Source organism: Lactuca sativa, chromosome 8, assembly GCF_002870075.4.
Source record: "Lactuca sativa cultivar Salinas chromosome 8, Lsat_Salinas_v11, whole genome shotgun sequence".
NCBI classification, from domain to species: Eukaryota; Viridiplantae; Streptophyta; class Magnoliopsida; order Asterales; family Asteraceae; genus Lactuca; species Lactuca sativa.
This window is the reverse complement of record NC_056630.2, coordinates 249,449,934-249,517,209: the sequence shown is the minus strand read 5'-3', so window position 1 is coordinate 249,517,209 and position 67,276 is coordinate 249,449,934. Positions and strand designations below refer to the sequence as shown.

At 35.3% G+C, this 67,276-nt stretch overlaps 3 protein-coding genes across 3 annotated transcripts; all 3 read left to right on the top strand.

Annotated features, from left to right (window-relative positions):
- The first annotated feature begins 8,901 nt into the window (after positions 1-8,901).
- On the top strand, positions 8,902-9,877 carry LOC128127948 (uncharacterized). The gene is made up of 3 exons (XM_052766698.1): positions 8,902-9,540; positions 9,678-9,819; positions 9,870-9,877. Exons 1-3 carry the CDS (start codon positions 8,902-8,904, stop codon positions 9,875-9,877), a joined length of 789 nt encoding a protein of 262 aa, XP_052622658.1.
- Positions 9,878-13,200: 3,323 nt separating this feature from the next.
- LOC111893248 (uncharacterized) lies at positions 13,201-14,843 on the top strand. Its single transcript, XM_023889312.3, has one exon. It carries the CDS (start codon positions 13,382-13,384, stop codon positions 14,666-14,668), a length of 1,287 nt encoding a protein of 428 aa, XP_023745080.1. The 5' UTR covers positions 13,201-13,381; the 3' UTR covers positions 14,669-14,843.
- A 24,817-nt stretch (positions 14,844-39,660) lies between these two features.
- Positions 39,661-41,940, top strand: LOC111893272 (uncharacterized). Its single transcript, XM_023889334.3, has 8 exons — positions 39,661-39,725; positions 39,981-40,221; positions 40,348-40,530; positions 40,656-40,808; positions 40,911-41,120; positions 41,214-41,405; positions 41,510-41,590; positions 41,743-41,940. The coding sequence occupies exons 2-7, from the start codon at positions 39,994-39,996 to the stop codon at positions 41,555-41,557; spliced, it is 1,014 nt and encodes a 337-aa protein (XP_023745102.1). The 5' UTR covers positions 39,661-39,725; positions 39,981-39,993; the 3' UTR covers positions 41,558-41,590; positions 41,743-41,940.
- Positions 41,941-67,276: the final 25,336 nt, after the last annotated feature.

The window sequence follows — 67,276 nt, the reverse complement described above, 5'->3', positions numbered from 1 at the left end:
AAGAGTGGATACCCATTCAATCGCCATTTTATAGGCAATTTCCTTAAACACCCCTTATAGACTAGCTTCGTGAATGAGGCCTACTAACGGTAAGACTGACTTTTACTCATACATATATATAATGTTAGACTTTTAATGTTATATATATATAGTATAGGGTGTATTTTATACTTTTAAAATATTAGGTGGTCTAATTTAACAATTATACTTTTAATTCAATTAAATTGTAAACCTAAACTTTTATGGATTTATTAAACTTCTTTTAATTATACACCTTAATTAATTAATAAAACCATAAGGGTGTGATTTGAACTTTTTCAAAACAATACTAGAGTTTTAGAATTTAACATTCCTAATTAAACTTTTAATCAACTTTTAAATTCCAAAACTTGAGGGCAAGTTTTGAAACATTTCAACATATTAGGGTTTAGAATTTAAATATACATCAAAATTAAACTATTTAATCAAAATTTAAATTCCAAAACTTGAGGGCAAGTTTTGAAACCTTTTTCAAAACATTAGTGTTTTAACTATTTAAAATTCAAAACAACAAAACTTTTGGGGTTCAAATTTAAACTATAAAACCTAAATGGCAAAACATGAAACTTTTCATAACAACAAGTATCAAATAATAAATAATTCAAATTAACATTTAATCACATAATTATCCATATTTGGTTTATTTAATGATTTCTTGCAAAACAATTTATCAATTTAGTCAAAATAATTAATCAATTATCTTATAAGGAAACAATTATCTTATTAATTGATAAATATCTTCAATTAGATCAAAATTATAGTCAAATATATCATATAATCGGATTAATATTGATCTAACATGATAAGGTAACTATCCATAAGCAAAAACAGCAAGAAATCCCGAAGTACCCTCCTTCTGACGAGTTGACTCGTCGAGTCAGGCTTGGACTCGTCGAGTCTGCATGGACTCGGCGAGTTCAACCATGGACTCGGCGAGTCCAGCCTCCAGAATGCAAAAAATCGAAATTTTCAGTTACAACAAGCATCAATACAATAGAAACCAATCAAGGCTCTGATACCACTGATGGGTTTTGGTCATAAGACATCCTATGTGCTCATACAAACCCTAATGCTTGGATCTAGGTTTCTCTATTGTACATGCTTTGAATCCAAGACTATAAACCGTAATTATAGCATACAAGTAATCATATTAGATATTAGAATAAGTTTATAATGTTACCTTGATTGTTATGTAGCAATAACAATCTCAATTCCTCCTTGAATTGGCTTTGGAAGGCTTAGAGTCACAAGTGTCACTCCTCTAATGGTTCACAAACACCATAAGCAAGAGGATGAAGAGGAGAGAGGTTAGAGGCTGCCCAAAAACGTGTGAAACCCTAGAAGGTTGCTTGTCCACGTTTTTGAGGCATAAGGGGTCTTTATATAGTAAGGCTATTAGGGTTATCTAACAAGGAAACCCTAATTTGGTTGCTTAAGCCCTAAGCAACCCATGGAGCCCTTTTCTTAAAGCCTTGGACGACTTCATATGGGCTTCCCCATTAGAATTCGTCCACCTTATAATAAAAGGCAATCCATGGCCCTAATTGCGATTATCTTATAATTACAATTCCAGTCCCTTAAGTTTAATTAATCTCTTTTAGTCACAAAACTAATTACTAATTAATTCTTGACTAATATTAATTAAACAATATGATTTCTCCTTTAATATATTATTCCCATAATATATTAATAAATCATATTTAATCCTTTCTCTCCATAATTCATCCTATCAAGTTGCTTTGGTGAAGGCAACCCAAAAGGACCATGCACCATCGGGTCAAGTACATACCAAAATAGTTATGGACTTAGACACTAATCCAACACAAACGTCATACCTTTTTACGACCTACATTTGTCGTTGTTACCCAGTCGATAGTATGGTACAATTAATCACATGATACCTGGATATAAATCCGGTTTAAGGTAGTTAGTACGGCAGTAGTTCCTATAATACAACACTACAGTACTACATTAATTTACCCTTTACATATATTTAGTGATCTTTTCACTTAAACAATAATGTACAAACTATATTTTGATAATGATAGTTATACTTGGGAAAATTACACACGTTTACAAGAAGCAAACGCACAAAACAGTTATGTCTTGGTAGAAGGCTACTTTTAGTAGAAAATATAGGATTTTCTAGGAGATCACAAACTTTTACAATCCTTACAAACATTCATATACTTTTATTAGAAATGATTACAAACTCTTACTTCAACATCACGTTCAAACATTTTGATACAAACACCGACACTAAATACTTATGAACTCACCAGCTTAATGTTGATAAACTCTTTCAAAATAACTTGTATTCTCAGGTCATCAGTAGACAGGTACCGAGACTAGCTTTTGAGAAGATGGAGTGCACTCAGGACTCATCTCTTTATTTTGATTTACATTTTTGGTGTCTATAACTGTACAGAACATGCTTGTATTAAAATTATATATTTAATGCAATGGATGATCTTGTTTGCTTGTTTACTATTACTGTGTTGTGATACTTTACATGACGTCCTCCGCCCCAGAACGTTTCCGCCGTTCTTGGTTTTGGGGTGTGACAATTATGGTTGTTATGATCCATTACAGTACCCTTTAATGTTTCCATTTGGAGAACTTGGTTGGCATCAACATATTCCCAAAAAAAGTGTCAATGAACAAACAAACAATAGGATAGTTACATGTTCGACAGCAAAACTTATCTCCCCCATGGGAATCACAAATGTCAATTGACTTGTTAAATATGGAAGAGTCAGGTAAACAAATACAATTTCAATTTTATTTTTCCTTACATCATGCAACCTAATAGATTTTTCTTAACAGTGATGGAAAGAAGTTCTGAGAATTTGAATTGTGTCTCGGTTACAGAATATTACGCCTACAAACTTTAGATACGTAAACATGATAAATCTTGCTTATTTCTTTTTCGTCGCCTACTACAACAATATATAGTAGACAGTTATGTGAAGTTAGAAACACAAAGATTAGCTTTCTATAGAGCACAACAGCATGAGTTACGACAATAGTTCCTTCAAGGTGTTGTCGATGCACTAGCAAGTGGAGAAACTAATGCCTCAGCTACTGGTCGACGTGTGGTTTTACCAGCCAACTTTATTGGTGGTCCAAGGAATATGAGATGAAAATACATAGATGCTATGGCATTAGTGCAAAAGTTTGGAAAGCCTGACATTTTTCTTACATTAACTTGCAACATTAATTGGCCAGAAATTAGGCAACACATGATGATTCAAGAGGAAACACAAAATAGGGCCGATTTAATTGTAAGAGTTTTCCATGCTAAACTTGAACATATTAAAAAGATATTTTGAAAAAAGAAAATATTTGGAGAAGTTGTCGCATACACTTATGTTGTAGAGTTCCAAAAGACAGGTCTTCCACATGTACATTTTTTACTTATACTTTCACCTCATTATAAAATGCATAATGTTGAAGAATATGATGAGATAGTTTCGGCTGAAATACCCAATGAGAAGTCAAATCCTCATCTATTTAGGATGGTGATGAAGCACATGATTCACGGTCCTTGTGGTGATCTTAACCCACTTAATGTTTGTATGAAAAAAAAGGCTTTTGCAAGAATTTATATCCAAAAGCTTTTTGTTATGAAACAATCCAAACTGACGATGCATATCCTACTTATAGAAGACGTGATGATGGAGTAAAGGTTATGGTTAGAGGTGCTGAACTTGATAATAGATGGGTTGTTCCATACAATCCATATTTGCTATGTAAGTTTAATTGCCATGTTAATTTAGAAATATGCTCAACAATAAAGGCTGTGAAATACATATATAAATATATATGCAAAGGGTGCGACAAAATAAGTTTCGAGTTTCATTAAATGATCATCATAATACCGTAAATGAAATAGATCAATTTCAAGCAGGTAGGTGGATTTCACCCCAAGAAGCAGCTTGAAGAATTTTTAGATTTTCATTAGGCGAAATCAAACCAACAGTTATTCATTTGCCCCTTCATTTAGAAGATTATCAACCAATAACCTTTAAAAAGAAAGAACACTTAACTGATATTGTAGCCAATTCATCAAAAAGAAAAACAATGCCAACTGAGTTTTTTGTTCAAAACAAAACAGACAAATATGCACAACATCTTAATTTGACATATCTAGAATTCCCAAACCATTTTGTATGGAAGTCAAACAAGAAGATTTGGTCACCTAGACAGACAAAAAAATCAATAGGACGCATAGTGGTTGCTCATCCAAGTGAAGGCGAGAGATATTATCTACGGATACTTTTATCCAAAATTAGATGTCCAAAGTCGTATGATTTTCTTAAGGTTTGTAAAGGATTTAAAGTTGCTACCTTTCGGGAATCAGCATTACTACATGGATATCTAATTGATTATAATAGCCAAAACTTATGCCTACAAGAGGCTTTCGTTTACCACATGCCATATGAATTGCGATGACTTTTTACAAGCTTACTTGTTTACACAATGCCATCTGATCCTCATCAGTTGTGACTATCTTTTGAATTTGCCATGTTGGAAGATTTTTTACACTACAACAATTATTCAAAAAAAAGAAGCAAAACGAAGCGCGTTTAAGAAAATTAACACCTTTATACAATCAATGGGAGGACAAATTCATGAATTTAATATATTGCCAATAGATCTATCATATGCTGATTTAGATGATGAAACAAAGGAAATAATAGCAGAAAAGAGTATTATTATATCAGAAGATGATCTAAAGTCAATACATAATCTTAACAAAAAACAAAAAATTGCATTCGATACAATAATCGGAAAATTAAAAGCCAATACATATGCTGATTTGGATGATGAAAGAAAGGAAATAACTGCAAAAAAGAGTATTATTGTATCAGAAGATGATCTAAAGTCAATACATAATCTTAACAAAAAACAAAAAATTGCATTCGATACAATAATTGGAAAAGTAAAAGCCAATAAAAGTGGAGCATTTTTCATTGATGGTCTAGGTGGTACAGGGAAAACTTTCATATATAGAGCATTGCTAGCAATGATTAGATCAGAAGGACATATTGCATTAGCTACCGTAACATTAGACATTGCTGCATTTTCTGAGGGGTAGAACAGCTCATTCAAGATTTAAAATTCCATTAGATTTAACCGATGGGTCAAATTGTAGGATAAGTAAGCAATGTTCTTTAGGTATATTAAGCTCCCATGGCTAAGCGATCGGAAGTAGAAGCTCTTAATGACTTGCTACAAGATCTTATGGATTCAAGAGAAATTTTTGGTCGGAAAGTAGTTGTACTTGTGGTGATTTTAGACAAACATTGCCAGTTGTTCGAAATGGTAGCAATCAAATACAATCGCTGCCTGTTTGATTAACTCTCCTCTATGGCAGTCATTGTGTGTACTACAACTAGATGAAAACATGAGGCCCTTACAAGATCCATGTGACAACCCGAAATTTTTTTCCTTGAAAAGTCAAGCCAATCAACCTTAAGCCAGACTCACTTCTGCTATCATTTAGCATTGTTTAGAGTCTGTTTGAGTGTTTTAAGCCTAGTACATTCAAGGAATGACTGTTAGGAAGTACTTGTTAGATTCACTGTACAACATTCAAGCCCTAAACTTCATAATGTGGAGTTTACGGCCGTAAACTCAACCAAGGCCGAAAACTCTCAACTATATATAAGGGCACTTCATTTTCCTCATTCCTTCCTTCCTTGGCCGAAATCTCTTCAAACTCTCTCAAGTATCATCAAGTTCTTCATCCAAATCCTCCAAAAACGTAAGTGTTCTTCACTCTAGTTGTTGTTATCCTTCTTAATCATGCATTATCCTCATGATTCATCCATGAAAATATCTTTTGGCTAGATCTTCAACTTTCACCAAGAACACCAAGAACACACACTTGTTCTTGGTAGCCGAAAACTCATCAAAGGCCATCAAAAGTGTGAGTATTCCATCTTCCATCTAGTTGTACATGTTAAACACTAGACCATAGCCTTGAATCATCACCAAACTCAACATCAATGAGAGTTTATGGCCAGGAGTTTACACCATGGCCGTAAACCCTTGCAGTTGTCATGATTTGAGCCTTAAACACTTCTAGACCCTTGCTAACCCTTGGAACACTTGAACCTTTGAAACTCCTTGCCATTATGACCCAAAATTAGACCATTTGGTGATTTTATGGCCCAACACTTTAAGGTGTAGCCGTAAACACCTCAACCCCTTCCATTAAGTTGGTTTTTCTCATCCTTATGTAGAGCAATGGTCCCTCAAGTTTCCCTAGCATTCAAACACCCTCTTACGCACATTTTACCATGAGTTTACACCATGGCCGTAAACTCATGGCCGTAAACACCTAATAGTGGCCTTAAACACCCCTTAGATGAATCACATGTGATTCTAACACTTGGTCCAAGTGTTTCCTAGTCACAAAGGATGTTTCCTTGCATGTTAGTTGCTTATAAACACTATATTCATGCAAATACTTGCCATATATGTCATTTAGGACTCGTTTGTATTTCGGGACTTCATTCGTGGAACTACTCATCCTTACACGCATATTTGTTTGAATCACCCACATAAGGTGAGTTCATACCCCATAATGAATCTTTTAAACTGTTTTAAATGCTTTTAAGGGGGGAATACAAGTTGAACACAATGATAATTGTGTAAATGTTTGTTATAAACATATTTCAAAAGATTGCTTATGTCTTTTATAAGTGATCAAAACATTTCAAAAACTCTTTTACAGTTATGTTACTTTATAGTTTAACAAAACTCCGTTTTTAAAGTAGCAACATAACTTAGTAGATAAATGAGTCTGTTTAATAACAGTTCAAGTAAAATACTAGTAAACTATAAGGGGTATAGTTTAGGGGTTCAGTTCATAGATACTATAACAGAGAGAACATACTAAGATACTATAACAGAACGAACATACTAAGATGCTATAGCATGGAACAACTATAGGATCTAATTATACCAATGAATCACTAACTCATTGTTCTAAACAAAAAGGTGATAGATAAATTGGGTATACATGATCACATAACTTTAATGTGGATTACACGGCCTAGCAACTGGTTTACTGAAGTCGCGTTTTGTTCCCAGAATCTCTTGACAGGGGGAGCGTATAGTATGGGTACTAGCCTTCACATTATGACCTTAATAAAACAAACATGTTTTAAAGGAAATCAGTACGTCAGGATGTCAATTTAAAAGACAACTGAGTACTTACATTTTCCCATTACTTTCATAAAGTGCCAGTTCCACTTGAAAGTTAATGCAAACTATTTTCGAATCAAGATAGTTATAAACTAGGGAAAACTTATATTTTACAAACAACAATCAAAACAGTCGAGTCTAGTACATTCAGTAGAAAGGGACCATAATGCTAACCTTATGATTCCTTAATGTATACATCAAGGGATATATACTAATAGGATCCGACAGGTAATAGGATGTGTGTTTTCCGCTTCATTTCCTGTTCCTTGTTTGGTTGTGGGCTTAGAGCGGATTCACTCAACCTATTATCCATTCGATCTTAGTGTTATATATATATATATATATATATATATATATATATATATATATATATATATATATATATATATATATATATATGTATGTTTCGTATACATTAAGTCATCATAAGGGGTACCAGGTACGGGTCACATCATAGGACACTAATTCAATGCACAGTTTTCTAATACAAAACATACTTTTCAAATCAAAACTTTTGGTATACAAAAATAGAAACTTATCAGTAAAGGGTTTAATCCATTTTATCAAACCAGCATAACTTAAAGGACCTTAGGTGATTAATTCTAGAATACCTTAGTTTATACATCAGGGTTATATATAATTTATACCCGATAGATAGTTATATGTGTGTCTTCCGCCTCATTTCTTGTTCCTTGTTTGGTTGTGGGCATAGGGCAGATTCACACAGTTAACTATCTATTCGCTATTAGATTATATATAGCTAGTATAAACTAAGTGATTCTAGAAGGAACCACTGTGGTTACTATTTTATTATAAGAAATAAGGGTTTTCTTAAAGAATCTTTTCATCAAATACAAAGGAACTATTACACTTAACTCCGTGAGTACCAAGTGAATACGCCAGGGTTATATACAACAAGGATCTAACATCCAATGGGATGTGTGCCATCCGCCTCATTTCCCGTTCCTTGTTTGGTTGTGGGCTTAGGGCAGATACACACAATCGATTGTTTGTTTACTCTGAGTTTTATATAACTTGTATCCATTTAGTACCCATAGAAAGGATTGTAGAGTCATTTTTACTTCTCTTTCATCAAAGCGGGAAAAATAGGATTTTCTGGAGGAACATGTGAACTTTTCTAAACATAAGTTACAATTTACTACAGCTTTCTACAACATACTTACATCACTAAAATCTTATGAACTCACCAGCTTAATTGCTGATCAACTCTTTCAAAATAACTTGTATTCGCAGGGAACTAGTAGACAGGTACTCGCGTTGGGAATTCAGAAGATGGAGCAGTATAGCTTCATGTCTTATTTTGTTATTTACATATGTATTCTATGTTTTGTGAATACACACATTGTAAACACTTTCTTTCTAATGAAATGGTTGTTTATTACTTTGATTACTATGATGCATGTCTTGTGAAACTAAACATGACGTCCTCCACCCCTGAACGTTTCCGCCATTCCGGTTTTGGGGTGTGACAATCCATAGTTTACTGAATTTCTCATAAGATTAGGCGATGGCAAAGAACTATCAGATAATAATGATTTTATTAGTCTTCCTAAACAAATACTCATAGAAAATAATGCTGACCAGTTAAAAGTTCTTATAGACTATGTTTACCCTAATATATTTATGAGTTCAACCAATGTCCATGCATCATTGAAATGGGCCATATTGACAACAAAAAACATTTTTGTACATGAGATCAATGATATCTTAATAAACAAATTTCTAGGTGAAGAAACTGAGTATATTAGTCTTGATGAGACACTTGATCCAAACGACCAAGCTCATTATGAAGATCTTCTTCACTCTTTAACACCGAATGGTATGCCACCACATCGACTTATTTTGAAGCAAAATGCTCCTATAATATTATTAAGAAACATGAACCCTACAGAAGGATTATGTAATGATACAAGACTTTTTTGCAAAGATTTCGGTAAGAACGTTATTCGAGCAGAAATAGCAATTGGAGATTTTGCTGGGAAACAAGTATTTATTCATAGATTACCTTTACAACCAGCCATAGGTGAAGAATACACAGTTCCATTCAAAAGAATACAGTTTCCAATAAAACTATGCTTTGCAATGACAATTAACAAAGCACAAGGCCAAACACTAGACTATGTAGGTATATATCTGAAAGAACATGTTTTTTCTGATGGACAATTGTATGTTGCCCTATCACGAGCTAGAAAAATAGAAAATATTAAAGTTGTTATCAGTGAATCACAACATTATACTGACACACATAAGACTAAAAACATTGTATGTCGGGAAGTCTTACAATATGCGAACCAAATGTATGTTCCTACATCTAAAAAAAAATGTTAAAATTTTTGTAACAACTTACCGGTTTTAACATACAATACGTTATTAATGAAAATTTAAGTTATATTTAACAGGTTAAATATAACGCCAAAGATTCAAGAAGTTACAAAATAACAAGAAGGTACACATCCAATGTTTACAACACTCATCATGATAGCAGTTATATTGAAAGCCAATTTGATGTCCCTTGTTGGAAATCCATGAAGCATATTGAAGGTCTGTTATTATTTTATAAGTGTTATTGTAGATTGTTAATGTTACATCAGTGTACTAATTTTGCAACGTACATATTCATGGATCCTGTATTGTAAAAATTGGATGTGGCATGCATTTACCAAGTGAAGTGTTAAACAAAATCCACTCACAGGAGTTCACGAGCACACAAGAGGTCACGAGCACACATGTATGAACCACATAAGGTTTACAATTAGTCAACCAAAACAATAAATAAGATCAGATATGTATGTGTACTTCAATACCAAAAGTATTAGCACTTAAATACAATACATTTCGCCCAAACTCACAATAATAGCGGCGTACTGTCCAAGAGGGGAGATCCAGAAAATGGAATAGGAATTGTGGAATCTCACAATTCAAAACTCCAACATTGATGCTTACATCTCGAAGTTTAGTGAGTTGTCACTCCTATGCCCAGGCATGATCATGCCTGAAGGGAAGAAGATTGAAAGATTCATTTATGGATTAACCTCTCCAATTCAAGGAAATGTAATAGCTGCAAACCCAGAAATGTTCGACAGTGCTAAAAGGCTAGCCAAGAAGTTGTACAACCATGGTAACAAGAAGGGTGACAAAGCTGGAGAAACTGAAGGCAAGAAAGAGGGAAAGGATAATAAGAAGAACAAAGACAATAAACGAAAGGGGCGACAAAGACAAGAGATCAATGAAAAAGCAGCAAACTATAGCAGTCCATGCTGCTACTGCCCAGGTTGCCTCAACACCACATGCTCCAGCCTCAACTACATCAACTACTACCAGGCAATACTCGGGAACCCTGCCCTAGTGCAACAAATGCAACTACCACCACTATGGAGAATGCAGAGATATGCAGTGTACAAGTTGAAACCGTAAGGGCCATACTGCTCGATATTTCAGATCTCAGCACCAACAGAACCAACAACCAAACGACAACAACAACAACAACAACCACAACAACAATAACAACAACAATAATGTTGGGGCTAGTCACACTTGTTATGGATATGGAGGAACCAGTCATTTCAGACGCAATTGATACAAGGCTAACAACCAAGGGGCAGGAAGATCAAGAAGGGTCCTGACGTTGGGTCAAGGTGAGGCAATTTAAGACCCGAAGGTTGTTACTAGTACGTTCCCAGTTAACAACACTTTCGCATGCATCTTATTCGATAGCGGAGCCGAGCGGAGCTTCGTTAGTAACATATTCAAACACTTACTAAACCAACAACCCCAGAAGCTAAACGAAGCCTTCACGGTGGAAATGCCTAATGGGAAAACCGAAACAACCAAACATGTTTTACGTAGGGTGCACATTAACACTAAACAACCATTCATTTAAAAAATAATTTGATGCCAATAAATATTAGGAGTTTTGATGTGATAATCGGCATGGATTGGTTAAGCCCCCACCGTGCTGGTATTATGTGTCACGAGAAAGCCGTTCGCCTTCACCTCCCCAATTACGAAACCCTAATAATCCATCGGCTAACTCGGTCAAATTTGGTCAAACTCGGTCGCTGGGTCAATATTGTCGTAAAAAGAGATAAAAAAATCAAGAATTTCAAAATTAATATGCATAATACAGTTAATGATTTATTCTTTAACACACACATGTGATTATTACTACATATATATCTTAAAATTTTTAGTAATTATTCACGAAGTGAGACAATTGTGTGTATTTCAGTTTTTATGTATTCACATGTATCTAATTTTGTTATATATTTCCATCAAATTATGATTTTAACTTATGACTTTGACATATATAATTTTCCTAAAAATATTTCTACATGAATTACTGAATCCGAATACTCCCCGAGTACTGCCGAGTACTCGCTACTCGGTAGTCGGCCGAGCAGGTACCGAGTAGCGAGTTCTACAACCTTGACTGTATATATTATATATGATGTATGTTTAAGTGTATTTGAGAAGTAGAATGTTATAATGATATGTTGATATTTTTTTTTTTATTTTGGTAATTTTGGAAAGTACAATGCTATTAAGAGATGTTGGTAATATTTTTTGTTTTCTTTGTAGTTGGAAATGCTGCAAATGTTACTAAAGGACCCGACTTGTTCTGCTGCATTGGAAGAGTGGTTTCATTCATTGCCGCCACCAAATAATAAGAAAGAAAATGATGAGAGTGATGAGGACGAGTAGCTCCCTTTTTAGGATTTTATGAAATGTTTTATTTGGAGGAATATTTTGGATACATTGTACTTAGTTTGGAAGAATATTTTGGATTGGTTATGTATGGATTAATATTTTGGGTTAATATTTCTGTAAAATTATTGCAGCTTTTATACATGTTTTATTGTCTTTTATAATTTTAATGTTAAATAAACTAAAAAAAATGAAAATTATTTTAGCGGCGACGAAACACTAGCAGCGACACATAGCTATTAGCGGCCACAAACCAATAGTGACGAGGCTTTAGCGGACACCTTTTTGCAGCGACATGTTGCTGCTAATAACTTTAACGGCGACAAGCCCTATCTTTCGCGGCAACCCCCGTCGCCGTTAATACATTCGTTTCTTGTTGTGCTAATAGATAAAATAAACTATAAATATATAAAAAGAGAGACTAAAACCGACAATTGAAATTTGATTCTTATATTTGGAAAAATGAATAGTATACTCCATATATGATAGTAATATTCATATATATCTTCAAATATATATGAGAGAAAAAATGAGGGAAGATTTGTGAAGATTGGAGAAAAATAAAAATAAAAATAATATTTAGGAGTGGGTTGAAGATGTTTTTAAAAGTTAATTTAGTCCAATAATGGTACATGTATATTAAAAAGAGTACAAAAATATATATAAAGAACTCATATTTTATAAAAATAAAAGACCGGAAAAAACTGAAATTAAAGAAAAAATAAATAAATGGATATTAAAAAGAATACTTAAAAATATATGAAAATTGATAAAAACACTAGTTTATATATTATTTAAACTAGGTTTTTCTCAATAACCTATTTTAATAAAAACTCTATTTTTTAGATAAATTGTTTCAAATATCCGTGGCAATCGTCCAATCTATATGCATGCAGATCTTGGGTATCCCCGTCTACTACACAGTCAGCGGAGTTTCCAGTGCATTAATGTTTACTGCAAAATACTGCAAAACATGATAAATCCGTTTAATTATGATTTTATTTTAAAAATCGTTTACTAATTAATTTGATCAGATTCAAATTATTTTATTGTTTATTTTAAAAAGCAAGTTTTATAAACAGTATTTTAAAATTTAACAATATTCAGTTTATTTTAACGGTCACATATATGGTAAATTCGTAAAAGTAGATTTAAAAAAAAAAAAACAAAATCGATGCCTTCAAACAAAATTAGGTATTTATTTCAATGTTTGGAGAAAAGTGTTTGAAACTTTTCATGCAAAAGCATCCAAGACCGATAATAATTTTGTCAATATCTGGACACGTTTCTTACGCTTCAGATCATCTTCTTGCCTATATAAACAGATCTTCGGCATCTCCGCCTACATACTCATCAACATAGTTTCTTAATCATCAACCATCAACCATCAACCATCAACATGCCTTCAACCATGCCCTCTTCCGCCGTTTCTCAAACTCCAAATCTTCAAACCCTTTTGGAATCCGCTAAGCCTTTCCTTCGTGAAGAATTCGAGAAAATCGATAAGAGGCTTCCTTCCCTAATTGGCATTTTATGCTCCGCCGGTGCAGGAGAGTGTTACCACCGCACAGGAAGCTTCCTTGACCACCTGCGCAATGTTTACCGCATTATCAAGCTATGGAATGCACCAGATTCCGTCGCACTGTGCGCTCTTTTCCACTCCGTTTACTCAAACTCCTACAGCGACATCCTTCTTTTCAATCCTGAAACCGACCGCGACTCCGTCCGCAGCCTTATCGGAGACGCTGCTGAGAGATTGGCTCACTTGTTCTGCATTATTCACCGCCAGTCTCTCATCCACAAAAACATCATGTGTCAGTTCACTGAGTCAGAACTTCGAGAATACCTTGACGCTTCTGAGGTTTCCCTGAGGAACGCAAAGGAAAATGGTGTATTCAATGGTGAAGAGAAATGGCGTAAGAAGCTTCAAACACTTATCCCAGCTAACGGTCTGATTGGGAAGCATTACGAAACAGGCGAACTGGTCCCTGTTTCACGAAGAATGATCGGAATTTTCCTTCTGATGACAGTAGCCGATATCAGCGAACAATATTTCGGTTTTCAGGATGTTTTATACGATAACTTTAACGGGCGTCTTGAGCTAACAGGAGACAGCTTCGACACATTGTATCCAGGAAACGGTAAACCAGGTTTATGGATGAATGCCGCATCAAGAATGGCTGCAGTTTACACGTTGTTAGTGCGAGAAGAAGAACTTTTTCTTCAAGAAAACAAAAGTGATGATGGTGGGATTGATAAAGCAAGAGATGAAGATATCGAGCTTGTGATCCCATCAGTTTTCGACAATTGCACGAAGGTTCTGGACGCAAGTGAGCAGATCGAGGCGATGGACTTGTACTGGGATGCGGTTTACTACGATGGGCATGACAAGGTCAAGAAGGAGAAGGCAGGAGAGATGTTGGTGAAGAGTATTGAGAAGAATCCATTTGTTGGAGAGCCTCATGTGTTATTGGCTCAGTTTTATCTGAGTAGAGAGAGGTTTGAGGAGGCTGAGATTGAGGCTGAGAAGGGTTTAAGTCTTTTGTTGCAGTGGGGGTGTTCATGGGACAAGAGGGTTTCATGGGAAGGGTGGGTTGCTTGGACTAGGGTGTTGTTGAAACAGGCAAAGAAGAAGTCGTGGCCACACACTGCATGGGGTGTCATCAATTTAGGGTATGTCAAGTAGACGATCTATCTATGTACGCTTGTTTGTGGTAGTACAATAAATGCATCACCGTGAAAAATGAGGGAGTTCCTTAGCTGTCTTCGTGTTTCTTTAGGTGTTTTTGTATTAGAAAAAACATGTAACGGTTACGTTGGATATTCCTATCTATGTGATGCATTCTGAAATTGTTTTTTCCTGTTTGTGTTAAAAAAAACATCATTAGTTAAGACTATTTTTATTTGCACTCTAATACCAATTTTACAATTTATCAACATCTAAAACAATGAAAAATAGCTATAATTAAAAATTACTTTAGATTTAAAATTGAATTAATTGAAAAGTCATAATTCAAAATAAGATAATCAAATTCCTCTTAGAATCCAAAAATTTCATTTTGAAAATTTGTGTTTTTTAATTTGAAGATAATGCAAATATATAATATTACTTTTCCCTTAATTAAATGCTATTATATAATATATTATCATTATCTTAATAAATATTATTATTAATAGTATTATTAGTTTGTGTGTAAAACACATTATCATATATTATCATTATCTTAATAAATATTATTATTAGTAGTAGTATTAGTATCATTTTTAATTGTTTATATCTTAAATATATGTGTAAAAAAAGAGATCCATTAACGAAAAAAATAAAAATAAATAATAATAATAATAATAATAATAATAATAATAATAATAATGAAAATTAATAAATCCATCGGTATCCCGTAGCTATTTTCCTCCGTCGGTAGTCCGTGGCTTTTCTGTAGCTAATTACCTACGAAATATATATAGATTTACTTCCATCGCTATTCTGTAGTTATTTTGTATATATCCGTTATAAAATTAGGGCATCTCATTCCGTAGGTAATTATCTACGAAAATTTTCCATAATATTTTTTGTAGGAAAACACATTATTTTCTAGTAGTGTTACATTCACATGATATATATCATGTCTTGTGCAATACCGATCAAGGAGGCCTTCGTGGTTGATGTTGCCATGGTCGTGGTCCGTGTACACCACCTAGACCATTTGTGATTGAACGTTTTCGTGGAGGGATGTTATGCCGAAGACGAGAAATAACGCTCAATCATGGCTTCTTGACAGTTAGCCGTATCAACGACCATTTTTTCAATTTTTTAAAACAACCAATTTACCTATATAAATACTAATATATACAACCTCATTTTTTAATCCGTTCTTCCCTTTCTCTATTACACAATTACATACATCTTTCTTCACAACCAAAAATTATGGATCCCAACCAAAATCAACCCCCCCCCCCCCCCCCAAAAAAAAAAAAAAAAGAAAAAAAGAAAAAAGAAACTATCACAACTGCAAACCTAATAACGCTTTTGTGTAAGATACAACTCCCCACCAATTCCCAACCATGGAATCACCTCAAAGTGGTTTTGCGAATTTGCTCCAAACCGGTTCCCCTATTCAAATTACAGAACTTTTCAAACAAAAGTTCCAAACTTTAATTTCTCGCCTTATCAACAACAATTTCATCCTAGTTTCATATACCAACAACTTTTCCACAACAATCACAACCACCACCTTCAAAACCCCCTTTTTTGCCTTATTTTGTGTTGGAAACACAACCTTCACCACCACCACCACCCCAACAAAAAAGGAAACAAATCGTCCGAACCAATACAACCGATAGGGTTCCATGAACAAAAGAGAAAGAAGAGAAGCCAACGGAGGTGTGGATATCAGCTTCCCAAGACCCAGTTGAAGGAGATAGTCAAACATTTAATTGATTTTCGGAGAAAGTAAGAAGTGTATTCTACGAGTTAATGGGAAGTGAAAGTCGAAATCCCAATCAAATTAACTCGAAGTGGCGCGATTTGAGGCTAAAATATACCGAATTTGGAGGAATTTACAACAACCACAACAACCTACTCAAAAATGGGTCAAAACATGCCTTAAATTTAAAGGGGATCCAAATTGGAAAGTGCAAACCGAAGAAACTTCACAAACCTGTTTTGGTTCAAAGTGTTCAATACACCCCGATTGCAACTTCCCAACAATCGGACGAGCGCACACATATAGATATCAATGGTAATCCGATACATCTTGAAGACAAGCAACGTGTTCGTCGGCCAATTGGAAGAAATAAAACAAAAAGCGGGTTCATCGGCTTCGGGTTCTACCATTTTCGATCATTTTGGAGACAAATTAGATCGATATGTCCAAATACAAGAGACCAAGACTGATATGATGAGTGGGGTAAGAAACAAAATGCTAGAAGCAGAAACGTCATTTTAAGTGGCACAAACGACGCTTCAAACAAAAACTGATATGAATATATTGAAGATGAAAGTGGCCGATCTCGAAGGCGATGGTTTTGAGATATTTCACGCGATAAAAGAATTTTTTCGAACCCAATATAGGAATAGAGGATAGTTTTTTAGTTATCTTTGGCATATTAAATTTTTTTTGAACCTTGCATTTTAAAAAAAAAATCATGTAGTTTTTTTTTTAATGTAATGTGGTATTTTAATTCAATGAAAAAATAAGTTTAAATAATATGTTTTTTTAAATGTAATTTTAAATTAAAAAAATTAAAAATGATTTTGAGTGGTGTATTAGTGGTAGAATGTAGTGACAAGCACTACTATAGTGGTTAATACCGGCCAAAAGTTTAAAAACTTAAATTAAGGAAAGTAATTAAGAAATTCAATTTAGAAAAAATGAAGCTTTTAAAGTATTAAATTCATATGTATAAATTAATTTACATTTCTTAAACTAAATATCAGTATTAATTAATTTACATCAATAGTGTAAACATTTAATATAAACATAAGGTATGAACATAAATATTTTATTTAAAATTGGTAATTTTTTCTTACATAATAACCAATAATAAATCTAATAATTATTCCCCTAAGAAATCATTCGTAAAAAAATACGATTGATCACCGCCGCTTTGTGCGAGTGTGTGTGTGTGTGTGTGTGTGTGTGTATATATATATATATATATATATATATATATATATATATATATATATATATATATATGTTTGTGTGTGTATGTGACACCAGTAGATTTAATTTGGGTCAGTCAATTTACATATAATAAACGTTAAAAATGATTTTTTGATAGACTATTATTATTTAGGATAAATAATCTAAACCAAAGTTATAGTATATGTGACAATGATCTCGTATATATAAAGAACGTTGAAATCTGAGTTAGTATGAAGAAGTTAGACTTCTTTGAAGTTTTGCGATTAAACCACACAACTCTACAAATCGTAAAAAATGAATTTTTGATAAATTACTTTTTAGACTAAGAGATCTAAAAAAAGTCATTGTTGTCGTTAAATTGAGAGCGTGCATATAAAGAACCTCCAAATCTGACTTCGTGATAGAAGTTATGATTTTTCGAAGTTTCAGTGCAACAAAGCGGGCACAGAAATCAAAATTCTAATCGGTTGATTTTTAGCCAAAACAATCTAAACGAGAACTGAATATCTTGTGAATATGAACTAGTCGATAAAAAGACAGTCGAGAATGGAGTTTGTATGTAGAAGTTATGAATTCCGCATTGTACGTCTTTAACAATCTAAACCAGTTTAAATATGAATTTTTGTTAGAGCAAGAATTAGATGCTGAGACCATAATGAAAGTTGTAGAGATTGTCGAGAGAATTTTGAGGATATAAAGAATATCGAAAACGAAGCTCGTATGTGAGAGCTATGGTCATTCGAAGATTTCAGGAAAATACCTGATGCGATGACGTGGTGGCACTGGAGTGCACCACGTGGTAAATCGGCCACCCGCTCCTCCAAGAGACGTGACGACGTAGCTGCACTATATCATGACAAGTGGCACCACCATGTGGCGACACATGGCACTTTTTTAGAAGAAGAATGGGTGGATGAATCTGAGTACGACACGTGATGAGCAACTGTAGGAGCCAACAAGCTCCGTGTGTGCAACACACACAATAAAGGTGCACGACGTGCCATGCTGTATGCTTATAAATAGCTACGAAATGAGTCCATTTTACCTCACCATTCATTTTAGCTCTCCCTCAAACATGGCTAGCCATTGAGTTCAATTTTTTTAGGTTCTTATGGGTATTTATTAAGGTGTTGAGGGGTAAAGGTGTCCGGCTAATATAAGCTTTAAATTTCAGAGTTTTGTCTGAGCATTTTCCCAGTTTTCGCTAAAACTTATGTAAGTTAAGCTACACTCTTTTGCTTTTAGTGTAACTTTTATTTATAGTCATAAGTCATTATTAGGAACCTATAAATATGATTTATCGGTGATTCCAGTTCATAATATTATATGATCCAGTTAAGGGAGACATATCTAGAATGGTCACGTTGACTTGGTTGTTGGATTTTAGAAAAGCTATAAGCCGGAATGGTCCTGCCCCCCAATTGTCCTGCCTGGCCGATCCTTACTTCATAGAATTATCGGTATTCATTAGGTTCAATAAGAAATCTCGACTACCATTAATCGTCAAAGAATGATTAGACTAAGACTTAGTGATATTCATACCTAGGTCACGTTAGAGGAAAAGATAAAATACCAAGGCGAAGTTTTTCTTAAGTTTCGAGGCATCCAACTTTATCAAGTGAGTGCATGGTACCCTTTGTGAACATGATTTTTAATATAAGTATTAATTAAAGAATTAAATATCTGATAAAGAGTTTATATGTGATATACATGCTTATTGCATAGAATATGTGTTAAGAACATATTTGATAATATATGATATGTGAACCATGTATGGTTCTATATGTGTTAAGATATATATATATATATATATATATTATTTCATGATAATAATAATATAAGTATCATTAGATAGAAGGATAAGTGTTTATTAATACCTAAATAATTTGTATATACTGAAGTAGGATAGTTTAGTCTAAACAGAGTTGGTATTAGGAGTTGTACATTGTAGTTTTACCAAGAGATAATATAAGACTTGAAAAAGAGGCTTAAGTTTAATAAAGTTCGATAATGGGTAGCAACTTCTTAAGAGTACATGCGAGACATGAACGAATGGTAGAATTTTGACATCCTTGGTCCGAGAGTATAGGTTAGGCATAGTCATTTGTCTTTGGTCCGAGAATATAGATTGGGCATAGTCATTCGTCCCTGGCCCGAGAATATGGATTCGGCATAGTCATTCGTCATTGGTCCGAGAGTATGGATTGGGTACAATCATTTGTCACTGATCCGAGAGTATGGATTAGACATAGACATTTGTTCCTGATCCGAGAGTATGGATTAGATATAGTCATTTATTCTTGATCTGAGAGTATGGATTAGTTAAAGCTTTTAATTTATGAATAACGATAGTATAGATTAGTTAAAGACATTCATTTTTGACGACACACCTTCACAAATTGGCCCTGCTTGCCACAATTGTGGCACCTACTTGCGGATCAACAAACACCCAGTCACAGATCGACAAACACCCTCGTGCACCTTCTCGATTCAGTAGTTGTTCTTTAGTCACATTAATCATATGTTATTAAATTCATATAATCTCATATGATTAAATACACAAGAACAATTACTAATTTCAGAATGTGAAAATTAATCTTGTGCACATAAATCATATGCGACTAAGGTCCCGTTTGTGCAACACACACAATAAAGGTGCACGATGTGCCATCCCGTATGCTTATAAATAGCTGCGAAATGAGTCCATTTTACCTAACCATTCGTTTTAGCTCTCCCTCAAACTTGTCTAGCCATTGAGTCCAATTTTTTTTTTTTTAGGTTCTTAAGGGTGTTTATTAAGGTGTTGAGGGGTAAAGGTGTCCGGTTAATATAAGCTTTCAGTTTCAGAGTTTTGTCTAAGCATTTTCCCAGTTTTTGCTAAAACTTATGTAAGTTAAGCTACACTCTTTTGCTTTTAGTGTAACTTTTATTTATAGTCATAAGTCATTATTATGAACCTATAAATATGATTTATCGGTGATTCCAAGTCATAATATTATATGATCCAGTTAAGGGAGACATATCGAGAATGGTCACGTTGGCTTGGTAGTTGTATTTTAGAAAAGCTATATGCCGGAATGGTCCTACCCCCCAATTGTCCTGCCTAGCTGATCCTTACTTCATAGAATTATCGGTATAAATTAGGTTCAATAAGAAATCTAGACTACCATTAATCGTCAAAGAATGATTAGACTAAGAATTAGTGATACTCATACCTAGGTCACGTCAAAGGAAAAGATAAAATACCAAGGCGAAGTTCTGCTTAAGTTTCGAGGCATCCAACTTTATCAAGTGAGTGCATGGTACCCTTTGTGAACATGCTCTTTAATATAAGTATTAATTAAAGAATTAAATATCTAATAAAGAGTTTATATGCGATATACATGCTTATTGCCTAGAATATATGTTAAGAACATATTTGATAATATATGATATGTGAACCATGTATGGTTCTATATATGTTAAGATATATATATATATATATATATATATATATATATATATATATATATATATTATTTCATGATAATAATAATATAAGTATCATTAGATAGAAGGATAAATGTTTATTAATACCTAAATAATTTGTATACACTGAAGTAGGATAGTTTAGTCTAAACAGAGTTGGTATTAGGAGTTGAGCATTGTAGTTTTACCAAGAGATAATATAAGACTTGAAAAAAAGGCTTAAGTTTAATAAAGTTGGATAATGGGTAGCAACTTCTTAAGAGTACATGCGAGACATGAACGAATGGTAGAATATTGACATCCCTGGTCCGAGAGTATAGGTTAGGCATAGTCATTTGTCCTTGGTCCGAGAATATAGATTGGGCATAGTCGTTCGTCCCTGGCCCGGGAATATGGATTCGGCATAGTCATTCGTCATTGGTCCGAGAGTATGGATTGGGCACAATCATTTGTCACTGATCCGAGAGTATGGATTAGACATAGACATTTATTCCTGATCCGAGAGTATGGACTAGATATAGTCGTTTATTCCTGATCCGAGAGTATGGATTAGTTAAAGCCTTTCGTTTCTGAATACGAGAGTATAGATTAGTTAAAGACAATCATTTTTGACGACACATCCTCGCAAATTGTCCTGCTTGCCACGATTGTGGCACCCACTTGCGGATTGACAAACACCTAGTCACGGATCGACAAACACCCTTGTGCACCTTCTCGATTCAATAGTTGTTCTTTAGTCACATTAATCATATGTTATTAAATTCATATAATCTCATATGATTAAATACACAAGAACAATTACTAATTTGAGAATGTGAAAATTAATCTTGTGCACATAAATCATATGCGACTAAGGTCCCGTTTGTGCAACACACACAATAAAGGTGCACGACGTGCCATCCTATATGCTTATAAATAGCTGCGAAATGAGTCCATTTTACCTCACCATTCATTTTATCTCTCCCTGAAACCTGTCTAGCCATTGAGTCTAATTTTTTTAGGTTTATATGGGTATTTATTAAGGTGTTGAGGGGTAAAGGTGTCCGGCTAATATAATCTTTCAGTTTTAGAGTTTTGTCTGAGCAGTTTCCCAGTTTTCGCTAAAACTTATGTAAGTTAAGCTACACTCTTTTTCTTTTAGTGTAACTTTTATTTATAGTCATAAGTCATTATTATGAACCTATAAATATGATTTATCAGTGATTCCAAGTCATAATATTATATGATACAGTTAAGGGAGACATATCGAGAATGGTCACATTGGCTTGGTTGTTGTATTTTAGAAAAGCTATATGCCGGAATGGTCCTACCCCCCAATTGTCCTGCCTGGCCGATCCTTACTTCATAGAATTATCGGTATTCATTAGGTTCAATAAGAAATCTAGACTACCATTAATCGTCAAAGAATGATTAGACTAAGACTTAGTGATATTCATATCTAGGTCACGTTAGAGGAAAAGATAAAATACCAAGGCGAAGTTCCGCTTAAGTTTTGAGGCATCCGACTTTATCAAGTGAGTGCATGGTACCCTCTGTGAACATGATTTTTAATATAAGTATTAATTAAAGTATTAAATATCTGATAAAGAGTTTATATGTGATATACATGCTTATTGCCTAGAATATGTGTTAAGAACATATTTGATAACATATGATATGTGAACCATGTATGGTTCTATATGTGTATCATTAGATAAAAGGATAAATGTTTATTAATACCTAAATACTTTGTATACACTGAAGTAGGATAGTTTAGTCTAAACAGAGTTGGTATTAGGAGTTGAGCATTGTAGTTTTACCAAGAGATAATATAAGACTTGAAAAAGAGGCTTAAGTTTAATAAAGTTGGATAATGGGTAGCAATTTCTTAAGAGTACATGCGAGACATGAACGAATGGTAGAATTTTGACATCCCTGGTCCGAGAGTATAGGTTAGGCATAGTCATTTGTCCTTGGTCCTAGAATATAGATTGGGCATAGTCGTTCGTCCCTGGCCCGGGAATATGGATTCGGTATAGTCATTCGTCATTGGTCCGAGAGTATCGATTGGGCACAATCATTTGTCACTGATCCGAGAGTATGGATTAGACATAGACATTTGTTCCTGATCGGAGAGTATGGATTAGATATTGTCGTTTATTCCTTATCCGAGAGTATGGATTAGTTAAAGCCTTTCATTTATGAATACGAGAGTATAGATTAGTTAAAGACATTCATTTTTGACGGCACACCCTCACAAATTTGCCCTGCTTGCCACAATTGTGGCACCCACTTGCGAATCGACAAACACCCAGTCACGGATCGACTAACACCCTCGTGCACATTCTCGATTCAATAGTTGTTCTTTAGTCACATTAATCAAATGTTATTAAATTCATATAATCTCATATGATTAAATACACAAGAACAATTACTAATTTGAGAATGTGAAAATTAATCTTGTGCACATAAATCATATGCGACTAAGGTCCCGTTGGATATTTGTTGTTTGCGAATGTTTTCTATCCGAGAAAGAAACCATGCTCCTTGATTTTACATCTGACTGACTGTGTTGAATGATGAAAAATGACTATATTACCATGTTGTCCTATACTATCTTACAATGTACTGCATTTCTATTTGATTTTTTTACTTTTCATAAAATCATGCATTCAACATTAGACAAATGAAATTATGTTACAATTTCTTTAATTTTTATTTCTAAAATCTAAGTTGTCTTAATTTATCACTCGTGTAGCACACATGTTTTAACCTAGTAGGATAATAGTTAAATCGAAAATCAAAACGCCTATCTTCTACATCTTTAAATTTGGAGCAATCGACCTTGACAAATCTACAAATGCATAGTTCTTTCTGAATATTCTTTATGTGTTTTAACAGATTTATAAACCATTACCATGGTCTGAACATACCAGATGGTAATAAAATATTAGGTAAAACTCTTTGGTCTTTAGTCTCTTGAATTATTAACATACTTTACACACCACATCTTTGATAAAATGCTCAAACCAAATTTTATATTGATCTAATCATTAGCTTAGGTTTCTTTGTATTATATATATATATATATATATATATATATATATATATATATATATATATATATATACACACTGAATCATCAGTATAAATAGGAAATCCATGTTAAAAGCACACATAATATTGTCTTTCTAAAGTATTTGGAAATAAACTGTGTATATATATATTAAATAATCAACATAAAAGTCCAAGCAAAACTTATATGTTATTAATTTAAAAAATCTTTGATTTTTCATTACCATTTTTAATTATTAATATTGTTTTTCTTTTTTACCTGTGGTTTCCTCGAGTTGTAACCTAGTATATATATATATATATATATATATATATATATATATATATATATATATATATATATATATATATATATATAACATCAAATAAGAAGAAAATTTTTGGTAGGAAAGTAAAAAAAAAATTATATATATATATATATATATATATATATATATATATTTAGTAAACAAACAAAATGTATCATTAGATGATTCAAAAGTAAGATGATTCACAAGAAAAAAATTCAAATAAAAATCTTCATGATTCATTTTAAATAAATCAAGAAAAATTCACTTTTATGACAATTTTAATGAATACCGACAAAATCATCGTAAAAATGAATAATCGATATGTTTTTCGGGATTTTGTTTCTTGTGAATCATGTTATTTTTAATTCATATAGTGATTCATTTGTATCGTTTGTCAATAAAATATACAGAGAGAGAGAGAAAGAGAGAGAAGAGAGAGAGAGAGAGAGATCCGATAAGAATGAAATATTAGGTAGGAAGGGTAAGAAGTGCATCATTTACATTATTTTTGACGAATAAAAAAATGAATATATAGATAATAAAAAAATAATATGATTCAAAAAAGAATTTAAAAAATGCATAGATTATTCATATTTATGGTAATTCACTAAAGTTGTGTGAAAAATGTATCAAAACTTCTTATAGTATAAAAATGAATCTTCCATGTTTTTTTCATGATTTTTTAAATAATTATGTTATTTTTGTATTATCCAATTATTCATTTTGCTGGTTCGTTAAAAAACATAAAAACGATGGCTAAATCTTAATTATTGTATGAACGTGTGACTAAATCTGGACCAATCTTCAAATAAGGTAATTTAGGAATTTTAAAATAAATTAGTTTATTATGTTTAATTAATAAAACCAATACTTTATTGCCAACTAAATTAATAACCAAAAATAATGCCTTGTGTTTATGGAATTTACATAAATCACGTTTTCTTCATCACAACCCTAGATCATCATAATTCTCACCGGTGCCGCCTATTTGCCACCGGTAGCCACCATAAAATTTGTTTCACACTATCCAACCATGTACTACACCTTATACTAACATTAATAGCCAACACTAAATCCATAGGTGACACCAAACTACCCTTTTTAATTCTAGAGAGAGATGGGCAAGAATGACGGATATACCATGGAAACTACGATGAGTAACAGTGACAGAGGATGAAGAGGGACGTGTTACAGCAAATTTGTAGATGAAGGTAGCACAAAGAGTCACATATACTACCTTTGACGTGGAACACCATTTGAGATGCTCAAATACAGAAAGACAGAGGTTACGACATCTTAAATTAAGAAACCGAGTTCATTCTCCAGCAGTTCCGAGACCTACATCGTCAAGTTGTCAAAGTAGACCTCATGTTTATGCACTTGATAATAAGATCTCTAACTACTCTCTCATACCTTTTCCCTAATTCTTTGCGGATCTTTTTATTGAAATCTAAATTGGGTTTGTTCTTTAACGACCAAAAGAAATTTTTTCTCTGTTTATTTTGGAGGTGTGATTATTGATTTTGTAAAAATTATTTGTGATCTTGGAAATTTGCTTTCATTTTGGTTTATTATGTGGAATGAATTTCCATTTGTAATACATGTATCTCATGAGCCGAATTGGAAATCTTAATTGATTTATTCCACCATCTTAGAACACATTTCATGGATTTTGGGACTTTGATGTGTGATTATTTTTTCAATTATTAGTGGCAAATGTTCACAAATTTCATACATTCCTCACAAACACATACACATATATTGGGGGTATTCTCGAGCAAGAAATTGATGCATATATTCTTTTTTTATTAAACTTAAAACAATATCTATAAAGATAATAAATGTTGCTGAAAGAAAAATATTGGTGCTCCATTTTGCAATAAAATGCATGTCAATTATAAATGTGAGACTAGGAACTTGGTCTCGGAAGTGTATCTCCTAAGAGAAAGATTGGTTATGTTGTTCATTAGGAATGAAACCCACCAAGTGATTAGTATACAGTATTTTTTTTTTACATTGTCAGATAAAAAGTTTGAAACTTTCTGTTTTATTTTTCTTGATCAGAGATTCTAATTGTTTGAAATTATCAAATGAAATAATTGAACACATTAAGTGATTTTTGAAATATTCTCAATATTTGTTGTGATGAAGCTTAACAAATGTTGTGGCCTTGTACGAATCCACCGACCAATTATGCTCTTTTTTTAGAATGAGCATTCACTGAAAATGCTCTTTCCAGATTTGTAAACTGGATAATCAGAAAAATAGTTTTTTTTTTTTTTTTTTTTTTTTTTTTTTTTTTTTTTTTGTGATTTAAACATTTTTCCTAATTAAAAAATATATAATCTTGGTACAAGATGTTCTAACTTTTCTCTTCTTTTCTTGTTTACAGTAGGAAAGTAGAAGTTTTAATGGATTGATTTTGTTGGTTTAGGTTTAAATGTGAAAATGTAAAGATTGATCATCAAATAGATTCTGCAAGAATGATGACATACTCTTTAATAATGATGACAAATTCCTCAGGAATAATAACAGATTTTTCAAGAATATAATATATATTATAACTTTTTGTACATTCTTTAGAAATGATGACATATTCTTAAAGAATGTAATGTATTATAGAAGGTTTCTATATTCTTCAAAAATGATTTATATAAATATTCTGGATTTTTGTTATAAAAATGGTTGTTTGATGTTATAAGAATGGTTCTTAATTTTATAATATTTATTTTTTTTTATTATAATGCAATATATTTATATTAAAAAATGATATGTTATTCTCTTTCATATGCATGTGTATTCTTTAAGAATATTAATTCTAAAAAAACAATCATGGAATTAAAGTGTATTCGTTAAGAATGAAAGATTGAAAATATGTGTTTATATATGTTGATTGCAGGCGAATTATAAAAAAAATATTTACTTTAAATGAATAAAATAAAAAATAATTTTGGATTTGATTTGTATGTATTAATTTGACTTAGTTGCCTAAAATGAAGATAATTTTCATTTCTCTCCTAATAAAATAGCATTTGTAATTATATAGTAATTGATAGTCCATGTTAATAACATACACCATAAGATCACATCCATTCATTTATTCTAATCTAATGACCATAATTTGGTCACACATTTACACAATAATTATGATTCACGTTTAATCATACCCCTATATATATGCAATTATATTAAAATGACTACTTACAAATAGACGCATACTTTTTCATATATGATTATATTTTTATTCATAAATGAATAAGTACCAACACCTCTACCACCTATCGGTACCTACATTGCCATTGCCACGACCACCACCACCACAACAACGTCTGCCACCATCTCCACCATTGACGGCACCACCACACACATCACCGCAACTACCACCACAAATACCACCAATGTTACTGCCACTGCAACCGTTGTCCTTGTCATCGCCCTCACTCCACCACCTATCGCCATATTCAAATATGAATAATCATTAGAGAATAGACACATGCATATTTATACGAATATACTTATTCATATATGAATAAGTATACACTTATTCATATATGAGTATACTTATTTATATATAAATTTGATTGTTCATTTATAAATATTACATGTTTTGTCGTCATGGTACACTTTAACAATTAAGTGGTAGATTCAAAATATGTGGCTCAGATTTGTTTTCGTGTTCTCAATTTCATAATTATTCTTATTTAAACATTCTCTCTCTCTCTCTCTCTCTCTCTCTCTCTCTCTCTTCTCTCTCTCTCTCTCTCTCTCTCTCTCTCTCTCTTTCTCTCTTTCTCTCTCCCTCTCCCTCCCCCCCCCCCCCTCTCTCTCTCTATATATATATATATATACATATATAACATCAAATAAGAAGGAAAATTTTGGTAGGAAAGTAAAAAAAAATTATATATATATATATATATATATATATATATATATATATATATATATATATATATATATATATATATATTAGCAAACAAACAAAATATATCATTAGATGATTCAAAAGTAAGATGATTCACAAGAAAAAAAATTCAAATAAAAACCTTCATGATTCATTTTAAATAAATCAAGAAAAATTCACTTTTGTGACAATTTTAATGAATACCAACAAAATCGTCGTAAAAATAAATAATCAAGATGTTTTTCGAGAATTTGTTTCTTGTGAATCATGTTTTTTTTTTAAATTCATATGGTGATTCATTTGTATTGTTTGCCAAATATATATATATATATATATATATATATATATATATATATATATATATATATATAGAGAGAGAGAGAGAGAGAGAGAGAGAGATTTTGAACCATAAATGATAATATATATACTAGAAAAAGTATGTTACAATGGTTATCATTTAATGATCATAATTTCTTATTGAAGTTGAATGATGTATAATATCTTGTCTTGATCATAATTTCATATTCAAAGTAGAATGATGTATAATATCATGTCTTGGAAGTATATCAATATTGATTTCAAGTTATAGAAAATTTAAATTTACTTTTTTTTTTTGTGTTTTTAAATAATAATCAAATAATAAAAAAATAAAAAAGGAAAAGATAAATAAATATGATAATGATCGTTTCTCATGAGGGTTAAATCTCATCTATTAATTATTAAGATATAACCCGATCCAATTCATACTTATCTCATCACATGCTGTTCATATGTATTTTACATAGTCAAGATTGTTTTTAGTCTTCAATATTTATCTCCTCGTATAGCTGCACATTCAATTATATATACCCCTCTATACATGTTATGTAAATCAATTTTATTAATCAATATAATTCACTTTCCCAAATATGTTTCATTCTTTTTATGGTATTAGAGTTTCGGCTTTGAATACATCTTAATTTCTCTTCTCTCTTTCTCAGACGCATAATCATGGGCAACGACACACATACTTCAAAATCCTCTCTGATTGTTAGCACCTCTAAGGACAATCTCATTATTGTTCACTTTCCTTTTACCTTGAAGCTCACCTTTACAAATTACCTTGGATGGAAAACACAGATCCAAGCCCTCCTTCATGGTATCGATCTTTACCGTTTCATTGATGGAACCCATCTCCCTCCGCTGCTAACCATAGCCACCGATGGAACAATTACACCTCATGCCGACTACCCTAAGTGGTTCCCGTAAGACATACTACTTTTTGGAACACTCGTTGGCAGCCTATCTCCACAAATTGTCCCTCTTGTGACAAATGTTTCACCATCTCGAGAAGCATGGAAAACCCTAGCTGGAACTTATGCTTTCCCTTCACGAGGCCACATTAAGAAACTTCAACATCCCCTAAAACAAATCACCAAAACCTCTATCCAAACTGTCACTGAATACATGTAGAGCGAGCATCAAGACTGTAGTTGATGAGCTAGCAATCCTAGACAAGAAACTTGATCAAGAAGACGTGATTGATGTTGTTCTTATTCGGCTATATCAATCAACATATAAACCTATTATGGACGCTGTTCACGCAAGGGACTCACCCATTCCTTTCAATGATATACATGAGAAACTCATCAATCATGAATTAACTCTTGCATAACAAATCTCATTACCAACTCTCCACCAACTTGTTACAGCCTTCTATGCAAATCATCAACCACACCGTAAATCATGGCCTAATTGGCAAGATAATACTGCTACTTGTCTCTTGCCTACACCACCAAATCAATCCTCATAAGCTATTGGAAACTGTCCCTTTCTGGGAAAATGTCAATGGTGTCACAGTAAAGGACATTCTCTTAACAATTGCTTCACCTTTAAGAAGCTCTTTCCAATTGTTTCTATGCCTTCTTATTACAGCAATGTGCAGGTAAAAAACGCACAAGCTCATCTCATGACACCACAACAAATAACTTCATCTAATACATCCAACCGGGTGTTTGATCGTGGTGCTAGTTTTCATGCTACAAATGATCTCAAGAACTTGTCCATTCAAGCCCGGTATGACGGAACTGAAGAACTTGTCATCGGTGATGGTTCGTGTTTACAAATTTCTCACATTGTTTCTGTGATTATTAAAACTCCTCACACTACACTAATTCTCAAACATGTTCTATATGTTCCTACCCTCTCACACAACATAATTTCTATTTCCAAGTTATGTCTTGATAATCACTTTCTAATAGAATTTTACTCTTTTGTTTTTGTATAAAGGATTTGGCATCCAAACTCCCCCTCTTCTAGGGAACATCCACAAAGGGAATGTATAAGCTACGCTCTTCTATCTCACCTCATATATTTTCCATGCAGCGCACTAACTTATCTACATGGCATCATCGACTGGGGCATCCTCAAAATAAATTTTTTCAACAATTAGCAACTTCTCTTTCTTTTAGTTCTAGCTTCATTTATAATTGTAAATCCTATTAAATCAATAAAAGTCAGTGTTTGCCTTTTCATCAAACATCTCTTACATCAAATGCTCCACTTGAACTTATTTTTTCAGATGTATGGTGCTCACCTGTTGAATCTATTGATCACTACAAATATTACATAATCTTTGTTGATCACTTCGCTAAGTACATCTGGCTGTATCTAATGAAAAAGAAATCTAAATCCCTCACCATATTCACTCGATTTCAACTTCTAGTTGAAAACATCTTCAATACCAAAATAAAACAATTGTTCTCTGGTAATGGAGGTGAATATCTTAAACTCCAATCCCATCTCTCATCCTCTGGCATATCTCATCTCACCTCACAACCTCACACCCCAGAGCATAATGGATATGCTGAACGAAGACATAGCCATATAGTAGAAACGAGTCATGTCCTACTCTCTCATGCTCACATCCTAGTTTCCTTCCAGCCTTTCTCCTTCACCACTACTGCCTACTTAATAAATTACCTACCTACCTCCACCTTACAAAATCTATTTCCTTTTCACTGTTTATTCAAAAAATCCCCAAATTACTCCAAACTCAGAAGTTTTGGATGTCTCTTCTATCCGTGGCTAAGACCGTATTCCCCACACAAACTCCACCCCAGATCCACCCCATGCATATTCGTGGGTTATTCTTCCAACCAATGTACTTATTATGCCTAAGATCCAGTCTCCTCCAAAACATACACCTCACGACATGTGGTGTTTGTTGAAACTGAAATCTCTTTCCCTAAACTCACCCCTCACATTGAAGATCTCGATCAGTAGCTCTGGCTATCCATTCCAATAATCCAATCCCATCCACCTTCTCAAACCTCAACTGAACCAATCTCTTCACCACACAATACACGTCCTCCATCCCCATCTCCTCCTCACCAACCCAATATTCTAAGTTCACCATCCACACCCCATCACCTAACAACAAAAATCCACATCAACCTCCCATCATTGAAAACCCCACATCTCTATCCAGAATGCAAACTTATCTAAACCCCAACCCAAACCAACGATACTTCAAATCAAACTTCCAACTCTACACAACAGCTCTTACCCATCCCTCTGAACCTTCTAATATTACCTAAGCTCTCAAAAACCCATCATGGAGCATTGCCATGCTAGATGAGTTCAATGCTTTAGAATGAAACCAGGCATGGACACTTGTTCTATCTTCCAGTGCTCATAATTTAGTTGGATGTAAATGGGTTTTCAGAACCAAATACAAGCCTGATGGTTCAATCGATCGCCTAAAAGCCCGACTATTTGCAAAAGGATTTCATCAACATCCCGACATTGATTATCGGGAAACTTTTAGTCCAGTCCTTAAACAAGCCACACTTCGTCTTGTGCTCACTCTTGCAATCTCTAATAATTGGTCTCTACACCAATTAGACATAAATAATGCCTTTTTACAAGGACATCTTCATGAAGTAGTCTACATGTCTCAACCTCCTGGCTTCATAAATCCTTCCCTTCCCAACCATGTATACAAACTAAATAAAGCCATATATGATCGACGTCAGGCATCACGAGCCTGGTATGATGAAATCAGATCTTATCTTCTTACTCTTGGTTTTAAACCAAAAATATCTGACTCCTCACTTTTCATCCTTAAAACTTCTACCACATATATTCTAGTCCTTGTATATTTCGATGACATTATTGTTACATGTCCTTCCCTCATTCATCTCTCCACCTTCATTTCCCTTCTAGCTGCCAAATTCTCACTCAAAGACCTAGGTTCCCTCTCCTACTTCTTAGGAGTCAAAGTCCTTCCTCATTCTAAAGTTATCTTCCTTTCTCAACACAAATATATCCTTTATATACTCACACAGACCAACATGCGTGAATGTAAACCAATATCAACACCGATGACTACCTCTGAACCCTTAACTCTCACAGTCGGTATCCCTCATCCTACTCCTACTGAATATCATGCACTAGTAGGTGCCTTACAATATCTCTCCTTCACAAGGCCGGACATCACATTCACAGTCAACAAGTTGTCCTAAATCATGCATGCTCCAACATCCCTTCACTAGACAGCCTTGAAACGTCTGTTATGGTATCTTCATGGAACATTATATCATGATTTTCTTTTACAACGCATGTCTCCTCTCACACTTCACGCCTTCACTAATGCTGACTGGCAGGAGATAAATACAATTACATAAGCACCACTGGCTATATTGTTTATCTTAGCTCCAATCCAATTGCCTGGAGCTCCAAACGACAGAGCACACTTACAAGAAGCTCTACAGAGGCTGAATTTAGAGTTGTTGCTTCCATAACCACTGAATTTCAATGGCCCAACTCATTAATTAGTGAACTCGGTTTCTCATCAAGCACAAATCCCATCATCTATTGCGATAACTTGAGTGCCACATAACTTGAGTGCCACACCTTGCCTTAAATTTCCATTTTGTGAGAGAAAAAGTACAACAAGGAACTTTGCGAGTGCAACACATTGTAGGAGATGATTAATTAGCAGATGCCTTAACTAAACCACTACACAAACCATGTTTTAATTACCTGATTTCCAAGATTGGCCTCGTCTCCGGATCGTCCATCTTATGGGGGCATATTAATATATAACCCGATCCAATTCATCATTATCTCATCACATTCTGTTCATGTGTATTTTACATAATCAAGATTGTTTTAAGTCTTCTGTATTTATCTCCTAGTATAGTTGTACATTCAATTATATTGTCACACGCCCAAACCAGAACGACGGAAACGTTCGGGGGCGGAGGACATCATGTTAAGTATCACAACACATGCATCATAGTAAAATAAGCAACAACATCCATTTCATTAATATTAAAGGTTTAAATTGTATTCGAATCACATATGATTGACTCCAAAAGTAAATAACAAAACAAGGACATGAAGCTACTATGCTCCATCTTCTGAATCCCGGATCATGTACCTGTCTACTAGTTTCCTGAGAATACAAGTGATTTTGAAAGAGAGTATCAACATTTAAGTTGGTGAGTTCATAAGTATTTTCATTATAAAAAGTATACTCTTAGTTCTTTGGAAAAGTTCACATGTTCCTCCAGAAAATCCTATATTTTCTGATGTGAAGAATGATAAGTAAAAATAACTCTTACAATTCCTTCTATGAGTAGTTAATGAATACAAGTTATATACAATCCAAATCGAACATATAATCGATTGTGTGAATCTGCCCTAAGCGCACAACCAAACAAGGAACAAGAAATGAGGCATAAGTCACATATCCCATTGTTTGTTAGATCCTCATTTTATATAACTCTGACGTATTCACCAGGTTCTTATGGAGTTAACTGTAATAGTTCTTTGATATTTGATGAAAATATTCCTTAAGAGAATCTTATATTTTCTTTAGTAAACTGGTTACCACAATAGTTCCTTTTACAATCACTTAGTTTATAGTAGCTATATATAACCTAATATCGAACGGACAGTTAAATGTGTGAATCTGCCCTAGGCCCACAACCAAACAAGGAACAGGAAGTAAGGCGGAAGTCACACATTCCACTGCCTATCGAATATTATTTATATATATATATATATATATATATATATATATATATATATATATATATATATATATATATATATATAAATTTGATGTATAAACTACGAAATTATAGAATTAACCACTAAAGGTCCCTTAAGATAGACTAGTTTGTTAACAAGTGTTGAACCTTTTGTAAAATTGTTCTTAATTCCATTTACTCTAATGTAAAATGTTTTTTTTTTTTTTCAGTATTAATTGTCATTGTTTTCAGAAAGTTCTATTGAAATACTGATTACCTTTGAAATAACGATGTTTACCATACAAAATCCTATATTTTCTATAAAACCAATTTGTAGTCTTACTCCTTCCAAGATCAAAAGGCACAAGTATAATTTAATATACTTACTTTAATGATATCTAGTTTTGTTGATAAGTTAGACTGGTTGAAGACTTGGTTGTTCTGAAAACCTGATGCGACGATACTACCCTCCTATGATTACTTAATACATACGATTTGTATAAAACTGAGATCGAACAGATAGTTGAATGGGTGAATCTGCCCTAAGCCCACAACCAACAAGGAACAAGAAGTAAGGCGGAAATCACACATTCCATTGTCTATCGGACTTCAGTTTTATCTAACCCTATTGTATTTACTAGGTAATCACATTTATTAATATCGCTTGAGATTTGTTTAAGAAAAGTATATTACTACGTAAATATGTCGTTGTTATCTACTTGTGAGTTCTATGACCATACTAATTGGACCGGTTAAACACGACGTTCTATAGGCGTTGAAAATGATATGACATTTGTCACCTGTAGACCTGCCGATCCTACTGTAGCTAACAGCAAGGTGCGAGATTGTCAGTCCCATATAGATCTATACACAAACTCACGCTCTCCCTCCAGGAGACTCGGGTTCATAAGGGTAGACTTCAACTGGTACATATGTAAGTACTCGAAGACGTGTCTCACAAACTAGATTAGCGACTTTACAAGTAATAACGCAAGAAACCCTTTTTATAAATAACAAATAAGTTTGTAAAAAGATCCCTTTATTTCATAAACTAAACTTATAGTTTATAGGTTTATTTCCATGTTTTAACTACATTTAAAGGTAAGAAAGATATAATAAGCAATTTATATTATAAACCACAAGATTTCATGTGTTTTACTTGTATTCCCCTCCCCATAATTACATTAAAAAGCTTGGAAAGATATGGGGGGGGGGGGGGTGTATGAACTCACCTTATGTGAGTGATTCGATTGAAGACTGGAATAAGGATGTTATACTCACAAACGAAGTCCCGGAGCACAAACGAGTCCTAAATAGCATATTGTGACATATATATGTATACAATTAGTGCATTTAACATCTAAGGTGCAAAGGAAATAGACTATGAAATAGGGAACACTTACAAAGAAGTGTTAGAATTGAAAAATGGAAGGCTGAAAGTTGATCACGGCCAGGCTTGATGGGTTCACGACCCATGAAGGGTTCACGGCCCATGGATGGTTCACGACCCTAATAAGGGTTCATGGCCCAAAATCAGGGAAGAATTCTTGAAGATCTTGATGATTGGAGAGTGTTTGAAGGTCCTAAATGCTATACTAAGGAGATGCAAAAGGAAAAGGGATGAAAAGAGTGAAAATGGTGTTCTTCGTATATGATAGTTGAGAGAGAGAGAGAGGGAGGGTTTTCGGCCAAGAGATGAAGAAATGAGGATAAAATCGAACAACCTCATATATATATATATATATATATATATATATATATATATATATATATATATATATATATATATATATATATATATAAGGTACAGTTCACGGCCAAGGGAGGGTTAACGACCGTGAACCTAGTTTGCGGTCGTGAACCTCACTTGTTGAGGTTTATGGCTCGAATGTAGTTCTTGGTTCTCGGTTCTTACGTGGTTCACTTCCTAACACACAACGCTTACGTATACTAGGTCTAGAAAGCTATAAGTTTGACCTTCGGTTGATGTGTTTGACCTTACAAGATAGAAATTTCGGGTTGTGACATATATATACCCATGTATACATGTTATGTAAATCAATTTTACTAATCAATACAATTCACTTTCCCAAATCTGTTTCATTCTTTATATTAACAATATCTTTCTGCTATATTTTACGTACATAATAAACTCTTTAAGAGTTGATTTGTTATAATATTGTTTAAACCATAAGACTAAGAACAACAACAAATATAGTTACCATCTGTAACGTCCCATTTTCACAACAAAATTTTTTCATTTTTATTAAGATAAAAAATTCCCAATTTATTAATCCATTTATTAAGAAAACTATTAATTCCGAATTACATTTATTAAAAATCAGAGTATTGTAGAAACGCGGAATCTTGAATGTTTCTGATTAGTGTGTACACTCCCGCCTTCGCCTTCCAACAATAACCAATGATACATGAAACCATAAACAACTGAGTAAGGATAAAACTTAGTGAGTTTCGCCCAAAAATACCACCATATAAACATGTCAAATGTACAATCAATCATGTTGGGTCCATTCAACCATTGGGTTGGAATACCTCAAGCCCAGTCAACCTCTAGGTCCAGTCATCCCCAAGATGGAATACCCCAGGTTGGAATGCCAATATACAACAGGTCCAATCAGCCATAGGGATGGAAAACCCAGGGTTTGTTGGCCTACCGCCTCAACCCTACCGCTCTTCCCGAGCCTCCATGCCTATGGATTACAGTCGGCCCGCACCGGGTATCTGGGCCTACCACATAAAGCAGGTCCGCTTAAAACCAACCAAACACAAAATGTCGACATTTAAACAATCAGGATCAAGTAGGCACATAATACAGGCAAAAAACAATCATACAACTGACTACTGCCTACTAATCCTCTCGCAACATACAATCCTACTACTAGCTAACCCCCATAGAGTGCGTAACCATAAGTAACCAGAGGTGAGATAGCCACCCGAACAGATGGTCCTACTCTAAAGCTACAACCGAACAAGGAACAGGCAAGAGAGCCGAGACCAAGAGTTCTCAGGAAATCCTACATAACCACCAACAGTCCCTAAGGGCACTCCATAGATGATAACCAACAAGCACATATAACATACAGTTCTACAGGTTATTACCACAAAGCAACATACTTAATACCAGGAGGCATATCTAACTGATCACTGCAACATACTCTATACCAAAACACAGATCTAACAGATCACTACAACATAGCAACATACTCAATACCGGAACATAGATCAGTCAGATTACTATAGAATTGCAGCATACTCAATACAAGAAGACAGATCTAACAGATCACTACAGCATAACAGCATACTAAATATCAACAATCCAAGGCATGCCCGTATATACTTAGAGGTGAGATAGTCAGCCGGATAGGTGATCTTACTCTAGAACCACAACCAAACAAGGAACAGGTAAGAGAGCTTAGATCAAGAATCCTCAGTGTATCCTACATGACTATATACAGTCCCTAGGGCATCCATCTATTAGTAGATAATCAAAACTAGTGGGCCGACATTGGTGCTTTCGACCCACGGGTACAGTGAGGTGAAACTCACCTCGATATGTGCGTAGATTACCATTGTAGTAATGAAGGACTCTACCAACTTCAACTCACTTCCAATCACCTACAGGAAGATACTTGAGTCAATACCTGATCACATGTCATAATCACTTGCAACAGTGACCACCTCACATGAAATGACGATTAGGGTTTCACATAAAATGACGAATAGGGTTAAGTAAGAACACTTAATCCATTAAGGACTTAATCACTTAAGGGTATGACTGATTAAGGTTTGACTTATTCATTCTCGGGAGAAATAATAATACAATCAATGGCCTAAAATACGCTCATGATCATTGTCCAAAATAGAACTCCCCGATTCTAGGGTTTTTCACATAAAATGATAACTAGGGTTAGTGTTCCACACTTTACCCCTTAAGTACCGAATCCATTAAGTCCAATATTGCATTAAGTTAATTGTAGAGAACTATTAAGTATTATTTTAAGTTTAATTAATAGTTTTAATGTGGGTCCCGACCAACTCACGGTGGCTGGTGGCGGCAGAAAGAGCAGCACAGGCAACATCCACCATGGTTGGCTGCCATGGTGTTTTTTCTACTTGATTTTCCGACCAACAACATGCCTACCACAGGCATCAACATTGAAACACACACGCGAAACACATACACAATGCGTCCACAGCAGCCCTCTTCGGGGGTGGTACGACGACCGAAGCAACGTGAGAAGATTCATACGAGCGGCAGTGGTGGTATTCGTCAGGTAGACTGTGGCTTAACAGAAAAGAAGCGAAGGAGGGTGAGTTGTGGTTTAGCCTTACCGAGAACAAATGCAACAACCTGCAACTTCCGGTTGTTCACTGCCTCCCTCTTCGGTCTAGACAACTTTCCCGAAAGCCCTCGTCTTCATCGGCAGTAGGAGCAGCGATGGTGGTTCAACGAAGGGGATGGTGGCGTTGGGGATGGGAGATATAAGGGTGGCGGCGGCTGGAGGTTTTAGGGTTAGGGTTTATAAGGGTGCAAAATGAGATGAAGGGAAGGGAAAGGGTGGTGAGTTTAATCCACCGTCCCCTCAACTCAAACTTTTGACCAATTAAACAACTTCAGTCCCTCATTCCCCATTCTTTTCAAACTAAGCCCTTATTTTATTCTTTAGCCCCTGCTTTCAAAAAACTATCCAATACAAGTCCATATGATACGGTTTAACCCCCAACATCAAGAAAATATAACTTTTAACTCCTATGGCTAACACTGATACTTTATCGTGGAGTTAGGGCTAAAATAAAATAATATATAAAATATATCTCGGGGTTTTAGGGATTATTATTTATTTATTCATTTATTTTATTTTAAACGGAATGTTACACTATAGTTGCGGACTCAACAAACAATCAGTAACGTGGGTAAAATAAACTAAATAAATTTGAAAATGGAACAGCCAACTTTTGGCTATATACTTCAAACATAGCCTTAATGTTGAAAATCGTGTAGACTATATTATAAGTGTTAGGTTCAAAGTAACTCTTATAAATGATCCTTTAATAAGTAGATGCTTTTGTTTTTACAAACGGATGTTTAATTAGAGAATCGGATTAAGAACTTGGGTCCTAGCTACTAACCATTTTGACCCAGGAAGAAATTAAAAAAAATAGGTTTATCATAATTTAGTGAACGAATAAAAATGATTGCAATTGACCTTAGATAAGTTGACTTTCTTGCCGTGGGGTGCAAGTGCTACCGACTAAACCAACCTAATTTATAAATACTGTGTACTTAGCATTATGAATATTCATCTTTCTGATCACCAAGTATTGCCTTCCAGTTGAGGTTGGTTGTTTATTGCTTTTCAAAACCTATTCTTCTAACATGAAATGCCATAACACGAACATCATTTTCATGATTATGTGTTCTTTTTTCATGAAAGAAAACTTATCTCAAGTAGCTAGGCAAAAATGTTTATCGTTATTACTTACTTTTATCAAGCTTCTCCCGTTTGATCTACAATATCTTTTATCCTGATTCTGCTTCATCTGTTTCTACCTATTTTGCAAAAATGTTACTTGACACTGTTATTGTTTCCAGGAAATATTGATTGATGCACGGCCAAATGGAAGACCCAAAGGAATATGGCCTGATTGTTAAGTCAGATTCCATTGAAAAAGTCAAGGAAATGATCTCACATACAAAGACCAACGAACTTCAGTTCTATTTGGTCAAGAGTTGTCCTTCTCCGGAGGAAGTAAAAAAAGAAGAGGCTCACAAGTTGTATCAACAGATGAGTGTTTCTATGTACCATATCCTTCAAGAAATAGATCTACGGAAGGTAAGTGTTGATTAAAATTAATGATCATTAGAAATGATGGGTATTGCTTTAAAGTGACAACAGTAGAAATATCGTGCTCTTCTTTGGATGAGTTAGGAAAAACAACTCACACGTCTCTCCTTGCAGAAAGATGAACATCAAATGAACTACGAATTAATGTGGATTTACAAGGAGTTAGAGTGGAAATCAAGTTCACTCATGTACCTTGAACGAGCTACAGTAGATGATGTGAAGCCTCATTTACCAATCAGACCAATACCAAGAACAGCTGGTTTCTTGCATTTGACTGAAAACGATCCTCAATCGCCTGTAAGAGTTGATTACATTGACCATTTTTCCTCTCGACTTTCCGAAATTTCTTGAGCATAATGAAATGGAATTTTTTTAGAGAAGTTTTCTGTTTCAGTGGATTGGTGGCCATTTTTTTTTTGTAGGTTCATATTGGTACTGATAGAAAACGATGTCATAAACGGCTAAAGAAAGAGAGGATAGACATGGAATATCTGAAACAGGTTCAAGAAGAACTTCTTTCTTCAATGAAATCGAGTAACAGGCCAACCCATGGTACACAAGAGCTTAACGATGTGGTATATACTGATAAATTACAATTTATAAACATAAATTGCTGATCTTCCTTAGGTTGTTATATTGATTTTGACATATAGTTTCTTTCTACTTCCTTTTGGAAGATGGAGAGCCTTGTACACAGGATCCAACATGGAAACAATAACCGGGGAGAAGAAAAAAAATTCTTTCACGAAATAAGAAATCTCAAAGAAACAATAGAAACATACACTGCACCAACAGAACCTGACCCTCGTAATAATTGGAGAAGATATGACGTTGGAGGATCGAGAAGACGACTCTATGAAGAACAAATGAGGCAGCATCGTATTAAAGTATAGTTTTAATTCCTCAACTGAATTAGAACTTTTTTTGTTCAATTTTTCATTATATTACTACTCACTTCATCTATATTTTTATACAATTAGATTAACTTAAACCAAATTGACGAAATAAAGAGGGATCAAAAGGAACGTACCACTAAAGTGACCCGACTCAAGGCTGAGTTGGAACTTGTGAGAAAGAGCATCAGAAGCATGGATAGGGAACTTGAAAAGCTTAATTCAAAGAGAATTAAAGCCTATAAATGTGCTTATAAGTATGGTGAGCAGAAGGAGGAGGTATTATCTGCAGCTCCTTTTCATTTTTTTTATGTTTTTTATGCAATAAATATATATCATTGATAGAGAGGGGATACCGATTTACTTATGTTTCTATAATTCAGAAGTCAAGTTATGGTTACTATCCACCGCGTGCTCATGACATATGTTAAAGAACATGCACAAAAAGAGAATCACGGAGACAGGTTTGTGAAGATTGCAACATCATTCATTCCCCTTTTTATGTTACATAATAATCGTAACAACTTCACTGATACGTCAAGAATTAAAAGTGGACATCTTAATTCTTATGACAATTCTTTCGTCTTTTTGTTAATTTAAAACTCGTGAATGGTAGGTTGAAGAATTCTTGAAGCAATATTTGAGCAATAGCAAAGTGTAGTGGGTGATATAATGTGTGCAAGTTTAATCCCGAACACTTCTAAAGCAACTATCTTAAGATGTATTAGAGCCTCATTATTATTTATTTCATCATTACACCATGTTCCGTTTGCTTTTATGAGTACCCAATAAAAAAGTGTCGAATAAAATTTCATTTTTTCGTCAAAAATGTTTTGTATTGGTTGCCCAATTACTTATGATTCTAATGATAGAACTAGTAGGATCAAGGGAAAATGACTTATTAAGATAACTAAACTATATTGTATGTTCACATATGGCAATATTTGTTTTTTATACTTATTTATCCAACAAACTTGTTTCATATGTTCACAAATACCCATTATTACCGACAAACACAGGTTTTAGCCTGTTACATCAATTAAGATCAATTAAAACGAATAACATGGATTCATACATGGCTATTACACCCATTTCTCACTTAATTGGGGTTCGTCTGCTCCAAAAGCATTTCGATTAACAGTTTGGGAGAAATCGATACAACAAATCGAAGATTAGGGCTTGCAATTGAAGGTTCGAGTTGGGACTTTAACATGGCATCCTAATGATATACAAGTATGTGTATGCCTGTAGATTTTCATCACATGGGGATATTTGCGCTAAAGTCGTTGGTATACTTGGATCATGTAAAAGAAACTGTTCTTGATGTGGATTTTGGTGGACTTACGTATTAAGAATTTCTTTTGTGGCTTACCAAATTAACCAAAGGAGACTATGATAATACCTACTACTATAATAGAAAAGCAAAGTTTGGCTGAGGATATTAGAAGAATCGACAATGATGCTTATTATTAGGAGTTTGTAGAAACTATTTATAGCCCTGGGAGTGAGTTGGATGAGTATATTGACCACAAAATGAACCAATTCTTGATTGGGCTGATAACGAGGTGTTAACAAATGATAAAGAGTACAACTTGGATGAAGAAGATGACAAGGAATCAGAAATTTATGTTACTACGAAATATGAACAAGAACGTGATGAAGAGATATATGCTTTAGACAAAACCCATCGGGAAAATTTTTTAAACAAACTTTAAGGTGGTATAAGTGACGATGATGAAGCCAACAATGGAACAAATGAGGAGGTTGTGTTCCCTGTCCATGATGGGAACCAAGAATAGGATCTAATTGTGCTAGTTGCAGGTATAAAGTTTTCTAGCCTATTAGAATTGAAGTTATGTCTTACCAACTATGCAGTCAAGAATGGGTACGATTTATGGTATGAAAAAAGTGATAATCAGAGGTTAATGGTAAAATGTTGTAAAGGTAAGAACAATAAACATAATACAGGTTGTCCCTTTAGGTTGTAAGCTACCTGGATGTCCTCTAAAAAGCCATTCCAGATTAAATCTTTAAATCATAGTCATAATTGCTCAAGAGTCTTTAAACTTGGGTCCATTGTTAATTATAAGTAGATAAGAAATCATTACTAAAAAAAAAAAAAAACTGAGGATTCATCAAATCCACCATTACAGAAGTAGAAAGCCAAATACATGCTATGTGTGGTATATACATGTGGCATAACTTAACATATGTGAAGTTGAATTAAGTTTTCAATTCTTGAAAAACATGTAAACTGAAGTGTGAATTGGAAAATAAAGTTGATTTGGAAAGTGACAGTGATGTTGAAATGGAACCTAACAGTGAAGTGGATTCTTTTGAAGTTGAATCTAAAGATGATATACAATTTCAAGATGAAGATGATAAACAAGTACAAGGTGCAAATGAAGTACAAGCTGAAGTGCCAGTCAATTTGTAACAACCAAAAAATCACAACCAATTTAAGCTTTTCAAAAACAACCCGATTTCATTAAATTATTACAAAAAGGTTTTCAATATAATTTATTTAGAGTATTCCTAGAATCACATCACAACATAAACATGAGGAGCGGTACGATCACGCCTTCGCCTTGCCACGGTCTCCTGAAGAACCTGAAAAACATTAAACCACAACTGTAAGCCCGAAAGCTTAGTGAGATATCCCCAATATACCAACCACACATACGCCCTTCCAGGCCACGACCTTCCGGTCCAAATCATAGTGCCTTCCGGCCCATAACATAATAGCATACATATCATAACAGAACACAGAACAACCATGCACTTCGGGTCTACTGCGAGACTGGTCCGCCGCACCGGCCAACAGTCCACCTGGTCCACCCTCCGAGTCTAGCCATGTACATCGAGTCTACAGTGTGATTGGTCCGCCCGCACCGGGCCTTCAATCCACTTGGTCCACTCTCTGAGTTTACAGCATGACTGGTCCGCCCGCACCGGGCCTTCAGTCGGTCTGGTCCACTCTCCGAGCCTCGGCACGTCTGGTCCGCCCTCTTGGGGCCTACAGCCTATCCGGACCGCTCACTGGGCCTTCGGGACAACCAGTCCACCCTGGGTATCTTGGCCTACAGCACAAAGCAGGACCCGCCTCAACCCATCTCCAGTCCAAACAACCATGTGCACATAAACATACAATCATATAACAATTCACAGTCAACAAGCCGATCAAACAGATCACATAGCATATCATCATCCTAACCAGGATACCGACCTAACCGGTCACTAGCATAGCATCACCCTACATATCAGGATACCGACCTTAACCAGGTCTCTAACATATACCATCCTAGCTACCAGGATGCAAACATATCAAAGCAGTAACATAACAACAAATACCTGGATCTCAATCCGATAAAGGGCCGACCTTGGTGCCTTAGACCCTGTTGATATAGTGAGGATAACTCACCTTGCACTGCCGAAACTCTGAACTGAAGAAGCAGACTCTCGAATCACTGACTCACCGAAAATCCCGAACTAGCCAACTAAGCACAAATAAACATTAGGCCAAGCATAATACTCCTCCAAGGGTAAATTGACCATTTTACCCTTAACTCAACCCGGTCCAACACTAGGTAAGCTCCCAAGCCCACCAATGGCCCAAAGTCCAAAAGTCCAAAGCAAAGCCCACTATTGGCCCAATTTACTAAATTGGGCCCACCTCACCAAATGGGCCTAGACCCATGATCCATAACAACCAATGGGCCCATAATACTCTAACCATAATGTCCAGTCACGGCCCAAAATCCAGCAACCCAAATAACAGCCTAATCCCCAAGGCCCAAAATGAAAAACCCAACAGAGGGAGTACGCTGGGCGTACCCTCCCTGGTACGTTGGGCGTACACGCTGAATCGCGACTGAGGATCGGGGCACTGAACCGCTACGCGGGGCGTACTACCATGTTACGCGGGGCGTAACTTCGCTACTCATTAAGTCCTCATAACTTCTTAATGACTTAAGCTCTTAAGCCCAAACTTCAGATCCCTAGGCCAAATATGCCTAAGATTCATAAAGTCTCAAACTTTATCACTTGGGACGTCCATAAAGCTCTTAATACAAGGTCTTAATCCATTAAGACCTACATATCTCACACATGGAACAACCACAACCCTTGGGACCTCATTTTTCTCACTCTAGACCTCTCCAAAGGTCTGAAAGGACAGATAATCTCGGCAAACTCAAAGCATGTATCAAGATGAGGACTTTTGGGACAAGAATGGTGTCAAAGCTTCACAACACATAGATCTACACATTATGGATGTCAAGCAAGAAGCTTTATACCTCAAATAAGCTCCAAAAGATGATATCTTTCCAGATCTACAATCTCCAGCCACTCCACTCCTTCTTTGACAACTTCCACTTTCTTTTTCTAGCCTCTCCTTTGCCAAAACAAGCTTTTCAAGGCCAAACACACCCAACAATGGAGGTGGAACGGCTATCCAGGGTTTTTGAGGTTAATGGAGAGCTTATGGAGGCTAGGGTATGAACCAACATGTTCCTTATATAGTGGCTGACCCTAATTTTAGGGTTTTAGAACTCTGAGAGTATGCTGGGCGTACGTACTTAACCTTGCACCCGCGTCCACTTACGCCCTTACGCTGGGCGTAATCCCAGCTTACGCTGGGCGTACTTGACGAGTCCCCAAATTTTCATACTTGGCCCTCATTTTACACTTTTCCCACAAGATGACCAAAATACCTTTCCCTTCAATTCCGAGAACTCACAATTAAGTACTCTTAGGAATGGGGCGTTACCATAAAGCTCTTAATCCAAGGTCTTAATCCATTAAGACCTACATATCTCACACATGGAACAACCACAACCCTTGGGACCTCATTTTTCTCAATCAAGACCTCTCCAAAGGTCTGAAAGGATAGATAATCTTGGCCAACTCAAAGCATGTATCAAGATGAGGACTTTTGGGACAAGAATGGTGTCAAAGCTTCACAACACATAGATCTACACATTATGGATGTCAAGCAAGAAGCTTTATACCTCAAATAAGCTCCAAAAGATGATATCTTTCCAGATCTACAAGCTCCAGCCACTCCACTCCTTCTTTGACAACTTCCACTTTCTTCTTCTAGCCTCTCCTTTGCCAAAACAAGCTTTTCAAGGCCAAACACACCCAACAATGGAGGTGGAACGGCTATCCAGGGTTTCTGAGGTTAAGGGAGAGCTTATGGAGGCTAGGGTATGAACCAACATGTTCCTTATATAGTGGCTGACCCTAATTTTAGGGTTTTAGAACTCTGAGAGTACGCTGGGCGTACCTCTAGTACGTTGGGCGTACTCAACCTTGCACCCGCGTCCACTTACGCCCTTACGCTGGGCGTACTCGGCGAGTCCCCAAATTTTCATACTTGGCCCTCATTTTCCACTTTTCCCACAAGATGACCAAAATACCTTTCCCTTCAATCCCGGGAACTCACAATTAAGTACTCTTAGGAACGGGGCGTTACACAATTTCAACTTGAAGTACATGCTGAAGTGCCAGTTTAAGTTCAAGCTGAAGTACAAGCTAAAGTGCCAGTTCAAGTTCAACCTGAAGTAGAAGTTGGAGTGCTAGTTCAAGGACAAGCTAGAGTTCAAGTACAATATGAAGTACTAACATTTCAAGTTGTAGTAGGACGGAGGACACGGAAACCTTCAGAAATAATTATAAAAAAATGAGATAAGAAAGAAGTAGGATAGAAAGTAGGGAAGCACTTGTAGCAATCCATTTGATCTGGATTAGCTTTTGGCATCTTGGACTCTTTTTCCTATTTTGGCATCGTTGAATGGCATCTTTAACTTTTAGAATCTTTTGACATTATTGCATATTTAAGTCTATAATGTTAAACTTTTCAAACATGTTTCGGTAGTAATACATATTTAGTTGTGTAATGTTTAACTTTACCACATCTTTTGTAAGAAACTTGTTCCCTGGAATCTTTTACCATCTATCCTAATGTTTTTTTAGAATTCCAATTCTATTCCAATGTTTTAGTCATGATACAATCCAATTCCATTCCATTTGTGTCACACCCCCAACCGGCGAAAGAAACACCGGGGGATGTAACTTCATTTTTGTATCACAGTTATATAACATACACTGAACAATACAAAAGAATTTTATAAACTACATACCTTTATTGATGATAGAAAGTTACATTATTCTTGTTTCCTAATGATTATTACATAGTATCTGAATTATCGTACATGTCTTAACATATAAATGTTCCATATAAACAGAAAGAATAACAGTAAAACTTCCCCTGTTAAAGTAACATTCCAGGTTATCATGTTCCTAAAAAGACATGCGTTTTGAAAATACGTCAACATAAAGTTGGCAAATTCACAGGTTTTCACCCTTAGTAAAGTTGTACTTTTTCCATGTTTCAAAAATATAAATCATAGTTTAAAAGTATCCTTATGATTCATACTTGTCTTCAACATATAGTATCTATCCTAGGTAAAACGGTTTACTTACTAAATAAGTAATATAACTACAATCTCTATATACCTAAATCAAGGCAGGTTACTACGTATAAATCGTATTTCAATTCTATATGAGTACATATTCTAGGTATAATTGTTTACTTAATAAATAAGTAGAATACCTACAAATTCCTTGAACAAAGAGTACAATTTTTTGGGAAACTTATACTTAACATTAATACTTGTATATCGACAAAGTATAATGTTTTTAAATTGTTCTACCATGAGTCCATAATCGCCGATATATGACATACATGACCTATGAATAAAAGATCCCACCAATGGTTTCACGAAGGATTCTACCATTGATGCCATAAAATATTTTGCTCAGAGTACCACGAAGGATTCCACCAATATAAATACACCGCGTGCTTCATCTACGTCGGATCACAATAAAATAAATAAAATGATAGTTCATCGCTTGCCAAATGTTGGGTTGTAGCTAGCAACAACGAGTGGGGTTGTCAACCCGTAGAGTTTCATACACGACTTCCTCATTCACAAGGGATTAGCGGTTACAGGTCAGAGGATTTCCCTTAAGATTTCCAATATTAGTTGATGAATAAAATAGCCCACGTAGAATTTGTTGAGTTCCTATACCTTTAATAGTGAAAGCATATTCGTGTCTAAAACCCTAAGTTACTAGACTATGCTTTAAACATTAGTCCTAAATAATATTTAGGCAGTACAACAATTATAACGTGAAGTAAAACCAGGTTTTAACTAACATAAAACCAATATTAATCACATACTTAACAAATAATGTATAGAACTCCCGAGTATAACTCTGGGTCTATAACAAAACATACTATATAGAACTCCTGAGTATAACTTCGAGGCTATAACATACACAGTATATAGAACTTGTGAGTATAACTCTGGGTCTATATTAGTAAAATCTATGATAACAACATGCTAACAAATTTAAGATAGTTGTATGATTTCAAAATATCAGATATATTCTAGATATAATGATACGCAACAACTATATCCCGGTTAATATAACTATTTATGTTGATATGAACATACTATCATATAAACATAATATTAACTTGTATATAATATTTAGCATGCATTTTCCCCATAAAACATTAAAAAGTGGCGCTGTGAAACTCACTTTAGCAGCATGATTTGATAGAATCTAACTAGAAATGGTCAGCAGTTCATGATCGTCAGGCTCAGCACAAGGAATGCCTTCAGTAAACGAGAGAGAGAGGAAAGAGGTTTTGTCGCAAGGAGGGTTAGGGTCATACTTACTATTTATAGATTGTCCAAGGCCCTCTCACATTGTTAGAAATCAATGCTCACGTCGTGAGGCCTGGCGGCATCACCTCGTAGACTTGCCATTTGCTTTTCTAGCTTCAAAAGGTGTCTGGTTGACATCTCACATTGTCAGAATACATGCTCACGTCGTCAGCCCTAAACTTATCACTCCGTAGGTTTGCCATCTGCATTCTAGCCTTGAGAGCATCCTGGAACACTCTCACATTGTGAGAATACATGCTCACGTCATGAGTTATGAAAGATTAGGGATTCTGCCACGTGTCATATTCTCAGACTGGTAGATCTTCGGAAGATCATATCTTTTACATACGAGCCCCGTTTTTGACATTCTTTATATCCCCACGTAGGTATTTTTGGGTACTATAACTTTCTTTTTTATTTCAATAGCTAATACCCATTATATTTTAATTTCTTCTTATGATAGATATTTAGAGTTTATCATAATTTCTTCATACGAAGTTAGATTGATATTTTGTTAAAATCTTTTTGAATTGTATGAACATGCACTTTGATTTATACCATAAAGTATGTATGAAAGTTCATAGTTGTATTAGAATTTACCATGAACTACATAGTAAATTTATTACATTACTTGTTTGACATGACCACATGTGATTATTTTTGACATGTTTTGATTGGTGTTACAATTTGTAACATTTAGAATTCCAATTCTATTCCAATGTTTCATTAAAATTCCATTCCAAGTCCATTCCACTTAACCAAAATTTCCAAAAAATCAAAATATTCATTAAAAACAGTCCAATTCCATTCCATTTGTAATATTTAGAATTCCAGTTCCATTCCGATGTTTCACTACAATTCCATTCCAAGACCATTCCGCTTAACCATTTTTTCCAAACGATTAAAATTTTCATTCGAAACAGTCAAATTCCATTCCATTCGTAATATTTAGAATTCCAATTCATTTCCTTTATCCTCCTAGGGCGCTTAAGAATGTCCTTGATATTGATTTGTTGATTCTATCTAAATTGATCTAATCCAACTTGTTATGCTAAGAGCAAACGAGTCATCAAATCTGATAAATGTCATGGCATATTTGATCGACCTATAGCAAAAGAATGCGAGAAACGACTCATAACTTCTAGCTTAATAGTAGAAATAGGACATTAGCATCGCTTAATGTCATGCCATAATAAGCTCAAACTACTTTTTGAGTTCTGTATGTCGAGTTTACTCAAGATTCTTTGTAGTTTTACTTAATTAAATGAATCACTTTGATCAATATCCATAGATCCTTATTATGTATGTGTTCTGTATTTACCATGTATATCATAACGAAACAATTTTGATACTAAGCCAAGTTTTTACACTTTCTAATTTAGAATATAGTTTCATATGAATTGTAGATTATCTATATACAATACAAGGGTGACTACAATGCTCCCACTAACATTGACATATACATGGTTTATCTATGTTTCTCAAAGTTCAAACTCCATGAACTTTATCATAGAAAAAAGGATTCCAATTACTTCCACTAGCTTTGACATATATATGACTCATGTTTATTTGTCAAAAATCAAACTCTTTGAACTTTTCTCATTGAAACAAAGATTCCAATTGCAAGATTCTTGTTTCGGTCCATAAAGAACTTCTCAAGCTTACAAATCCATCACAACCTATCTTGGTTTGATTATGTGTTTGTTCCTTTCCATGCTTGTCTCTTCTTGAAGATCCACTTATACCTAATGGTTAAGGCCACGTGCTTGATCTACCAAGTTTTCACATACATGGACTGAATTTTCTCCTTCCATATTGTAGCCTTTAGGGCCTACCATAGATTTTGATAGTTGGTATACTCTGATTGCTCCACACCGGTGACTCATTTAGCTAGGCGATACAAACTCTTATATAACTAGGTGTATGACGTCCCATATCATATCTATAAGGAAGAAGTGGAAATATGTCAGTTTCCTCAATAGCTCTTTCAACCTTGAAATGAATACTAGGTCAAACTTTAGGCTCTTCATTGGTTGACTCTCGAATCTTATTAAGATCAATGTGGCTCCCACTAGCCCTTTTGGAAATCAACTCCCTCTCTTGGAAGACTGCCCTTCGAACAACATACAATTTGTTCTCAAAAGGATTGTTGAACAATTATTCAAAATGCTTGATGCATTCTCCAATGAGATAACACATATTTATTTTGAGTTATAGATTTGCGAGCACTTCATGATGAGTGAAAGTATCATTATCATAGACTTCCATATGTGCCAGTAGGGACTGAATCCCACTTCACATATCATAAAGTGCTTCACGAACCTACTTAGTTAGTACAAGACCAAAGGACTTCTCGTAACAATATTCATGGTAGAATCCATGAATTGTTAGTATGCACAATGCGACTCATCTAGTACAAAATCAATCAATGATTTGTTTCTCTATCTAACCATTACTTTTAGTGGTAGTGTTATGGGTGGAGCTAGCTCCTGAGACTCTTTCATAATTCCTCAGATGATCGATAAAGTTTGGAATGATATTCTCACTATGAGTGTCTCATCCTATTGCCCAGTTGATTCTTAACTTCGTTTTATGATAGCTGTACAGACCTGAAAGGTCCCAAACTCATGTGCATATGAAGTTGGTCTTACCATATATCGTGGTTTAATCTGAATGGTTTATTAGTGCAAACTAATTCCAATAGATATTCACATCACCCAATGATGTATTCATCATCTATCTTGATAAACGAGAATTTGGTAATGTATTTCTCATTTATTTATCCAAGGGGCTATTTGGTAGGATCTGAATTTTTAAGATCTGAATTTTTAAGATGTCTGAATTTCTAAGAGGATCTGAATTTTTAAGATCTTAATTTTTAATATGTTGTTTGGTTGTAACCTCTGAATTGCTGTGCTGAATTATAAAATGACCATTTTACCCTTTTATATTCTTTTTTGCTGAATGTAAAGTTTTGGTTTATAAAATAACAACATCAACTTCTTGAACAATTATAAAAATATATATATAAACACCTTCCAAAATCAAAATTAACACACAAATCCAAATGAAAAAAGGTTCAAACTTCACATTTTACCAACAATTAATCAATAAATCAAGATTAAAATTAACGAAATCATTTGTTATTCATACATAATGAGCAACTTTTTATAAAATTGTTTTATCTAACATCATCTTTCAGCAACAAGAAAAAAAAATCAAAAACATCAGAAGGATTCCAAATATTACATTTTGTTTACAACATCAGAACATTAGCTTTCATTGATCCTTTAAGCTGCAAGAATGGTGTCTTTAATGGATGATTCTCGTTGACAATAGGTGGTGCTAGAATGCACAACTTTTTTTAGCTTCATCTTATGCTTGTTTCCATATTGAAAAGTAACAATTTTAACTACAAGCAAATAAGATACAACCCACCATCAACCACTATCCAGCCACCATAACCAACACAACCACCATAGCCAATAATCCAAATCCAACATTACCCTTCTTCACTCTTTCCTGAACCACCGAACACCACCCACACAAACACCATTCCTATATTTTACCACCATCAACATAGCCTATACCGACAAAACCAAATCCCCCAAGAAAAAAAACACAAAAAAATTGACCATTAACTTACTCCCTCACCTATGATTCCCCTATTCATCATCCTTTCCACTTCATGATGCCACCATTTTTAGACTTGCAACCAAGAACCAAGGGAGACGGAGAGGAGGAAGGTTACAACTAGAATTAAAAAGGGTCTCTGTCAATCGAATTTTGAGACAGAACAAGAAGAGGTGTTGTAACATCCCAAATTTCGAGTCCAAAAATTTTGTTTTTAATTAGGTAATTTATAAAATTGATTACTGAAAACATTGTCGATGTCATATGAATCCATAAACCATCAAGAACATGTCTCAAAATCAAAACATCGAATAGTAATGAAAATCAAAGTACAATTCGATGAATCACAAAATGCGGAAATCTGATGTGCGTGTGATGTGCAGCTACCGTGCTGACTCTATCCCCTTCGCTGAATAGGAACCTGAAACAAAACTAAAAACTCTAAGCACAAAGCTTAGTGAGTTCCCCCATCATACCACATACCATACATAACACATACTCCCAGACATATATGGGTGCCTAACTGTAGCACTCGGCTCCTGATATGTAATTTATTTTGTTGTATTTTGCATTTTTGGCCTGGGGCTCGGCGAGTTGAAGGCCTAACTCGTCGAGTAGGAGTGGGATTGGACACGAGACTTAAGTGATGGACTCGTCGAGTCCGCAGCCAAACTCGACGAGTAGGTTCTGACTGGACAAAACCCCTAATATGAGGGTTTGCACCCTATTTAATCATCTCTTTCAGCAACCACTCGTCCCTATTGCTCCCAAAGACCCTCCATAGCAAACCCTAAGTGTTTTGGTGCAAGATCTAAGGATTTTGAGTGAATTTTGTGGGTTTTGACCTCAAGGAAGAAGGAAGAGCAAAGAAGGATCAAAAGGAGGCTGAAGGATTCGAGTTTGGTTCATCATTTGCAGTCTTTGAAAGGTCTAAAGTCTGTACCTTGCTTGTTTATTTGCTAGATCCCTTTTTGCGGAAGATTTAGGGCTTTTAAGCCATATGAGGTGACCAACCATGATTTGCAAACATGGTTGGGGGTCCATACTTCAGATCTAGCACTTGGGAAGAGTCACATGATAGATTTGGGTTGCTTTTGCACCCAAGGAAGGATCTATGCAACAAATGAGCCATTTTAAAGCCTTTTTGGCTCAAAAGTCCCATGCATGCACGTAAAGTTCGTAACTTTACGTGCTAGATCGAGCTTAGGGGTTTGGATCTATCATTTGGTCAAGTGTTGTACATCATAAATCGAGGATTCAGAGTGTGGACGTTATCAACTCGGCGAGTCCGTTCTTGGGACTCGGTGAGTCCAAGGCTTTGAGTACCATATCTGTTGAGGGTCAAAAGAAGTCAGTTGGGTATTAGAAGGGTTGTAGCAGGATAGAAGGAGTGACCCAATGCATTGGACTTAATTTTAGACCTGGAGTTCATGGGACTCGACGAGTGCTAGAACAGACTCAGCGAGTCCAAGGCAATCTCCTTATGTTTGAAGACGAACTCGACGAGTTGTTCATACAACTTGGCGAGTCAAGGTCAGGACTTGTTCATCAGATGAAGGTGGACTCGACGAGTTGTTCACACAACTTGGCGAATCAGATGAAGGTTCATTGATGCTCGTAAAGAAGGGGAACTCGTCGATTCGTTGCCAAAGTCGACAAGTTGAGTCATGGATAAGGACGAGTAAAGAGTAGGGACTCGACGAGTTGACGTCCCAACTCGGCGAGTTGGGTCAACTAAAAGTTGACTTTGACTTGGACTTGGTTAGGGGTAAAACGGTCATTTTACCCTAAGAGTAGATATTAGATTCTGACTGAGTGTTTTGTGGGGATTATAGCCGGAGGATTTCCGGAGCAACATCAGACAGAGGTTTCCCGTGCAGATTATTAGCAGCTACTCGTACAATGTGAGTTACCTTCCAGTAGGGATGGGTCTAAGGCCACAATGTCGGCCCACCAAAGAGGAATATTTAGGAGATGATTGTATTTGTGATAATTATCTTGGTCTGGTTATGTGCCTTGCTTATGATATTTATTTGTATGATATGTTATGTGTATAGTAGGGATCAGTTCCCCTGACAGTGGTCCTTAGGACCGAAGGGTAGGTTAGTACCTGGATATGCCTGATTATATGTTTATATCTTGTTGTTGTATGCTAGTGGTAGGGGGTGGAATAGTCCCCAGTTACCGGTTGAAAGATACCGATGATGGGTACCGGTTGAAAGATACCGATGATGATTATCGGTTGAAAGATACCTATGGAAGTTACCGGTCGAAAGATACCGACGATGATTACCGGTTGAAAGATACCGACGATGATTACCGGTTGAAAGATACTGATGATATTGTATGGTATGTGGTATGATGGGGGGACTCACTAAGCTTTGTGCTTACGGTTTCTGTTTTGGTTTCAGGTATCTCTTCGTCTATGGGGAAGGAGCCGGCGGCGTAGCATCGCATCACACACATGATTCCGCATCAGATTTTGTACGATTGCACTCTGATTTTCATTATTTTGATGTCGTGATTTGGGACACAATATTATGATTTTTTAATGTATGGCTCTATTGAAAATGTTATGGTAAAATGTTTTAAAAATTATTAATTCAAATATGAAATTTTCAGACTTGAATTTTGGGATGTTACAAGTTGGTATCAGAGCCCTAATTTGAGGGATTCGGACACAACCTCAGGGGTGTCTGGACTCAAACCGACAGACTAAAATATTTTTACAAGGAAAATGGTTTTCTAAAATCTAAACGGAAGGATTTTAAGAAAGACAAAGTGTGTGATGCATGCGACCAGCCGGGCTCAAGTAAGTTTTCCCCAAGATACCCGTACTGTCTATGTTATGTTATATGGTTTTGATTCAGAAAACTGCATGCTAGAATAGGACTAAGGATCTAGGAGGATGCCTAGTGTTCCTGATATATGATTATGAGAATTGCATGCTAGTTAGGGCTAAAGGTCTAGGGAGGATGCCTTATATGCCTGTTGTATGAGCTGTATGTTAGGACTGTTTAATCAGCAGTAGGATGACCTATGTAGGTTATGCCTGATGTCACACCCCGGCCGTCGGCGGAAACACCGGGCAGTGTAACGTCATTTCTTGTATCATAGTTATCAACTTCCTGAAAACACATGCAATTTAAAATACATCAACATAAATTTGGTGAGTCCACAGGTTTTGACTCCATATAAAAATAATACATTTTCCAAGTTCAAAAGTATAGTTTTGAAATTGTAATTTTGACTCTCCAACGTTTAGTATATATATCCTAGGTATAAAAAGCTTACTTACCAAATAAGTAGTTTACCTGTAAGTCTCATATACTATAAACATAAGTGTTTGTAATTCCATACAAACGGAAATTGCTACGTATAAATCTTATTTCAATTCTATTCGAGTAAAACCACTACGTATAAATCTATTTCAATTCTATACGAGTATGTGTGCTAGGTATAATTATCTTCTTATATAAGTAGTACCTAGGGTATAAGTAGGGGCAAACTTATACTTAACATTAATACTTGTATAACGACGAAGTATAATGTTTCTAACAAGTTGCTACCATGAGTCTGTAACCGCTGCTTGACAACAAAACCTCTAACAAAACACACTCATGATTTACCATGAGAAACAATACACTCATGATTTACCATGAGAAACAATACTGCACGGTTCATCGACGCCGGAATAACAAATAAAAGGAACGGATCGTCACTCGCTTGTCTTGGGTTGTTATTAACAACCACGATTGGGGTCGTCAACCCGTATCTTATTCATACACGACTTCCACGCTAACACAGGATTAACGGTTATAGGTCAGAGGACTTCCACTAAGATCCCAAAGCTTATTTGATGAATGAGGTAGCTCATGTAGACTTTGACAGCGTTTTATAGTGCTAACAACAAAAGCATTTTCATGTTTAAAACCCTAAGTTACTAGACTATGCTTTTAAACATTACTCCTAATTACATAACATTTAGGCAGTATTACAGCTATAACTTGAAGTAAAACCATGTTTTATCTTGACATAAAACGAAAAACAACAACAACATATAACATAACAAGTTTTATATTGACATAAAACCAACAATAACAACGTACATACTTTTTAACATATAGAAATTCCGAATATAACTTCGGAACTATATCGCATACAACATATATAGAATCTTAAGTATAGTTCAAGATCTACATTAATATACTTGTATAACAATAGCATGCTAACAAGTAGACAATAGTTGTATATATTCAAAATATTATATTTAGAACAACTATATCTCGATTATATAACTATCTATATTGATACTAATATACCATCATATAGACCTAATAGTAACGTATATACAATATTTAGCATGTGTTTTCCCCCGAAAATATTAGAAAGTGGGGCCATGAAACTCACCCTAGTAGTGTGATCTATAGAATCTAAACAGTCAGAGGCTCGTCGTAGTCAAGCTCGGGAAGGGAAATGGCCTTCGGAAACGAGAGAGAAAGAAGATAAATGGTGTAAGGAATGAAAGAGTCGAGGCCTCTATTTATAGGCTGATTTTGGACCACTCACGTCGTGAACATGATAGGTTCACTTCGTGAGCATGGCAAGAGTCATCCCGTAGCCTTAACGCGTGTTTTCTAGCCTCGATTCGTGTCCTGCAGCGTCCTCACGTCGTGAGAAAACCTTGCTCACGTCGTGAGCTTTTGGGTTATCATTCTATAGACTTCTAGATTCGAAATGTGGCGTTTTGACTCCTCATGTCGTGAGTTTTGATGCTCACGTCGTGAGTCCAGTCAGATTAAGGTTTCTGACACATGTCGTGCTCTTAGATAGCTATAACTTCGGAAGGTCGTAACTTTTGCATATGAACTCCGTTTTTGACGTTCTTTGTATCCACGCGTAGGTATTTAGGAGTACCACAACTCTCTTTTAGACTACAATGGCTAATTATAAGTCTATTTTAAATTCCTCTTATTATAGAGATTTATAGTGTTAGGGTTTACCATAACTTCTTCACGCGAAGTCAGATTTAGACGTTCTCTATAATTTTGGAATCGTATGGATGTATACATTGAGTTGTGTCATAAAAAATGTATGAAAGTTCATACTTTAAGATGAATTACATAGTAATTTTATCAAATTACTAGTTTAACAAAAATTACATGATTGGCATAATCACATGTGATTGTTTTTGACCTATTTTGACTGGTGTTACATTTTCCCCCCGTTAGAATAATTTCATCCCGAAATTTATCTTGTGGATGGTAAAACGTTAATTAGTTGAGAAAAACATTATGGATATAGTTTAGCTCTTGATGTAATTTAAGTTGATATGCGACATAACCAATTCTTGCTAGAATTTTAAAAGGTTCTATATATCGCGGGTTTAGTTTGCCTTGTTTCCCGAATCGAATCATGCCTTTACAAGGAGAGACCTTCAACATTACTCTATCTTGAACTTGGACTTCCAAAGGCTTACGTCTTACGTCAGCATAGCTCTTCTGATTATCACGTGCTGCCTTTAATCGATCCTTAATTTGCACGATCTTTTGAGTTGTCTCGTGGATTATATCTAACTCGGCATATAAGGTATCACCTATATGTTCTCTGGCCAGTTGTGTGTCTCCAACTTCTCAGTGTAAAAACTACAGCTCCCAATTCAAGGTCATGGGTAGTGTAATTATTCTCATGCACCTTAAGTTGTCATGATGCGTAGGCGATAACTTTTCCTCTTTGCATCAGCACACATCCCAATCCTTGATTTGATGCGTCGCGGTATACGAATCAATCTTCTGTCCCATCTAGGAGGGATAGGGTTGGTGCACTACACAACATATTCTTTAGTTTCTGAAAAGTAGCTTCTTGGTTGACTTCCCAGTTGAACTTCATATCCTTCTAGGTTAGTGTTGTAATCGACTTGGCTATTTTGGAGAGATTCTCTATGAATCTATGGTAATAGCCAGCAATTCCTAAGAATTGATGCACTTATGTTGGCATCTTCGGTTCTTCCCAATTCTTAATTGCTTCAATATTGGAGGGTTCGACATGAATCCCTTTGTTACTATGTTCTAAAAATTTGTACTTCTCTAATCCAAAATTCACATTCGGAGAATTTGGCGTACAACTTTTCTTTTCTTAGTAGTTCCAAATTATTTGCAAGTGTTGACCGTCATCTTCCTTGGTTTGTGAATATATCAATATATCATCGATAACTACTATCACGAATTTATCTAAGTACGGTTTGCAAACACTATTCATGAGGTCCATGAACATTGTTGGAACGCTGGTCAATCCAAAGGCTTAACTAGGAATTTAGATTGACCATACCGAGTCCTAAATGTTGCCATCGGAACATCTTCTTCTTGTACTTCAAGTTAATGGTATCCTGATCTGAGATCTATCTTTAATCTTCTAGAATCTTCAGGTGTTTTAGTCTATCAACCACCATATCCAATTTTAGTTATGCATCGGTCTAACCATAATTAAATATAGGTGATCAGTCTACGTTTAGTTGTGGTTCGTCCCATGTACAATAAAACTCGAATACGTAGTTTGACCTAAAACCTTGCGTTGAATTCTTATCTAGGGTTTGGGTTTTCTATATTTTTGGGTTATACACATGTGTTCTCATCGCGGGACTGAGTTCATACATAACTCTATATCTTTGTGTTTGTTGTATTCACGAGTATTATTAATTATTGTTTGTTACTTCAGGTCTAGCTGATATGGCACCGGCCAGTCAGGACAGTCGGAGGGCAGGATCATTTTAGCATATAGCCGTTTTGAAATCCAACAACCCAAGCAACGTGTCTATCCTGTCACCGCTCCCGTAAGTAGTCCTTTAGTAGTATAATTTAATAATACTTTTTATTATAGGTTAAGGGATATACCTAAACCTAACAGAGTAAGCCCTAAACTATAGTCGTGCTTTCCTAACAAAGTACTAATTCACTATAGTTAATGGCTCGGATGCCAATCTGCCACACCTCGACCATCGGCGGAAACACCGGACAATGTAACGTCATTTCTTGTATCATAGTTATTAACTTCTGGAAAACACATGCAATTTAAAATATGTCAACATAAAGTCGGTGAGTCCATAGGTTTTGACTCCATATAAAAATAATACATTTTCCAAGTTCAAAAGTATAGTTTTGAAATTATAATTTTGACTCTCCAACGTTTATTTTATATATATATATATATATATATATATATATATATATATATATATATATCCTAGGTATAAAAGTTTACTTACCAAATACGTAGTTTACCTATAAGTCTCATATACTGTAAACATAAGTGTTTGTAATTCCATACAAACGGAAATTTCTACGTATAAATCTTATTTCAATTCTATATGAGTAAAACCACTACGTATAAATCTATTTCAATTTTATACGAGTATGTGTGCTAGGTATAATTATATTCTTAATATAAGTAGTACCTAGGGTATAAGTAGGGGCAAACTTATACTTAACATTAATACTTGTATAATGACGAAGTATAATGTTTCTAACAAGTTGCTACCATGAGTCTGTAACCGCTGCTTGACAACAAAACCTCTGACAAAACACACTCATAATTTACCATGAGAAACAATACACTCATGATTTACCATGAGAAACAATACTGCACGCTTCATCGACGCCGGAATAACAAATAAAAGGAACGGATCATCACTCGCTTGTCTTGGGTTGTTATTAACAACCACGATTGGGGTCGTCAACCCGTATCTTATTCATACACGACTTCCTCGTTCAAACGGGATTAACGGTTATAGGTCATAGGACTTCGACTAAGATCCCCGAGCTTATTTGATGAATGAGGTAGCTCATGTAGACTTTGACGGCGTTTTATAGTCCTAACAACAAAAGCATTTTCATGTTTAAAACCCTAAGTTACTAGACTATGCTTTTAAACATTACTCCTAATTACATAACATTTAGGCAGTATAACAACTATAACTTGAAGTAAAACCATGTTTTATCTTGACATAAAACCAATAACAACAACAACATATAACATAACAAGTTTTATATTAACATAAAACCAACAATAACAACGTACATACTTTTTAACATATAGAACTTCCGAATATAACTTTGGAACGATATCGCATACAACATATATAGAATCTTAAGTATAGTTCAAGATCTACATTAATATATTACTATAACAATATCATGCTAACAAGTTGACAATAGTTGTATATATTCAAAATATTATATTTAGAACAACTATATCTTGATTAATATAACTATCTATATTGATACTAATATACCATCATATAGACCTAATGTTGTGAGTTTTGATGCTCACGTTGTGAGTCCAGTCAGATTAGGGTTTCTGACACGTGTCATGCTCTCAGATAGCTATAACTTCAGAAGGTCGTAACTTTTGCATATGAACTCCGTTTTTGACGTTCGTTATATCCATGCATAGGTATTTAGGAGTACCACAACTCTCTTTTAGACTCCAATGGCTAATTCTTAGTCTATTTTAAATTCCTCTTATTATAGAGATTTATAGTGTTAGGGTTTATCATAACTTCTTCACGTGAAGTCAGATTTAGACGTTCTCTATAACTTTGGAATCGTATGGATGTATACATTGAGTTGTATCATAAAATTGTTGGATAAGGTGTCTAAGTCCATAACTTATTTGGTATATACTTGACCCGACCCGGCATGGTCCATTTGGGTTGCACTTCACCCGAACAATTTATGGATAATTTTATGAGAGTTATACACATATGTTTATTAATATATTATAAGTTATAATATATTAATATGAAGTTATGTTATTTAATTAGTCTTAGTCTTAAATTAATTACGAATTAATTTAGAGATTAAAAGGAAGACTAATTAGATTATGGGCTATTGGTTTTATATGGTGTGGGATAACACTCATTTGTTAATGGGCTAGGCTTGGATGGAAGTCCATGGATGATCCATGGAGCTTTTAACCCTTGGGTCCTTGGAAAAGGAAAGGTCATGGGTTATTAGGGTTTCACCCTAACCATGTACACTATATAAGCATGCTTATGTTGCATGAAATAGCCACTAGTGTGTGTGCTTGTGTGTGGCCGAAAATATAAGTGTGTATACACTCTCTCAAAGTTTTCCAAGTGTTTGTGGTGATTTGTGATTCCATTTGAGGCATTCACATTATTGGTGCTTGGCTCTCAAACTCCAAAGAATCAATCTCATCAAAAAGGTATGTAATCTCATCTAACTCTTTTATGTTTAAATGTTCCCCATGCCATGTTAGATAGGTTATGAACCTTGGAAAATTATTATTTTGCATGTATTTAGACAAACATAGATCCAAGGTTTATTAGGGTTGCATGCACACTTATGAAGTGTTAGATTGCTCAAAACCCAACAGTGGTATCAGAGCCTAGGATTGCTTGTTTGATACTTGATGCAAAATAATAATAAAAAAATTAAAAAAAAACAGAATTTCGACTTTTGCTGCTGGAAATGGACTAGAAATATTACCCTAAACTGTTTTGGTGTTTTAAAACTTGTTTTAGTTGGTGTAATGGTTGTTCTAATCCATTTACAATAGCATATATCAAAATTCCATGATTTTTATGTGTTCATATAATTCTTGAAATTTTGATGATCATGTTCATGTTCTTATGAATTTAGAAGATGATAGGAATTATTTGCTGAATTATTTGGAATTAATTCTTGATCATTTATGTGTTTTAATGGAGTCCATAATTTGTCCTCAAGTTATGGATATCCAAAGGTCACTTTTCTTTAACACACATTTAAACACATAAGTTACATGAAAATGAAGAGTGTTCATTTTTATGAACCTTTAATTCATAAGTTATGAAATGAAAAGTTTTTGGATAGTTACAAAACTTGCCCTCAAGTTTTGGAATTTGTAAAGTTTCACACACTTTAATAAACTTTAATTCCAACCCTTAGAGTTTTAATAGTTAAAATTCAACCCTTATATTATTTATAACATTAATGGTTAATTATTATATATATGTATAAGAATAAGTCGTTCTACCGTTAGTAGGCCTCATTCACGAAGCCGGTCTATAAGGTGGGTATAAGGTTGTTGCCTATAAAATGGAAACTTAATGGGTGTCCACTCTCACCTACCGCTTGCTTGACTGCTGGAGGGTCGTTAGCCGAATGGGTAGGACAATGACTTTAAATCCTCATTAAAATTATAATGATTATTATAAAGTAACTAAACCTCTTTAATTCCCAATCTTAGTTATTTTAGGAAAAATGTGAACATGGTGCTAGTCCATGGAATTCACACTTTGTACCTTACCAAGTCGTTGGTGGAGCGCGTGTGGTTAACCGGCACACTAACTTGGACTAGTAAGGATCACGAAGGGTGACTTAATGTTTGTCATAGATCAATGGAGCGTATGTGGTTAACCGGCACATTGATTAGGTGATAATATTAAGGGTACCAAGTGAATTAGCATGGTTATTCTCACCTTGTTTTGTGATCCTCGGCATCCCAGTCACAAAACTTGAAGGGCACAATCGAGATTGAAACATGCCATTGAAAAGTTCGATGAATCTCAAAAGAATCTAGGAATTTCAAATACAATTAAAACCTAATAATTCATTTTGTTTTTCATGGTGGAAATTGGTGAATCGCCATTCACCTACCTTTCAAATATATTATTACTTAGATTACGATATCCCTCTTCTAAGTATAATATATTGTGATTGGGTCCTAGCCTTAATATTACATTTGGGTGTCTTATTAAGGATTCTATATATCTAATCTAAACTTGCCTTCTTCTTTTAGATGTCTTCCAACACCAATGCTTCAGGCTCTAACCCAACTGGTTCTTTCTCTCTCATGAATCTTTGTGGGAGGGTCATCTTTGATGGTTCCAACTTCATGGATTGGATTAGGAACATCAGGATGGTTACTCGTTATGAGGACAAGGAATATGTCCTCGATAAGGAGTTAAAAGAGCTTGATGAGTCTACTGCTACTCCTGAGGAGATCGCTGAATTCAGGACACATGAGAGAGATGCTACTAAGGTTGCATGTATCATGATGGCCACGATGACAGCCGAGCTCCAAAAGTCATATGAAGATTTCTACCCTTTTGAGATGCACCAAGACCTGATGGAAAGGTACCATCAGAGTGCTCGTCAGGAGCGGTATGAAATAATCTCCTCCATAATAACTACCCGCATGAAGGACAGTGATTCCGTCACGGCTCACATGCAAAAGATGCAAAGGTATGTGGACCGTTTGCTGAAGCTGAATGTGAACATTCCTGAGGAGTTGGCAATTGACATCATTTTGCACTCCTTACCTTCTTGTTATGACCAATTTCGTATGACATATCATATGAACAAGGAGGAAGTTACCCTCAGCAAGCTTCAAGGACTCTTGAAGACCGCTGAAACCGGTCTTAAGGGCAAGGCGGTTGTTACCTCTACTACTCATACTCCAACATCTACCCCTGTTTTGGCTATCGGGCAAGGCAAAGGGAAAAAGAGGAAGCACCTTTCGAAGGGTACCAAGGGAAAGTCTCTTGAAGGCTCCTCATCGAAGACCAAGAGCGGTTCTGTCACTCCTTCTGCCATTCCCAAGGATGCTGAATGCTTCTATTGCCATGAAAAGGCACACTAGAAGCGAAACTGCCCTAAGTACTTGCAGGATCTGAAGGATGGGAAAGTGAAACCCACCCATGCAGGTATTTACACTATATTGTCTAATTACTCAACATATTCTAACTCTTGGGTGCTTGATACAGGATGTGGTATTCACATATGTTCTGATTTGCAGGGCCTAAGAAGAAGTGAGGATGTGGAGCACGGGAATATAAACTTGATCATGGGGAATAGGAGGGCTTCACCTGTTTCCAAGATTGGAGTTTATACTTTGTTTCTTAATAATGGGTTAAAATTAGATTTGAATAAATGTGTGTACTCGTCTGAAATGGCGAGGAATATTATTTCTTTTCATGCTTTCTACAAACAAGGTTTTACCTTTTCGTTTGATAATGAATGTGGTGGTATTAATGCTTTCTTTAAAAATGTGTTTTATTTTAAAGCGTTACCTTGTGATGGTGTGTATGAAACTGTGTCGATTGTAGACAACTTAGGAAATAATGTGTTGTATATTGATTCTTGTACTAGCCTAGATAAAGCATCATTGTGGCATTGTCGTCTTGGACATGTAAACAAGAAACGCATAGGCCAACTCCAAAAGAGTGGAGTCTTGGAGTCATTCGACCTTAAATCGGATGATAGTTGTGAATCTTGTCTACTTGGAAAGATGACAAAATCACCCTTCACTGGAACTTGTGAAAGGGGTGAGGGTTTGTTGGACCTAATACATACTGATGTATGTGGGCCATTCAAAACCGCCACAAGGGATGCTAATCGGTATTATGTGACTTTTATTGATGATTTTAGTAGATATGGGTATGTCTACTTAATCAAACATAAGTCAGAAACCTTTGAAAGGTTTAAGGAATTCAAACAGGAAGTAGAAAATCAATTGGGCAGGAACATTAAGATGCTTCGATCCGATCGAGGTGGTGAGTATCTTAGTACCGAGTTCCTTGACTATCTTAAGGAGTGTGGGATTGTCTCACAATTGACTCCTCCCAGGACACCACAGCTGAATGGTGTAGCTGAGAGGCGTAATCGAACCTTGTTGGACATGGTTCGCTCTATGATGAGTCGAGTTTCGCTACCAATCTCTTTTTGGGGGTATACCTTAGAGACTGCCGCTCATATCCTTAATCTAGTCCCTACAAAGAAGGTTACCAAAACACCTCATGAGATGTGGACCGGGAAGGTTCCCAATTTGGACCACATCAAGATTTGGGGTTGCGAGGCTTTCGTGAGGCGTGAGACTCATGATAAGCTCGAACCCCGAAGTGAAAGGTGTATTTTCATCGGCTACCCACAGAAATCCTTCGGTTACCTCTTCTACAGACCCAGTGAGAATGTGGTCTTTGTAGCAAGAAGAGGGGTCTTCCATGAGAGGGAGTTTATAAGCCAAGGAGACAGTGGGAGGCAAATTGATCTTGAAGAAATTCAAGAAGCAATTGGTGAAGGAACCTCAGACACTAGCAATCAACCTGAGGAGGAAACTCCTATTGAGCAAGTTGACATGTCTGTACCTCCGAGGCGTTCCACACGGGTTAGGAACACACCTTCGTTTTATTATGGCTTTCATATTACTACGGAAGGTGACACGTTTATCAGTGATAGTACACTGGTAAATTTGGATGAACCTAGCAGTGTCAAGGAAGCCATGGCAGGCCCGAAGTCTGCTAAATGGAAGGAGGCTATGGACAGCGAGATACGGTCCATGTATGACAATCAAGTTTGGAACTTGGTTGACAATGTACCAGGCCGTAAAACAGCCGGTGCAAATGGATCTTCAAGAAGAAGACCGACATGGAAGGAAAAGTTCATACTTATAAGGCTCGACTGGTTGCGAAGGGTTTTACTCAGACTCAAGGTATTGATTATGATGAAACCTTCTCGCCGGTAGCAAATATTAAGTCTATTAGGGTTATGCTAGCCATTGCAGCATTTCTTGATTATGAAATATGGCAAATGGATGTCAAAACTGCTTTCCTTAATGGAAAGTTGGCTGAGGATGTGTACATGAATCAGCCAGAGGGTTTTGTCAGTGAAGAGTACCCTAATAGAGTATGCAAGCTTGAGAAATCCATTTATGGATTAAAACAAGCATCTCGTAGCTGGAATCTTTGTTTTGATGAGAAGGTCAAAGAGTTTGGCTTCTCGAGAAGTGAAGATGAGTCTTGCGTGTATGTTAGAGCTAGTGGGAGTATAGTTAGCTTCTTGGTACTGTATGTGGATGACATAATACTTATAGGAAATGACATCCCAACCTTGCAGGAGGTTAAGTCCTGGCTTAGGAAGTGCTTTGCTATGAAGGACCTAGGGAGGCTGCCTATATCCTAGGGATAAGGATATTAAGAGAAAGGAGTAAAAGACTAATTGGACTTAGTCAGAGTACCTACTTGGATAAGGTGTTGAAAAGGTTCAACATGCAGAATTCCAAGAAAGGAGATTTACCGATCCAAAGCAATGCTAAACTGAGTAAGACTCAGAGTCCGAGTACAGAGGCAGAGATAGCTGAGATGAGCCAATTACCGTATGCTTCCGCTGTTGGCTCGATCATGTATGCTATGACTTGTACCCGCCCTGATGTGGCCTTTGCTTTGAGCATGGTTAGCAGGTATCAGGGGAACCCTGGCAAGGCTCATTGGACCGCGGTAAAGAACATTCTCAAGTACCTGCGGAGGACTAAGGATTGGATCCTTACCCTTGGTGGGAGTGATGACTTGAGAGTATTAGGGTATAGTGATGCTAGTTTTCAGACTGATAGGGATAACTTCCGCTCTCAGTTGGGCTGGGTCTTTACCTTAAATGGAGGGGCAATTTCTTGGAATAGTTCCAAGCAGGAGACAGTGGCTGATTCGACTTGTGAATCAGAGTATATAGCAGCGAGTGAAGCAGCGAAGGAGGTGATATGGCTGAAGAACTTCATCGGAGACCTTGGAGTTCTACCAACTATTAAAGAACCTATGGAGATTTTCTGTGACAGCAATAGTGCGGTTGCCTTAGCCAAGGAACCAAGAGATCATGGCAGATCCCGACACATTGACAGAAAATATCACTTCATAAGACACAAGATTGAAGAAGGACTCCTCGTGGCAAAGAGGGTATCGTCAGATGAGAATCCTGCAGATCCCCTTACGAAGGGACTGGCGAGGGT

Bases quoted from the DNA above. Each gene is read 5' to 3' on its own strand.
- LOC128127948 (XM_052766698.1), top strand. From the start codon at position 8,902: ATGAGTTCAACCAATGTCCATGCATCATTGAAATGGGCCATATTGACA. The intron at 9,541-9,677 runs GTATGTCGGGAA...TATATTTAACAG, and splicing joins CACATAAGACTAAAAACATT to GTTAAATATAACGCCAAAGA.
- LOC111893248 (XM_023889312.3), top strand. From the start codon at position 13,382: ATGCCTTCAACCATGCCCTCTTCCGCCGTTTCTCAAACTCCAAATCTT.
- LOC111893272 (XM_023889334.3), top strand. From the start codon at position 39,994: ATGCACGGCCAAATGGAAGACCCAAAGGAATATGGCCTGATTGTTAAG. The intron at 40,222-40,347 runs GTAAGTGTTGAT...CTCTCCTTGCAG, and splicing joins AAGAAATAGATCTACGGAAG to AAAGATGAACATCAAATGAA. The intron at 41,121-41,213 runs GTATAGTTTTAA...TTATACAATTAG, and splicing joins TGAGGCAGCATCGTATTAAA to ATTAACTTAAACCAAATTGA.